The sequence below is a fragment of the Zootoca vivipara genome, chromosome 16 (assembly GCF_965207765.1).
Source record: "Zootoca vivipara chromosome 16, rZooViv2.hap1.1, whole genome shotgun sequence".
Taxonomy (NCBI): domain Eukaryota; kingdom Metazoa; phylum Chordata; class Lepidosauria; order Squamata; family Lacertidae; genus Zootoca; species Zootoca vivipara.
Genome location: NC_142599.1, coordinates 35142688 through 35212718, shown reverse-complemented (window position 1 = coordinate 35212718; position 70031 = coordinate 35142688). Strand labels below are relative to the sequence as shown.

The window sequence follows — 70031 nt, the reverse complement described above, 5'->3', positions numbered from 1 at the left end:
TGTATGACAGTGTCCCCAGCTCCCAACCCCTCTAGACAGTCCAGAAGGATGTTAAGGTCGATGGTGTCAAAAGCCGCTGAGAGATCCAGCTGCACCTAGTCACTCCATGACACCATCCCAATTGGTGACCAGTTGACAACATGTGTGAAGGGCACTCAAATTGCAATGTACAGGGGTGTCTGAATAGGGACAATTGTCTCCTTTCCCATTGCAGCACTTTATTTTATTTTATTTGATATAATTAAGAAAATGTGCATATACCACTTGATGGTAGAAAGCCACATGTCCTCTTGACCTCTGCCGATCCTGGCTTATTTAGCAGCGGGGGCCCTGGCTGGTTAGGTTCAGAGTGTGGTTAACACTTTGTTGTTTGAAGGGTTAGTCGGGTTGTGCTGTGGTCTACGGTAAACCACTGAGCTTTTTGGGCTGGCCGATCAGAAGGTCGGCGGTTCGAATCTCCATGACGGAGTGAGCTCTCGTTGCTCTGTCCCAGCTCCTGCCAACCTAGCAGTTTGTAAGCTTGCCAGTGCAAGTAAATAAATAGGAGGAAGGTAGGTACCTACCTACAGCAGGAAGGTAAACAGTGTTTCTGTGCGCTCTGGTTTCCGTCACGGTGTCCCGTTGTGCCAGAAGCAGTTTGGTCATGCTGGCCACATTACCTGGAAAGCCACATTACCTGGAAAGCCACATTACCTGGAAACCTGGGACCTTATGTATTCAAAGCAGGTGCTCTGCCATTGTGCTACAACACTTCCCTTCCAATATCCCCACCCACAGTACTTTGCCTTGAGTTTGTCAACTTCTGTGTGCTTGCAGTCCTATGGGTCTATCACAAAACACATGGGAATGAAATTGCAGACAGGACTGGAAATATAAGCAAAGGAATGCAAATGATAAAGGAATGCAATGTAGCATATATGCCAGGGGTCGGCAACCTGCGGCCCATGGGCCACAAGCGGCCCACGGGGGTCGTTTAAACTGCGCATGAGCCGCCCCCAAAACGAGCCGCCCGCTCGGCAAGTCCCCGCATAGCGCAGAGCAGGGACTCGCTTCCGTGGCGCTGGAAATCGCATCTGCGCATGCACAGACGCCGAAAATCGCATCTGCGCAGCCTCGATCTGGCCCATGGAGCTATCTCCGCAGGAATGAACCGGCCCAGGCGAGGTAAACCTTGCCGACCCCTGATATATACTATAGAAATAAGTACTACAGTATGTTTAGGTTTCCGGCCTGGTGTCACGTTTTATGGCGGCTGATCTTCACTGCCCTCCGGGGCAGTAGAGGCAGGGGGAAATTCCTGGCCATGCTCCTCAGGGGCTTCTGGGGCGTTTACTGCACCCCGCAGTGTCGCTTAAGCCCGTATCTGCCAACTTGAATGGCAGAACGGGTGCAACCTGGGGGTGCGTCCCTACCATGGACGAACCTCTGTCTTCGGCATGATTTGTGATCAGTTCCTCACTAATTTGTAATATTGCCGTTAATTATGAGACGCTCCTGAAATGGTATACTGTATTATAATGGGCTGCAATCAATCAGCTGCTGAGAGGACTGGGTTTGGATCTTTGAAGGTATTTGAATGATTTTTATGAAGCTTGAAAACCCTTACAACAGCTGAGACGGAAGGAGGACGAGGTACTTTGTGCTTTCAAATGGTTTCCAAATGGTCTTTTTTCTTCTTGACCTCTCCTGCAAAATAAAGAGATGTGTGTATATAGTTAAAGCTATGGTTTTCCCATTCATGGTGTATGGAAGTGAGAGCTGGACCATCAAGAAGGCTGATCACCGAAGAATTGATGCTTTTGAATTATGGTGCTGGAGGAGACTCTTGAGAGTCCCATGGACTGCAAGAAGATCAAACCTATCCATTCTGAAGGAAATCAGCCCTGAGTGCTCCCTGGAAGGACAGATCGTGAAGCTGAGGCTCCAATACTTTGGCCACCTCATGAGAAGAGAAGACTCCCTGGAAAAGACCCTGATGTTGGGAAAGATGGAGGACACAAGGAGAAGGGGACGAGAGAGGATGAGATGGTTGGACAGTGTTCTCGAAGCTACGAACATGAGTTTGACCAAACTGCGGGAGGCAGTGGAAGACAGGAATGCCTGGCGTGCTCTGGTCCATGGGGTCACGAAGAGTCGGACACGACTAAACGACTAAACGACAACAAGTATAGTTGTAGCTATATTATTCTGCCTGACACAGAGGAAAAGGGCAGGGAGGCTCTTGATTTATGCTGAACAAGGAATTTAACAATATGCCCTCCCCCCTTGACGGAGGTTGAATGGACTTTATTTAAAATTATATTTGGACTGAATCAGGAGGGAGAAATTAAGAGCGAGAAGATGAACGGCTGCTAATTAAATCTGACAAGAAGTTTCATTTGTGAAAAGGCTTTATCTTTTGCTGCATGCCGAAGAAGAACCCCAGAGTGGAATTTTAATGGCAGAGAATGGACATCTTATCTGGGAGTGATTTATAGACACAGCCTTGTGCGCAAGCTGGGAACAGCGGAAGGGAAGGAATGTGACGTTGTAAGCATGGCAGTGAAGTGGACAAAAGAAGAAAGCAATTAACTCTCCCAACAGACCAGGTCTGAGAACAACATTTATGAAGGACTACACACATGAAATGGATTTTATATTTATGAAAAACAACAAGGGTGCTGTATGTAAGGAAACAGTAAAAGTCAGCTGCGAGAATGGACTAACATCAAGAGAAGGATTATTAAATGGAGATGAAAGAAGGATGAAGTGGCTACATGAGGATGTAATGAACATATGTTTGCAACAGGAGGGGGAAACGTGATTTTTTTTCAAGGAATTGTATTAATTGTGTGATCTGGACTGATTAGTAATAATTTGGAAAACTAATTAAAAATATTATTATTATTTTCAACAACAAAAAAGTATTACATTTAAGGCGGTAGATAAAGGATTTGAACAGAAACACCAAGGATGGGGAGTCAAAAGGTTTTAAGGGAATATTGCATTGAAACTGAACTGAATTTGTAAAATTGTGTGAAAATTAATAAAAATGGATGGAAACGAAACACGAAAAGACCCAGAGAGTTCTCGATTAAATATATTTTATTGTTCTTATGACAAGACTTTGAAGTCTTCTAGTGCCCGCGACGTAGCCAGGCAGGGGTGCCTACAATCCATGGGAATGAATGGTCGTCAACGATGGACTCAAGAAAGGGATCCATTGGAAGTGTGGCTGTCTTGCAGGTGGGCCCTGGCTAACTCAGTGCCCCGTCTCGGGCAGGAGGTGGGACCTGTTGTGAGCATCTATGAGAGCAGCCTCCAGCACAGTCAAGAACTCAGTGAACTTCAGCTTCCCGTCACGGTTCTTGTCTGCTTTCTCAAACATCTTCTTGATGTAAGCATCCTGGTTCGTACCCGGCTGCAGATAAGATTAAGGAGGAGGAAGCAGGAAAGGGTTATATTTAATTATTTGTTTATCATTATTATTAATTGCCCGCCCTTCACCCTAAGGTCCTGAGGCAGGTGGCAAGATTAAAACACAACACGAAAACATTTTAATGCCATAGAAATAAGGTGAGCTCTTAAAATATACATCTTCAACATCCCCAAATGCTGTATAAGAAAGGTGCCAGGCTCACCTCTCTAGAGACAGAATTCCACAGCTTTGGGGCCACAGCAGAGAAGACCCTGCCCTGCATCATCACCACCCCCTGAACATCTGCGGGTGGAAGAACTACCGAGGGGTCCCACTCTGCCGATCTCAGCACCCAAGAGGGTCTTGAGGGAAGGAGGTGGTCTTTCAGTTATTTGGGGACAGATTCCAGCTCCCATCAGCCCTATCAGGCATGCCCAGTGAGCAGGGGGTTGTGGGAGTTGTAGTCCTGTCCCTGGCCTTTGAAGAAGGCAAGAGCTGAGATGTGCTCTCTCCGGTTCAGGAAAAGCAAGAGATGGTCTAGTTCAGGGTTTCCCAAGTCTGGTTCTCCAGCTGTTCTGGGGCTACATTCCCCATCATCCCTGGCCACTGGTCCTGCTAGCTAGGGATGATGGGAGCTGTAGTCCCAAGACAGCTGGAGAACTAAGTTGAGGGATCTGGGGTCTAGTTAAAGGCCAAATGTTATTGCACTCCAACTCCCATCAGCTCTATCCAACATGACCAAGGGTCAGGAGATGATGGGAGTTGGAGTCCAGCATCCTCTGGAGGGTCACAGGAACACGTCCAGCCACCCCCAGGACCTAGAGCTTTGCCCCCATCCCTGTGGCCACAGTTTCCCCAGCTGTTTATCTGTGCTTACAGGTAGGGTGTCCTTCAAGAAAGGCCGGGCTTCTTCCTTCAATAGCTTCTCGAACTCCTTGAACTGCAGGTAGTCGTCCATTGGGTTCCGAATGGCATATTGGTGGAAAATGTGGACAATGCACTCCAAAGCCTTCTCCATGAGAGTTTTCATCTTGCTAAGCCTTTGGGAGGATACAGAGGAGAGGGAGGAAAACGGGAGAGAGGTTCAAGGCTCAGCTCTGCCCATAAGGGAAGTCAGAGGAGTATCCAACATGGGGGCCTCACCTAGACATTGGTGATTTGCAGCACACATAATCTGACCATTGATCATGCTGGCTGGAGCTGATGGGAATCTGAGTCCAACAACATCAGGAATCTGCCTTATAGTGCATCCGTCCCCTGTAGTTGGTTGGACGACAACTCCCATCATCCTTGTCCACTGGACTCTACAGGTTGTGGATGATGGACGTTGTAGTCCACTTGCATCTGGGGGCAAAGCCTGGGCTACACTTACTGGCTGTGGCTCTCCTGGAATTCAGGTGGGTGACATTCTCAAGCCCTACTTCCTCCAAATCAAGTAGGATTCTAGTCCTCATGGTTTTGAACAAAGGGCTGATTTAAAGGGCTGGCATCCAGGACCCAGAAAGAACACATTGAAGCCCCTTGAAAGCAGCTTTTAAAATGAGCCCGCAAATTTGCCTACAAAACGTTTTGACTTGTCTGCTAAGCAAGGCTAATCCATTTCCGGCTACGCCTCCAGTGTAGCCAGGGCAGTGAAAAATAAAATAAGATAATGGACCTTCTAACCGAGCAGGTTGTCAGAAGATAGAAAGAAGGTTCACTCTAGACTCCCTGCAGTAGCCCTAGGTATTTTTGCATTGGCAATGGAAGAAGGGACTCTGGGTTAGCCCTGCTCAGAGCAGCCCCAATGTAATGGATGGACTGGGCTAGCTTAAGTCCGTTCCTTTCAATGGGCCGACTTTGAGTATCCCTTAGTCAGCTACCGCCCTCTGCTCCCTTCGCAGCTAGCAGCAAACCAAGAGAAGGCTGGCTGAGAAGGAGAGCAGTTCCCATGGGAGCCTGCTTCCAAGCCACCTTCAGGTTGGCTGCCAAGAGATGAGGACTTACCTGAGTTTCCAAAGGGAGCAGGATCCGAGAAGAGAGGTGGTGTGAATGCTGGCGTCGAGGCAGGCGGGCTTTTATAATCTCCTCGGTTGCAGAAGAGCCTTGCAAATCATCCCGCCGCCTTGTGCTGATTTCCTCTCCTCTGGAAAGAGCCTCCCATTGCGTAATGCCAAGCAGCACCTGCCACGCCCGCCTTGGCGAAATCAAGGATGCAATCTGTCAGGTGTGACTTAGTTGAGATTCTTGTGCAATTCTAATGGGTATCTGTTCTGCAAGGGCTGGGTACCAGACCTTCCCGGAGCAATCTAGTCATCTCCTGTGCAAAAGAGGCTGCTGGCCATTGGAATCATAGTAGTAGTAGTAGTAGTAGTAGTAGTAGTAATAATTTTTTGCACCCTGCACTTCTGACTGGGTTGCCCCAGCCATTCTGGGCAGCTTCCAACATGTATACAAACATAATCTGATAAAAACAAATCATCTGACCTATCTCCCTGTATTTCAAGGGTCAGCAAACTTTTTCAGCAGGGGGCCGGTCCACTGTCCCTCAGACCTTGTGGGGGGCCGGACTATATTTTGAAAAAAAATATATGAACGAATTCCTATGCCCCACAAATAACCCAGAGATGCATTTTAAATAAAAGGACGCATTCTACTCATGTAAAAACATGCTGATTCCCGGACCATCCGCAGGCCGGATTTAGAAGGCGATTGAGCCGCATCCGGCCCCCGGGCCTTAGTTTGGGGACCCCGGATTTGGTCAACCAAGCAAGCTGCTCGAAGACTGCAAGAAGAGCCTGTGAGACCAGGCCAATGGTCCATCTAGCAACCTCTTCTCATGGTGCCCCCCCCCCCGGGATGCCGTAGGAAACCCTCAAGCAGGACGCGAGCACAAGAGCCCTCTCCCCTCCCGAGGTGTGAGAAATTGTGTTGGCCAGCAGGTAATGGCTTTTCCCACCTGCCTTGCCCTACCCTTCAACCCCAGGAGCATTCAAAAAGGAGCTGCTTGCAGAAGAAGAACCCTGAGGGAAGAGAGACTCGTGTTTGCCATCAGGGGGTGGCTGGTTTCATCTGGGCTGCCCGACCTCCAGCCTGAGGAACATTCAGAAGGGTTGTTGTTTAGTCGTTTAGTCGTGTCCGACTCTTCGTGACCCCATGGACCATAGCACGCCAGGCACTCCTGTCTTGCACTGCCTCCCGCAGTTTGGTCAAACTCATGTTGGTAGCTTCGAGAACACTGTCCAACCATCTCGTCCTCTGTCGCCCCCTTCTCCTTGTGCCCTCAATCTTTCCCAACATCAGGGTCTTTTCCAAGGATTCTTCTCTTCTCATGAGGTGGCCAAAGTATTGGAGCCTCAGTTTCACGATCTGTCCTTCCAGGGAGCACTCAGGGCTGATTTCCTTCAGAATGGATAGGTTTGATCTTCTTGCAGTCCATGGGACTCTCAAGAGTCTCCTCCAGCACCATAATTCAAAAGCATTAATTCTTCGGCGATCAGCCTTCTTTATGGTCCAGCTCTCACTTCCATACATCACTACTGGGAAAACCATAGCTTTAACTATACGGACCTTTGTCGGCAAGGTGATGTCTCTGCTTTTTAAGATGCTGTCTAGGTTTGTCATTTTCAGAAGGGAGTTGCTGCCAAAGGCATCATGTTGTATTTTAATGAATGGAGTGAAAGTTTATGAGTCATGGGCGTGTGGCGAGTGTGTGTATGAACTTTGTTATGTCGTGAGTGTGATTTCAGCTCTTCGTGAAGTCAGCTCAGAATAGTGATTCAGCATACTAGCAAGGAACTGCTAGGAGTCAAGTATAACAAGAACAGTCTTCTTTATTGCAGTAGGAATCTTGACTGACTGGAGGGAAAGGGTGAGCTCCTTTTATACTCTCAGGAGCAGGGGTTGGGGAAAGGATACACTTAGATTTTGGCAGGAACCTATCAGAGTGAGGATCCAAATTGTGCTAACAAGTTGTTAACCAATAGCAACTGTCACCGCACCCATTTGAATCGCCCAAGAACGGGAAAGGTAGTTACAGGACTAGCAGAGAAACTCATGTACACAAATTAAACCAATACATAACAAACTTAACAGTCCTTAGTTCATTCTTCAGTTGCTAATTTATAAATGTTGTTAATATCGCTTTATAGATTATAAATGCTGTATTGATTTGTTAATCATATACATAATAGGACTTTAATTGTGACGTTTCTTTTGCCACTTTGTTAACCATTTCGCTGATGATTTGTTAATTGTTCTATTCTATTTATGCTGCTATTGTGACGTCCTGTTATGTTCCAGCTTGTTATTGTTATGTATTGTTTGTAAGCCACTTTCATTTATTTGAATGAAAAGAGGCATAGAAATATAATCAATCAATCAGCGCTGCCTGAATAAATTTAGCCTCTGTAAATCAACACAGCGGCCTCCTGGTTTTGTTGTGCTACAACACCCCGAATTAACACAACCAAGTTGGGTATTATGGGATTTGTAATCCAAAAACAAATGGAGAACACCAGGCTATCTACCCCTGAGCTGGATGAAGAAGAAGCCAAGCAAACTGGAAAACAGATTTTAAATTCACGGCATGTTGTACGCTGAAAGAAAATTATATGAAAATGATGGACAGGTGGTATTTGATTCATGCGGGTGGCGCTGTGGTCTTGAATAAATTCAGCTTTTTGGTAAAATTCTGACCCCGCGGGTAACAGATTTTTTCAAAAAAATGTTTTTCCGCAGGTTAAGTTGTTGAATCCTGATTATTATTATTTTGCCTATGATAAAAAACCCTTCTGTTTCCACCGCCAAATGTATCAGGGGAGGATTTGCAACAGTTTGGCACCATTTTTGAGTGAATTGGATAACTTCACATTTTAGGTGAAATTCTGACCCACGGGTCACGGATTTTTTCAAAAAAATGTTTTTCCGCAGGTTAAGTTGTCAACGCCTGATGTTTTCCCCTATGATTAAAACCCTTCTGTTTCCACCGCCAAACGTATCGGGGGAGCATTTGCAACAGTTTGGCACCATTTTTGAGTGAATTGATTAACCAGATTTTTGGTGAAATTCTGATTCAGGGATTTTTTCAAAAAAATATTTTTCCGCAGGTTAAGTTGCAGAGGCCTGATTTTTTTTGCCTATGATAAAAAAAACCTTATTTATCCACTGCCAAACGTATCAGGGGAGGATTTGCAACAGTTTGGCGCCATTTGTGAGTGAATTGGATAACTTGAGATTTTTGTTGAAATTCTGGGATTTGTTCAAAAAAAAATGTGTTTCCGCAGGTTAAGTTGTCGAGGCCTGATTTTTTTGCCAATGATAAAAACAGCTTCTGTTTCCACTGCAAAAAAAATCAGGGGAAGATTTGCAACAGTTTGGCACCATTTTTGAGTGAATTGGATAATGTTGTAAAAATTTTGCAGAGCTACACGGCCCTAGAATTAAGTGGATCCTTGACCCAGGAAGAGTCCAGGTATCCTGGCAAGCAGACAAAGTTTAAGCGTCTCCTGCCCACCAAATAACAGAGACCAAACCAGGACGTGCGAAGCAAGGCACTTTTATTTTTGCTGTTGCAACAGGGTCCTTCCTCTCACACAGGAGAACAAGGAAGGAACCCCAAACAAAGATGTCTTGTCCTTAAAAAGAGATTTGAAATTGGTTTCAGCCCACCCCCCAGAAGCATCATCCATATGTCACAGAAGGGGTGTAGCCCAAGACCCCTCTCCCTAGATTCATCATAGGTACATCATGAAAGGGGAGGTCTGGTGGCAGTAATCTGAGCATCCTGGACCCTGCCCCCTGCCCCCAAAACCTAATCAACAAAATTGAGAGATATTTACATTTCCCTGTTTCCCAGCCAAGTTAATCACACCCTTTTGTCTGGCAGTCAGGTATCAGGATGCCAGGGATTATCACTTTAATTCCTGAGACAATGAGAAGGTTCCCCCCACCCCACTTCTTCCTTGCAGAGGAACACCTGGTCAGAGAGAGTCAAAATGGTGTCAGTCAGGCCTGTTTTCCTGTGCTGCTTCAGACATGTTTCTGTACATTCATGTACATGTTTTATGAACAATTATTATATATATATATGACCTCAAAATTCTTATAACAATATCATCATATTTTTTGTGAAATTCTGACCTGCGGGTCAGGGATTTGCTCAAAACAATGCGTTTTCGCAGGTTAAGTTGTCGAGGCCTGATGGTTTTGCCTATGAGAAAAACCCTTCTGTTTCCACCGCCAAACGTATCAGGGGAGGATTTGCAAAAGTTTGGGTTGGGGATGCTTGTGTTATAGGATGGGTCTTTTTCCTAAGCGATGGGGTAGTTGCTACTTCATGGCACCACTAGATGGCAGTCTGAGACTTGCTCACTTTCCTTTTGTCACCAGCATTGCATTTTTTAAAAGAGATTTGGTTTGTGCCTTGTTTTAATTCTGTTGGAGTTTAATTGCAGTTGTCTTTTGTATGTCTTAGCTCCCCCCCCCTATTTTATCTGTGTCATTTCAATTTGTGTAAGCCGCCTTGAGTTCCAATCTGAGGAAAAGGCAGGATAAAAGTTAAGATAATACTGGTGATAATTCATGGGTCCTTTTCATATTCTGAGGTTGTTATCCGGTCCAAAAATACCACCAAGAACCAGGACATACTGTAGCTGTGCTGCCCATGCATTGCTTGTAAGCGTACATATGTAAACTTTGAAGTTACCCGGAATCTATTTCCTAGTGGGAAAGGAAGTTACTTTTCATGCAATGGGAAATTCCAAATGGGAAGATTATGTGGTTGGCATTGGAGAAGGGAAAGGAACGGCAGGGTGTGCTTGAGTACGTACAGAGTGCTTTTCCTCCAGCGCTTAGTGTCTGCGAAGAGCCTGCAACACACATCAAGGCTTACTGGGAAATAATATAGGCTACAGTGGTACCTCGGTTGTCGAATGCTTCAGAAGTCGAACGTTTCAGCTTTCGAATGCCGACAACCTGGAAGTAAATGCTTCCGTTTTCGAACACGCCTCGGAAGTCGAACAGTTTTCGAGGTGCGTTTCCCCATTTTCTCAATGGAAATTGCCGCCCACCCGTTGTGCCTCGGTTGTCTAACATTTCAGAAGTCGAATGGTCTTCCGGAACCGATTATTACGTTCAACAACCGAGGTACCACAGTACAATGAAATGAAAAAGATGTTCAAAATAACATTTGTAAAAAAAAAAACCCAGAAGCCTTTCTCTTGGGAGTTATAGGGACAGAACTGCTTAAATTGTATAGAAACTTATTCATCTTCGCGACTACAGCGGCAAGAATGTTACTTGCCCCAAAATGGAAAGAAGAAGAAGTCCCAGCAAAGAAAGGATGGATGCAAAAACTAATGGAATACTGTATGCAGAAATGGCAAAACTTACTGGAAGATAGCAAACTTTTTTTATAAAGGAGTGGAAATGGTTTATTGAATATTTACAAATAAATTGTAAACAGATAAAAACACTGGCGGGATTATTGTAATAACCTGAAGTTGCATAAGAGTTTATATTTAAAGTAGATAAACAAATGAGTAAGTGAATTTGTATATGCAGAAGATATTAAAAATAAATTTAAGGACCTGCAGAAAGAGGGGAAAGGCGATCAAGTTTAAAAATGTCAAAATGATTGTGAAATCAGTGAAATGTATGTATCTGAAAAGTATAAATTTTAAAAAATATATAAAAAATAAGGTTGGGAACAGGGGAGGCTGTACCATTTGAGTAGCCTCACTCTGACCTCACCTGCCTGGCCTCTTTTTTTACCACCAGTCTAGGAGGTGGTAATGCCTGTCAGAAGCATATCGACAAGATGGCAGTCGTGCAGACTGGCAGTCGAAATGATGAAAGGCCTGGAAACCAAGCTTTGTGGAGAACAGGATGTTTAGCCCAGAGAAGAGAAGATGGAGAGGCGATACGATAGCCATATCTCAGGCATCCCCAAACTTCGGCCCTGCAGATATTTTGGCCTCCAACTCCCATGATCCCTAGCTAACAGGACCAGTGGTCAGGGATGATGGGAATTGTAGTCCAAAACATCTGGAGGGCCGAAATTTGGGGGTGCCTGCCATATCTGAAGGGCCGTCATGTGGGAAATGGAGCAAGCTTGTTTTCTCCTGCTCTGGAAATTGATGTAAAAATTGGGCTTTTTCTGCCCAACTCCCCGAAGGACTCCGAGTCCCCGAAGTCCATGATCGGTCAGAGAAAAATGGATAGAGGCTGGATCCAGTGGAAAGCAAGGCAGATGTTTATTTTTCTGTTGCAACAGACTTCCCTACCCTCCTTTCCAAGGAGGGGGAGACCCTGTACTAAAGTGTGCAGGAACCTTTAAAGACTTTTGACATTGTCCAACCCCCTTAGCCAAAGACCACCCCAAAATCAGCATATATACATCATAGGACAGGGGTCCCCAAACTAAGGCCCGGGGGCCGGATGCGACCCGATCGCCTTCTAAATCCGGCCCGTGGATGGTCCGGGAATCAGCATGTTTTTACATGAGTAGATGTGTCCTTTTATTTAAAATGCATCTCTGGGTTATTTGTGGGGCCTGCCTGGTGTTTTTACACGAGTATAATGTGTCCTTTTATTTTAAATGTATCTCTGGGTTATTTGTGGAGCATAGGAATTCGTTCATATTTTTTTCCAAAATATAGTCCGGCCCCCCACAAGGTCTGAGGGACAGTGGACCGGCCCCCTGCTGAAAAAGTTTGCTGACCCCTGTCATAGGAGGTGGTCTACAGCGGAAATCTTGATAATGGTCACTGATTGCATTACCTGGGCAGCCTGACCATTCTTTTGCAATGGTTAATTCTTTGGTTTCTGAATCCAGGTCACAGGCTCACCCTATTCATACACAGGATTTGTAAGTGAAAAGACAGGATTTGTAAGCGATAAACAATGGGAAGGCTTTCCCCATTTGGCTCCCTTACTGCAGAGGAATATTTAAGGTCATTGGAAGAGTCAAAATGGCTTCAGGATTGCTCTCCTGTACTTTTTCAGACTGAGATCCAGCTCCGGGGGTCTTCTAGTGGTTCCCTCCAGGGAACCGGGCAGAGGGCCTTCTCGGTAGTGGCACCTGCCCTGTGGAACACCCTCCCAGGAGATGCCCAGGAGATAAGCAACTATGTAACCAGAAGACATCTGAAGGAAGGTTTTTTTAAAGTTTTATTATGTTTTACATCTGAAGGCAGCCCTGTTTAGGGAAGTTTTTAATAACGTAGCGTAACTGATGTTTTAATGTATTTTTAACCTTCTGTTGGAAGCCACCCAGAGTGGCTGGGGAGATGCGCCCAGATGGGCAGGGGTAGAAATAAATTGTTGTTGTTGTTGTTGTTGTTGTTGTTGTGTATCTGTTGGAAGCTGCGCACAATTTCTGGGGCAATCCACTCAGATGAGCAGAGTACAAATAATAAAATTATTATAATAATTATTAATAGTCTTAAAGGAACTCTGGTCCACCTAAAGATTCATGCCCTCCATCTGCCACCTGGCGAGTTCAGGTACGACTTGAAGGTCTGGCAACCATAACTTGTTTTAAGCATTGTTGTTGTTTAGTCGTTTAGTCGTGTCCGACTCTCCGTGACCCCCTGGACCAGAGCACGCCAGGCACTCCTGTCTTCCACTGCCTCCCGCAGTTTGGTCAAACTCATGTTGGTAGCTTCGAGAACACTGTCCAACCATCTCGTCCTCTGTCGTCCCCTTCTCCTAGTGCCCTCCATCTTTCCCAACATTAGGGTCTTTTCCAGGGAGTCTTCTCTTCTCATGAGGTGGCCAAAGTATTGGAGCCTCAGCTTCAGGATCTGTCCTTCCAGTGAGCACTCAGGGCTGATTTCCTTCAGAATGGATAGGTTTGATCTTCTTGCATAATTCAAAAGCATCAATTCTTCGGCGATCAGCCTTCTTTATGGTCCAACTCTCACTTCCCTACATCACTAAGGGGGAAACCATAGCTTTAACTGTACGGACCTTTGTCAGCAAGGTGATGTCTCTGCTTTTTAAGATGCTGTCTAGGTTTGTCATTGCTTTTCTCCTAAGAAGCAGGCATCTTTTAATTTCGTGACTGCTGTCACCATCTGCAGTGATCATGGAGCCCAAGAAAGTAAAATCTCTCACTGCCTCCATTTCGTCCCCTTCTATTTGCCAGGAGGTGATGGGACCAGTGGCCATGATCTTGGTTTTTTTTTTTTATGTTGAGCTTCAGACCATATTTTGAAGTCTCCTCTTTCACCCTCTGTTTTAAGCATACAGTATATTTAATAATGTATTTTGTGTAACATTTTCTTGTGTTTTACGTTATCGTTGTAAGGTGAAGGGTCGTGGGACGGCAACGGCAACAGCAGCAGCAGCAACAACAACAGAAAAAATCAAGAAATCTGGAGGGGCCTTATGAGGAACGGTTGAGGGAGCTGGGTTTGTTAAGAGAAAAAGTGAGAGGACATATGATTGCCACCTTCAAATATCTTAAAGGCTGCCCCATGGAAGAGGGAACAAGCTTGTGTCCTCCTGATCTGGAGGGCAGGACTCGAACCCAGGGCTTCAAGTTGCAAGAAAGGAGGTTCCAACTGAACATCAGAAAAAACTTTCCGACAGTGAAAGCTGTTCCAAAGTGGACAGCTCTCCCTTGGGAGGGGGTGGGCTCTCCTTCCTTGGAGGTTTCTAAGCAGAGGTTGGGGGGGGGGGGTCTGCGATGGATGCTTTGAGCTGAGACTCCTGCTTTGCAGAGGGGTTGGTCTAGAGACGACCCTTCCCACTCTGAGATCCTACAGGTGAAACTCGGAAAATTGGAATATCGTCGAAAAGTGCATTTGTTTCAGTAAAAAGGTGAAACCAATGCATGAGATAGATGCATGACATGCAAAGCAAGACATGTCAAGCCTTTATTTGTTGTAATTGTAATTATTTGTCGTTTGGCGGGTCAATTACAAATGGAATGTAATTAATGAAATGTAATAGCGATGTTTATTTTTGTAACTATTTGTTTTATTACTGTGGAATTTCCAAAAGAAAGCACTTGTAAAAATTAAAAAAAAAAGTTGCATTACTGAAATAAATGCACTTTTCGACGACATTCAGTTTTCCGAGTTTCACTTGTATGCTTCTATGGAGGGCGCCACAGGTCTTTCCCGCCGCCCCCCTTCCCCCCTGAATCCTATGAATCAAGTGGGGGGGAGGGGCTGAGTTCTCTCCAGAGTCCTCCTCTGCGGCAGGTGGCGCACTTTCCGCCTCGGCGGAGGGGGGGGAGGAGGAGGAAGGAGGAGGAGCGGGGCTGAGCAGCTGAGCGCAGGCAGGCCGGGCCAGGCTATGGCGTGGGCTGGAGGGTAGCAAGGAGCGGCAGCGCAGCCGCCGCCACCGCCGGAGTTTGCCCAGGTAAGGAGACGCGTGCATTGGGTGATATGCAAGGCAAGGCAAGGCAAGGCAATGCCTCGCCTTCGCCCCCTTCCTTCGCCTCCCTCCCCCTTAGCAGCGACCCCTTCGTTTTCTCTCCCTTCCCTTTCCAAGCCCATCTTTCTCATCCCGGCCCTCCCCCCCTCCCAACTTCTGACAGAGACCCCCCACACAGCCCAGCCCCTGCACTCCCCTTGGGGTCTGGTTTTTGAAAAGAGGAATTTGCCTTCCCCCTCCAAAAAAAAAAAAAACCCAACAACAACAGTCCCAACCCAACTCTGCTTCTCTCTCTTTTATTTTTAACACCCCCCCCTTTTTTGCGGACACACTTTCCTCCTCTTCCTTCCCCCCTCCCCCTCCCCCCCCATAAATAAGAATCAATTGTCAGCCGGGGATTGCATCACTTCTTCCCCAGACAGGGGCCAATTCTGCTAGGAACTAGATCCTCTGCCCATTCTCAGTGCGTCTTCCTGATTGCTCCTCCTGTTGTATTCCCCCCCCCCCATTTGAGCCTTATTTATCTCTTTTTTTCCCCCGGGAGGAGGATGCACTTTAAGCCCTCTCCCCCCCCCCCTTTCCCAGTTCCTAGTCTGCTTTCCTCCTCTCTGACACAGTAGACTGGGGAGGCGGCAGCAATGGAGACCTTGAACTGTTGTTTATTTGTTTGTTTGGGTGGGTGGGTGGGTGGGCGGGCGGGGGGGGGGATCTGCAATGGCTACTGCCTTGCCACCCACCTACCCGCTGTCAAGACCAGTTAGAGGCCGCAGTTCCCAGGAGTATTTCCAAGTCCTCTCCAACCATCCCCAAATCTCTCCCTCTCACACGCACATGATTGAAACCTCAGTTCTTGCCCGCATTCCTTTATACCTCCTCCCCATGATATCCTGAACCGAAGACTTTTTTATTATTATTTAAAGAGAGGGGGAATGCCACTTCCCCCCACCTATCCACAATATACTCACAAACTGCCTCGCCCCCCCCAAAAAAAACTCTTCCTGGAGCCCCTCGCAATATTTATTTCTTCTTTTCTGCCGATTAATTTTTACTGGTTTTCAGAAATCAGCATCAAATTCATTCAGATTTGCCGCTCTCCCAATATTTTGACTGGCCTTCCCCCCCCCCTTCTCTGCTTTCAGACACCCCACAGAGCAACCACTCCCCCCCCCTTAGGAGTTTCACAGCCCCCCACCCCCTTGCTCCACCTCAGAGACGTGTTGTTCCAAATCTGGCAGGTGTCTGTGGGCCTTATTATCATATTTTGGTGTTTTTTTTAGAACATTTCTGGTTTCCTCCTCTGCAGTTCTCACTTCCCGATACTCGGGGCAACACCTGGCTTCTCTTGCGCGGCCAACAGCCGTCGCAGAATTGTTTTATTCTTATTTATTCAATTTATGTATTTCTCACTCACCTTTCCCGTCTTGCCCAGAGCTGAGCTATATCCCCTCTGCTCCGCTTCTGGTGGAGGGGGTGCCGAGGCCTCTTCCCAGCTCTCAGCATCAGAATAGAAGAAGCAGAGACCGGCGGCAGGATCAGGCCTAAGGCCCATCCAGTCCAGCACCCTGTCCTCGCAAGGGGTCAACTAGGTGCCTCAATGGGAAACCAGCCAGCAGGATCCGAGCATACGAGCGCTGTCTCCTTTCCTGCGGTTTCCAACAACTGGGATTCAGAAGCAGGGAGACATGGCCTAGCCATAATGGCCAGCAGTCCTCCCCTCCATGAATCTGTCTCATCCTTTTAAAGCCATCCGAGTTGGGGGCCATCTCTGCTTCCTGCCGTTGTGAGTTCCGCAGTTTCACGAAGAAGTCCTTGCTTCTGTTTGTCCTGAAACTTCCCTTTTCAGCTTCAACGGGTGCCACCGAGTTCTAGGGTTTACGAGAGAGGAAGGAAAACTTTTCTCTTAACTGCTTTTCCCCTGTGCCAGGCAGAATTCTATAAGCTTCTGTCCTGTCGCCTCAGTTCTCTAAACTGAAATCACTTTACTCCCCGCCCCCCCTCCCCAGTGGTGGCATCTCGCCGTCTAATACCCAGATTAATATCTGGCCCGATCTGTTCTGTGGCTTCTCCCCAGACAGCTGTTGTCTCAGGAAAAATATTGGGGGTGAGGGGGGGTGGCGGCTGCAGCTGCACAGAGAGCCCATTGTCGTCATCCTCCAGCTGCGTGTCAGTTTCTTTCATGCAATTTCTTTATTTCGTTTATTCGATAAGATGCATTTATTTATTTGCCTTCGCTAGGAGGTTCCGAGACGGGATGCAGCAAATAGAAAATGCAGCTTTTAAAACAGTATTTTTTAAAAAATAAAATAAAATGCATAAAAGCCATTCCAAAAAAAGGGAACGGCGTAATATAAATTCAGCAAAGGAGGTGGGTCGCTTTTCGCAGAGGATGAGGTTTCTTCCTGCAGCGTGTTGTTAAACTGCGGAACTCACTGCTGCAGGAGGCCGCCAACTTGGACGTGAGAAGACGATGCTTGGACGTGAGAAGACGGGCCATTGGCTGATCTGGTCAGCCACAGTGAGAACAGGATGATTAACCCAGCTGGGGTTTGGGCCTGATCCGGAAGGGTTACTCTGATGTTCTCCTTTCGTTAATAATGATACGATGAGAAAGATGATTTGGGGGGAGGGGCGGTTGTTCTTGGTGGTTTCCTAAGGGGTTTTTTTTTTTTTTTGTACTTCTGCAAACCTCTGGGTTCTCTCCAGGTGGCCTCAGCCTAACAAACAGCCGAGAGGGAAGAGGTTCAAGAGCAGTGTTAGAAACTCAGATATATAAGCTCAGGGTAAGTCTTATTTTTCAAATGACAGACTGACTGTGATTGATGATCAGTTAAACATCTGGCTAGTTCAGATGACCGCCTTGAGCTCGGCTAAGAGCTTTGAGAACTTAAAGAAAAGCCTTTGATCCAGGGACAGTCCACATATAGATTGGCCTATTCCGACCTCTTTTTCTTAATGGCGGCACGGACCATTCATAACATAGGGATATTCTTCACAACCGTGAGCAGGGCAGAGGGGTGGGGTAAGTGAAGACAAGCGACAACAATTAGCTATAAGGTTGTTCACTGCTCCTGCTTAGGCTGCACAGAAAAAGCATTTTGGTTCCCGAAATTCATTCTGATCTTGCAAATAAAATATAACTGATAGAATTCTACAGGATGGGGTGTTAGTGTGCAGAAACAGTCGAGATCCAAGGATCCCCAGGCATGCACCTCTAGATGGTGGAGATGTCTGGCCCGGGCATCTTCACTCGGTCGCAAGCGGCCAATAGCCAGGTGCAAAATGAGCCTGACACCTGGCTAATTTCGAACACTGCCTTGTTTGCAGAATTCCCCTTGGGGCATCTGCTTGGCTGCTTGGCCTGATCCAGCTATAGGACTCTCCTGATGCTCGTGTAGAACCTCCAGCTCTAGAGGCAGTCTATCCTGATTCCTTGGTTCTTAGGGGCAATTGTCTGGTGTGAGGTCAGGATGCTGTGCTAGACGGGCTCGCTTCAGCACTTTGCAAGGAGCGACTCAGGCCTCTTTTGCATTGTCAAGCTCCCGCTTTCTCTCCGGGCGCAAGGGAGCTTTCCTTTCTCCCTCTGCTCAGCAAGAAGCAGAACTGGGACTTCCCAGTTTCTTCCCCTGCCTGGCTTCTCCTCAAAGAGGGTGTCGCCCACCCTGGCCTTCTCCGGTCACACTTCCCTTTCCCAGAGCTCTGGGAGTTTTCGCTTCCTCCCTCCTCCCTCACTTTCTCTGCCCTAATCCTGGCACTGCAAATTGCTCGCTCCCTTCCTGAGTTGAAGGGCAGCACTGAGTGTTCCTCCGCTGCCACCCGCTTCCAACAGTGCAATTATCACACCTGCGGTCCCAAGACTTCGGAGAAGTTTAGTGCCCGGGGCCGGATCCAGCCGTAAGTCGTCCCTGTCGGAAGCCACATCCCTGCGTGGCGAGCGCTTCTCTGCGCCTGAGGGCTTGCTCCCTGCTCAGGAGGGTTGTAACAGCTGGGAGAGGGGCCATTGAAGGCTGGATGTGGCCCTCCGGATCCCCTCTCCAGTCCTCGGGACCCTTCTCAGGCCACACCCCTCCCTAAGCCACGCCCCTCCCTGCCTATTAGCAATGCCCCCTGCCCGGAATGTAGCCTGTAATATGGATCTGTTGCTCGGCCCATCAGTGGCATGCGGCCCCCAGAACGTTCTCCAGAAGGGAATGTGGCCCTCGAGCCAAGAAAGCTTTCCCCACCCTGCTGTCTGGGGGTGCTTATGGGGCATCCCCTGCTCTCTTCCAGGATCACTTTCACTCTGAAAGTTGGCCTAATTCCCCCCCCCCCCCATTTATGAATGGGCAAAAAGTCTCTCAGAAGCTTCGATCCCCGGTGTCTTCCAGGCAGAAATTTTCCCCCCTGCCCTAAATCCTGGAGAGCTGTTGCAAGTCAGTGTACTATATACAGTACTGAGTGACGTGGCTCAACCACCTGACTTCGTGCAAGGCAGCTCCCTATACATTCTTTTGCTCAGATTAATGAGGACTAGAACCTTGCGTTGTTGTTTTTTTTTTTTTGACTGAGGCTGCAGCTCAGTGTGTAGAGCTCTGCGTGCAGGAGGTCCCAGGCTCGAACTCCAACATCTCCAGGCTAGCCAGTGTATGTGATATTGAGCTAGGTGGGCTAAGGGCCTGACTCTGTTACATGCATTTTCCTGAGGTCCCGTGAGAAGTGAGCTCAGCCAAAGACTTTTGAGTTGTGCTTTCAACAGTAATCTGATGCCTGGAAAAAGCAAACTAGGAACACCCGTCTCCTGCTGTTTCCTGTTTTTGCGCTGGGTATATGGATGGATTGTTTTTTGACTTTTTTTGGGCGAGTGGATGGGGGACAGTTGTCAGAAGCAGAGTAGAAACAGCGGCTTTGCAGGGCAGAGGGCCTTGTGGGAAGCCAGTGTGGCATCAACTAGACTCCCGGGTTCGGTGCTTGCCAAACCTTTTCCTTGACATGCTAGCTTTCTGCAGGCAAGGGCTTTCCCTGCTCTATATGCATACCTGCAGTGTGGGAACATTAATAGAATCCTAGAACCCATGAGGGTAGCGCTGTGAGTTAAACCACAGAACCTAGGGCTTGCCGATCAGAAGGTCGGCGGTTCAAATCGCTGCGGCGGGGCGAGCTCCCATTGCTCGGTCCCAGCTCCTGCCAACCTAGCAGTTCAAAAGCACGTCAAAGTGCAAGTAGATAAAGTGCTACAGCAGGAAGGTAAACGGCGTTTCCGTGCGCTGCTCTGGTTCGCCAGAAGCGGCTTTGTCATGTGGTACAGTAATAGTACCACTGTATTCTGCTCTGGTCAGACCTCACCTGGAGTACTGTGTCCAGTTCTGGGCACCACAGTTCAAGAAGGATACAGACAAGCTGGACCATGTCAAGAGGAGGGCAACCAAAATGGTCAAAGGCCTGGAAATGATGCCTTATGAGGAACGGCTTAGGGAGCTGGGTATGTTTAGCCTGGAGAAGAGAAGGTTAAGGGGTGATATGATAGCCATGTTCAAATATATAAAAGGATGTCATATAGAGGAGGGAGAAAGGTTGTTTTCTGCTGCTCCAGAGAAGCGGACACGGAGCAATGGATTCAAACTACAAGAAAGAAGATTCCACCTAAACATTAGGAAGAACTTCCTGACAGTAAGAGCTGTTTGGCAGTCTGTTCACTCCTGGGCTACACTATCCACATCAGGAAGTTTATTCGGCTTTACGCCCATCATAAAACACAACACAACAAAATAAATCAAATAAAACAGCGGACTCGTTCAAGCCACAAATAATAAAACACAATTCACAGCTCACAAGGACAAATATTAACAATTAAAAAGAACAGTTTAAGATAATGATTAAAAATTTAGGCACTACGCTAAAATCAATATCAGATGTCATTATTAAAAAAAAAAATTATAACTATAAATAATCTGCTAACATTCCATTCCGTCTCTTGTACGAGAGGACGGCTGTTAGGAATTTAGCAACCTGTTGAGTAATATAAGGATCCACATCTTGAAGAACCCAGGCAAGCTGTAGGTCAACTGGTTTGTCAGCCATAGGCTGGATTATGGAATTTAGTATACTAGCCGAACTGTACATAGGGCAGATAAACATAACATGATGTAGAGATTCAGATGTTTTAATTTCACAAACACACATTGAAGAGACTTGGCCCTTAGTAAATCTATGTCTCAGCACGTTTGTTGGAAAAACATTAAACCTAGCTTTAATGAAGGCATATCGGTGAGACGCGGCCGTAAGCGATGTTAAATAGGACGGAGCACGGTAGATAGGGATTATGCCGAAATTTAACGGCAAGCAAACTCCACCACCAGCTAAGAAATTTTGGTATAGCTCCGCATCATCCAGCCTTTGATTTATACACCTTTTTGCCGCATTTAGATCCAGTTTGAGCAATTCAGTGGGCGAGATCTCATAGGACAGCAATTTGGCATGGATTTTTCCTGACCACAAATTTGTGAAGTCATCCCGCCACATGCATTGAATGAGATAGTGTTTCGGGAGTTCATGCCATAGGGATATCCAATAAATCAAAACTCGCCTCCATAAAACTAACTCCACTGAGGGGATCTTCATTTCTAAGCGAATAGCCGCATTACTTACGCATGTTGGTAATTTTAGAAGTCGGCGTAAGAATTGGCTTTGAAGCGACTCTAAAGGTGAGAGATTTGCAAAGGCCGCCCATAAAGGTGCAGCATAGGCCATTGTGGCCATCACTTTGATGCTATACACTTTCAAGGCCGCAGGGATGAATAAGGCCCCCTCAGAATAGAAAAAACGGAGGAGGGAGTGCGATAGGGCTTTTGTCTTGTTTTGAAGGTATTCAACTTGCGCTTTCCACCCTAAATTATATTGAAAATAAATTCCTAAATATTTAAGGTTACAGGTAGGTAGCCGTGTTGGTCTGGATCGAAGTAAAATAAAAAAAATTCCTTCAGTAGCACCTTAAAGACCAACTAAGTTTTTATTTTGGTATGAGCTTTCGTGTGCATGCACACTTCTTCAGATACAGTGAAATGGAAGTTTCCAGGCACTTATGTAGAGAAGGGGTGGGGAGGGGTGGGGATGGGGAGGGGGGATCACTCAGAAGGGTGGTGGAAATGGGTGATTGACTGACTGATAGCTGTTGATGACCGCAAACGACTGCAAATGGTTTTGCATGAAAAAGCAAGGGTTGAGATGGCTGAAGATCGCTTATCATGTATAATGAGATAAGAATCCGATATCTCTGTTCAAACCAGGTCCCTCCATGGTTTTGAGCTTGGTGATAAGTTGCAATTCAGCAACTTCTCTTTCCAGTCTATTTCTGAAATTCTTTTGTAGTAAGACAGCTACTTTGAGATCTTGTATAGAATGTCCTGGGAGATTGAAGTGCTCTCCTACTGGTTTTTCTGTCTTCTGGTTCCTGATGTCAGATTTATGTCCATTTATCCTTTGGCGTAGGGTTTGGCCTGTTTGTCCAATATAGAGAGCTGAAGGGCACTGTTGGCATTTGATGGCATACACAATGTTAGAGGATGAGCAATTAAATAGTCCTGAGATGGTATGAACCAATCTATGCATCAAATGCCATCACACACTGCAATGCAGGAATCACAGCTAAAGAATCCCCAACAGATCCTGCCTCTGTTGTTGTAGTTGTTGTTGTTGTTGTTGTTGTTGTTAATTGAATTTACATAATCTGTTTTAAAATCTCCGGCGAAGGAAACCCCACCACTTTGAGAGGCAGTTCGTTCCACTGTCTGTTCAACAGTTCAGCCTTCTTCCTCCCATAAGTGGCAGTCTGGACAGGCCTTTGCTGAACTTTGTGCCTTTAAGAGGACCAGAGAGAAAGCAATTAGCTTGGGACCTGGAAGGGGGCAGCGGAAGCAAAGGGACAGTTGACCCCACACCCTGATTTGACCCAGCCGTCAAAACCCGGTGGGCCTCCTCCTCACAGGTCAAAATGTTGCTTAGAAACAAAAAAGGCACTTCCGCGGTGGGAGTAGCGTGTTCGAAAGCCGCCACAGCTGTGCCTGGGGGAAACGGGACGGGGGACCTTTCATCCGAGTTGCGAAACGGCTTTTAACTTTTCAGTTTTAGGGCCGAGAGATCGTGAGCCGCGTGCTGCCGAGCCGTAAACTGGTGTGTGCGTCCAATCTTCTCTTGATCATAGTTGACAGGCGGAGAGGTACGTTCGGGGGCAGCGAGTGCAGGGCAGCCCTCGGCGGGCCTAATCCGGCTGGCTGCCTGCCTATCTAACGGCATTCAGGGGAGGTGTGTCGTTTCGAGACCTCATCCAGAAGAAAAATAAGGAGAATCGACTGCCCCACACCCCACACCAGCCCAGAGCAGGCCGCCTCGCAAGGGCATTGCGTTCAGTGGGCAAGAATGGGAGGTGGCGTCACCCCCACCCACCCGCAGCTAGGTGGTGACAGAGGTGGGAGTCGTGTGTGTTTGGGGTTTTTTTTTTGTGTGTGTGTGTGTGTGTGTGTGTGTGTGTGTGTGTGTGCAGCCAAATCTAAAAATAAACCAGCTGAGCATTGGAGGGAAGGCAGGAGAGACCAGCTCCTGCGTTGGAGGGCATATAGGAAGGACGCTGAACTCCTGAGCAGCTGGACATCAGCCAGGCAGGGAGTTGGGGGGGGCTCATCTAGGTCCACCTTTCCCGTCCCCCATTTCTGTGCAGGAGAGAGGAGCTGCGAAGGGAAGCTGTCAATCCATGCATTTATATGCATGCCACCTCGAAACCCTTTTTTTGCCGTGTGAGAGGGGGAGTAAGGTAAGGGGGGGTTGCAAAACCAACACACACCCCTGCAACAACAACAACAACAACAAAAGCATCTCTTCATTTGGGCTTTTGACCCTTGGCTATATTTCTCATTGAGGTGGCAAACCGGCGTCTTTGACAGGCACATGGGGTTCCGGCGAAATGGGTGGTTCTCGCGTTTGTTGATGGGATGGGAGGCAAAGAATCCCCCGCACACGTGAAAGCTAGCATTTCAAGATGGAGGGCGCCGGAACAGTGCGGCCCTCCGACGTCATTTGACCCGGCAGCCAAGTTACAGCAGAGAAGTGCCGGTTTGCAACTGCGGTCGCAGCAGGAAGCTCTTGAGTTCGCCCTTCCTTCCTCTTTTCTCTCTTTCGGCACACAGATCTTGGGTCTGTAATATGCATAAGAACCAGGTCATGGAAGCTGGAAGGGGTAGAATGAGACCGTACCGCTTCAGGCTGCAGGTGGGAGGGGGCAATACCGCTTTTGAATGCTCCTACAGTTACTGATACCATTTTTTAAATTTTATATCCTGCAAGCAGAAAGCTAGCACATCAGGGGGAAGGCTGGCTGATATACTAGGTTTCTGCTTGTGGGGAGGTTTGGGGGCCTGATTTTCCTACTGTCACCTTCATCTGGAAGTGGGGAGGCCCATTCTTATCACCAAGAACTCTGTCCAGAAATTTCAATGTTAGGAATAAATCCTACTCGCGAGTTACAGTCAAATAAAGTATGTATTCTGGTAAGACTAACTGTCTTGAGCAGAACAAATGAATACAAACAAGAAATAAGTTTATTCAAGGCATCCCCAAACTGCAGCCCTCCAGATGTTTTGGCCTACAACTCCCATGATCCCTAGCTAACGGGAGCAGTGGTCAGGGATGATGGGAATTGTAGTCCAAAACATCTGGAGGGCTGAAGTTTGGGGGTGCCTGGTATATGTAGTTTGAAATAAATGTTACATTACAGTGTAAAGACACAAAAGATATCAACTAATAATATCTGTAAATATCAGTCTGATTTCAAAAGTGTTCAAAAGGGTCGTTTTATATAGAGCCGGAATTCCGAGTCGATTCAGTAAAATAACCCAGGACAGGGCCCTGTTTCGATGTGGACGTCTTCGTCAGCTAATTTATGAGGTCGTGTTGACTTGTGAAATAGAATTCTATGTTTTTCAAATATCGTGTCTGAGTTTGTGGAGATCAGCGTGTATCTAAATATTTCTATGCGGTGTATCTACAATTAGAACTCCAATTTATTTAACCATTTTTATCACCGGCAACCATTCTAATCGTGTTATTCCGCTCTGGTTTTTGCATGGCTTGGCGATAGGTCTGAGAGGGAGTGCAGAATCTAGCCTGCTGTATGTAGGTAGTTGCCCCGCCCACTTTTGTCCTTGGCCCCTCCCACCACCACTCTGTCACCACACCCTCTCTGAGCATGTGCAGTTGTCACACACACAACCCCCCCCCCAAGAATTAGCACAGAGGTCGCCTGCAGGAAGTGGCGTCCGTGGCGAGTCCCTCTTGGGATTTTTTAAGAGCTACAAGTTGCACCCAGTTCCCCCTCCTTGCTTCCGTAGGCCCCAGCACCCGTTTCCTCGTGAAAGAGCCCCGCCCTATGGGTTCCACCATATCAGCAGAAACTTGACAGCTGCTACCCCCTTTTTTGGCTTCCTCCTTCCCCTTTCGGCCTCAGAGACCCAGATAGATAGACACGCAAATGCACAAAAACATATACACACAGATGAACACCCACGCACAAACCTTTCTCTCTCTCTCTGTATATGTATATATATATATTCTGTAGCTGTGAATTTTTTTAATTGTTATAACTTACACCCCCCTCTTCACCAGGTTAAGGTAATTTAAAACACAACGTTAAAAATCATTTTGAAAAACTTTATAATTACAGAAATGCACGATCACACACACACACACACACGCTAATAAAAATAACGACACCTAATGAAAAGTCACAGAAGTTCAAACAATTGCCTATCTTGGGTTTAGATGTCCAGTCTTTTTGCATTGGAAATCATCAGAGAGAAAGAGAGAGGAGGGGGCAGGCAGCCCACCCTCCCCAGAGACCTTCTCCTACGTCTGTCTCAAGAGTTTGGGTGCTGTGTGTGGGGGGCCATTTCTGGCCAGGGTGCTTCCACCCCTGCAGGACCATACCTGCCAAGTTACTGTCCGAGAAATAAGGGACCGGGCCAGAAGTAGCAGACCGGAAGTAGCGCTGCCGCCATTTTGGAACTAGGCAGAGCATGCTCAGAAGTGACTTTTGATGCTGCTTTGCCCAGTTCCAAAATGGCCACCACGCCAGAAGTCGCACTGCAGCCATTTTGGAACTGGGCAGAGCAGCATCAAAAGTTGCTTCTGAGCATGCTCCACCCAGTTCCAAAATGGCCGCCGCGCCAGAATAAACCGGGGGAAAACAGTTTGTTTCGCTGGTTCTGGCGTCACGAGAGACGGGGACACGACCGAAGGCTGTAAAACGGCGCATAGCAGAGAGGAATTCCCCCTCCTTCTCTCGTAACGCCAGAACTCGGGCACGTCTGATTCAGAACAGATAAGAAAAAGGCTGTCCTTCGCTTATCTGTTCAACAGCAGAACTCCCTGCCACAGGAGGCAGGGGTGGCCGCCATCTTGGATGGCTTTTAGAAGAGCATTGGACAAATTCATGCAGGAGTATCGATGGTACGCGATGGCCATGCTCTGCCTCCACAGGTTTCCTATCTCTCGCGCCACGGCAACGGGCCGTCGAACATTCCACGATGATCTCCCGCGAAGGCCGCCATTGGCTGGGAGCTTCCTGGGAGGCGGGGCTTCTCACCCAGCTCTTCCTCCTCCTCCTCTTGTTGCAGATGCCGTGAGCCGCCGCCATGACGGACGAGTGGGCCCCGCAGCTGGTGGACTACTTTGTGGTGGCCGGCTTGGCGGACACTTCGGCACCGCTGGAGGATGAGAGCCAGCCGCCTCGCCCGGCCCGGCCCAGCGAGCCCATCGTGGATGTGGCCGTCATCGTGCGCTCGCAGGGCGAGGAGGTGCCACATGGCTTCACCTGCATCGACCGCACGACCTCCGGGAACCCCGTGGAGCTCAACGCCGGGCTGCTCAACAACCCCCAGATGTACATCTGCTACAGGAGAGGCCGGGACAAGCCTCCCATTGTGGAGTTGGGGTAGGTGGCTGCAATGCGTTCTACGTAGGGCTGCCTCTGAAGATGGTTCGGAAACTTCAGCTGGTGCAGAATTTGACGGCCAGGTTGCTCACCAGAGCAAGACAGTTTGAGCATATTACACCCACCCTGGTCCGACTGCACTGGCTACCGGTTAGTTTCCGGGCCCAATTCCAAGTGCTGGTTTTGACCTATAAAGCCTTAAACGGCTCAGGACCGCAATACCTCAAGGACCGCCTCTTTCCGTATGAACCTACCCGGACCCTGAGATCACCTTCTGAGGCCCTTCTTTGTGTGCCTCCTCCTCGAGAGGTCTGGAGGGTGGCAACATGAGAACGGGGCCTTCTCTGCAGTGGCTCCCCGTCTGGAATGCTCTCCCCAGGGAAGTTCACCTGGCGCCTTCATTACACACCTTTAGGCGCCAGGCAAAAATGTTCCTTTTTAACCAGGCCTTTGGGTGATCTGATTTACATCTTATGCCCTTTTAAACTGTGCTTTTTTAGGGGGAGGGGCTGTTGGGTTGTAGTTGTTTTTTTATTTTTATAAGGTATTTTGTGTTTCAGATCTTGATTTTATTCTGTGAACCGCCCTGAGACCCCTGGGTATACAGCGGTATATACTGTATTTTTTCAGTGTATAACACGCCCTCAACCAATCGCCCGTCCCGAATGTGCACTATCCGTGTACAAGACGCCCCACCCCCCGATATTTAACATTATTTTAGCGTAAAAAAACCTCGTCTTATACACAGAAAAGTACGGTGAATTAAATAAACAATAATAGGTTGGGAGACAGTTGGGAGAGCATGACACTCTTCATCTGAGGGTCGTGGGTTCGAGCCCCACATTGGGCAAAAGATTCCTGCATTTCAGGGGGTTGGTCTAGATGACCCTGGGTGTCCCTTCCAACTCTGCAAATTCGCAGAGAAAGCTATCTACAGCTACTATCTCAGATGGCTGTGTTCTGCCTCCACTGTCGCTTCCGAATACCAGTGGCCAGGAATCTCAAGGCAGGGAGTCTTTCTTGAGGGTTTCCCAATGGTTGTCCATTGTAGACCTGGTGAGACGATGGCCTCATCCAGCAGGCCTCTTCTGGTGTCCTTAGGTAGGGTGGTTGGTTGGATATGTGAGTGTTCAGCATGCATGAGATGGGCCCCAATATATTTCAGAATGCCTTTCCCCTTATGAAACCACATGGACCCCGTAAGATCTTCATCTGAGGCCCTCTCCCCTTCTTGAGAGAGGTTGGGAAGGTGGCAACAAGGGACGGGGCCTTTTCAGTGGTGGCACCCTGCTTGTGGAAAGCTCTCCCCACCAATAACGTCCTTTCAGCGCCAGGACATCTGGCAAATCAGGGCAATTTGCTGTCTGTTATGTTTCCCACTGAGCTCCTTGGAAGAAAACGGAGCTATAAAAAGGAAAACGAGCGAGGTCCCAACCAATGAAGAATGGCAGCTCAAGTTGACAGAATGTGTACAACTTGCAGGCTTAACATATAGAAAAAGAGAACATCCGTTTAAAGAAGATTGGAAAATGTTTATTGAATATATGGGAAATAATTGTGTACAACTGAAAATGTCTGCAGCATTAAGATCACTTCAACAGGGTAAATAAGTTTTGATGGGAAATCGATTGGAATAGTTTTTGTAAAATATGCAGGGATTTAAGATATGTAAAATGAAGCAGGGAAGTCACTGATATCTTAAGGATGTGAAATGTTTATTTGTAATTGTAAAACAGAAAATTTAATAAAAATTATATTAAGAAAATGGAGTTATAAACACAATAAATAAAGAGAATTAGGGAAAATGTGGAACTCAGAGTACTGCAAAGGACAGATCCTTAGAATCTTAGAGTTTGAAGGTGCCCCAGGGGTCATCTAGTCCAACCCCCTGCAATCCCTATTCCTCATAGTGAAACGCACACTCTCTTTTTGCCGTTCGCCTAGGGTGCACTACGACGGAAAAGACCGCCCGAAGCCCGGCTACAAAATCATCGAAACGACTCCCTACAGCCACTTGGCTAACCTGGCCTCGGGGGCCCCCGGACACCAGCGCACTTTCCTGACGTACCGGCGAGCCAGCGAGAGCCAGGCCTACAGCACACTGGGCATCACCGACATTTGCCTTATCATGCCCAGCAAAGGGGAGAGCCTCCCGCACACCTTCTGCCGCGTGGACCGGAACCTCAACGCGGGCATGGTGAGTACCAGAGCTCAGGTGCTGCCGTGGCGCAGTGGCAGAACTCATGGCTTCATGCCCAGGAGGTCCCAGGTTCAGTTCCTGGCATCAAAGAGTTGCTGCCAGTCAGTGCAAGCAGTACTGAGCTGGGTGGAGCAACGAGCTGGCAAATTATCCCAGCTCCACTCAATTCCTGTTTTGTCCTTTATTCATAGTATCATAGAAATGTAGAGTTGGAAGCATCCACGAGGATCATTTGCCCAATGTAGGACTCGAACTCACAACCCTGAGATTAAGAGTCTCATGCTCTGCCAACTGAGCCATCTCATTGCTCAGAACCAGGAGGGCTGGAACCTTCCTGTAGGGGAAGGCAGCCGGGTACCTGCTTTTGAGTGCAGAATGTCCCAGGTTCAGTCCCTGGTGTTTCCAGTTGAAGACTCAAGGAGCAGGTCGCCGGGGGTGGGGGGGATTTTCTGCTCTTCTTGAGACCCTGGAGAGCAGCTGTCGGTCAGTGTAGCCAACACTAGGATAGCTGGACAAATACTCTTGATTTGGTCCAGGCAGATTTCTCTGTTCCTGAGGCTGCTTTTTCTGTGGTCCAGCCAATTGCTTTCCTCCACCTTTTCTTGCCTATCTCTTCTCCGCAGTGGGGACCAGCCCTCTACATCTGCTACAAGATGGCATTGGCAAAAGGGAACACTCTGGTTTATGAAGCAGGTATGTCTTGGACAGAGGACGCATGGCTCTTACGGGCCTTATTGAGCTCCCTGTGTGTGTTGCCTTATCTTTTTTAAGAAACTGCCATCCTGTCGCCCGGCTCTAACACGGGGGCAAGGGGACATTTGGCCCTCCAGGGGCCAGTGGATTCTAACTCTCCTCTGCTCCACCGAGGATGCTCTGATCGAAGCGCTGTAGCTCAATGTCAGAGCATCTGCTTTGCCTCCAGAAGGTTCCAGGTTCAATCCCCAGCGTCTCCAAAGGGAGCCCCCTGCCTGAAACCCTGGAGAGATGCTGCCAGTCAGTGCAGGCAATACTGAACCAGGTGGATCAGTGATTGGAGCACTCGCTTTATATTACCAACTTCTCTTGCTATACAAAGTGTGACCGGAAAGTTCAGTGAACGGCAACAGAAATCGGACATACAGTCGGCATTGGAAACCCACGAAATGCTCACGGAGATGCTGTAACTCGAAAGACAGTGTGTGAGTGGTTTAAGCGTTTCCGTGACGGGTGGCAAACCATCAAAGACGACCCTCGGTCTGGCAGACCGTCAGCGAGCAGAACAGCGGCAAATGTCGACAGAGTTTGTGAGTTATTGATGCGGGAACGGCGTTTGTCCATCCGAATGATGGCGGAAGAATTGCATATTCTGCGTCAAATCGTTACTGAGTTGTCCCGCCCTCCATCTTCTCCCAATCTGCCCCCACTGGATTTCTTTCTTTTTCCAAAACCGAAATCCACACTGAAAGGGCACAGATTCTCCAATATTCCACACGTCCAAGTTGCTGTGGCGAGGGAACTGAAAGCAGTACGAAAAGAGGACTTCTCCAGAGGTTTCCAACAACTCTCTGAACATTGTCAACAGTGCATTGTATCAGAGGGGGCCTACTCTGAATGCCTGTAAGGAATGTATGTTCGAATATTTCTCATTGTCCGGTTTCTGTGACCATTCACCGAACTTTCGGGTCACACCTTGTATATCAGCTGCCACGCTGATGGAGTTGGTCCTGATTTTTGAGGAGCGTCACTGTTGGGAGAGATGGCGTGGGGGGAGGACACCTTTTGAGATGTGTGGGTCCTAGCATGCTGAGAGCTTCTCCGGTTAAAACCAGCACCGTGAAACTGGGCCTCAAAGCCAGTGAACTCAGGCGAAACCTGATTGCACCTCCCCGAGGTTCCAGAGGGGAGCCTCAGAAACGTTGGAGTAGTCTTCAAGGGCAAGTCCCATGTAGAGCAGAGTGCAGTAGTCAAGCCTGGAGGTTGCAGGGAACCATGGATCAGTGGAACGGGATCCCCACTTCCTGGGAATGGGTAGACCCTGAGGGATAGTTGTAATTAATTGACGGGGAGGGACCGAAACAGTTTCCTCCCATTTCTCTTCCCCTTCCAGGTCTCCTTAGTCGCTACCCGGAGGAGGACAATGAGGCTTTCCCGTTGCCGGAGTCCGTGGCTGTTTTTTGCCTCCCCATGGGTGCGACCATCGAGAGCTGGCCGGCCGACACGAAATACCAGCTTCCTGTCTTCTCCACCTTCGTGTTGACCGGGGCTTCGGGAGACAAGGTAGTCGGGTTGCAAGGTGGTGGGAACTACTGTTTGGGATGGGTCAGAAAACTTGGGGTGGGTGGCATCGCCTCTCAGGGAGTAATCAGATATTTGGGGTAGAGGGTTGTGCTACTTGGCAGGACTGTACCAACTTAGTGCATGTGTGGGAGTTTTGTTGCAGACAGATTAGGGTGCATATTTGTTTTATTTGGGTGCTTCTGCAACAGAGGCGTCTGGCAATCTACATGAAAAAAAGGTTTTTTAAAAATGATTGGTTGGTTGCATTTATAACAAATAATAAAAACATATTTAAACATTATAGAAACATTTCCAATGAAGATGCAAACTAGCAAAGATCTCAACTTAAAACGTGACACAAAAAAAACTTGAATCACAGCCCCAAAACCAATAGGCAGAGAGTTAACAACCTATAAAAACAGTCTTTAGAAGACCCATGCCATAGGGTGGATCTTAAAACATTCAAATTTCAGAGTCTTGGGAATCTTCCAAAGACCAGCAAGTGAGCTATTCTGATTAGCGTTCATTTGTCATGTTAGCACCAATATTATTCTGGCATTTGCTCCTTCATCATGCGTGCACAGCATGGCAATTGGCAAACAAGTCCGCAGATGTTTCTAGTCCACAATATTTATTACAGAAGCCTGTCCCGCACACATAACACACCTATAAACATAACAGTGTCAAATACCCTTTGTTTGGCCAGATTGACAACAATAAGAAGAAGAAAAATCATTATCCCTGTTCTCCAAAGATTCCCTTCCAGGTCGCCTGGATTTACTCCTCACTCACCCTAGGTGAGCAACTGTTTCACCAAGGTTGCTCAGCATTCTGACCTTCCTCCTTCCCCTCTTCGGCTTCTCTTGCTCTCACTCCCAGGTGTATGGTGCCGCCATCCAGTTCTACGAATCCTTCCCGCGGGAACGCCTCTCAGAGCGGCAGTGCATGTGGCTAAACCTCCTCACCATCGTCGACCGGCGCCCCATCACCAGCAAATCAGTGCATACACGCAAGAGCATCTGCGTCCTTTCCCACTGGCCCTTTTTCGACGTCTTCCGGAAATTCCTTACTTTCCTGTACCGCTACAGCATCTCGGGGCCTCACGTTCTTCCACTCGAGGCGTAAGTTGGGGATGCGGCCAATAGGATCGGGGCCTCTGTGTGTGGTTGCGAGGCCTGAAACGTAAGCAGAACCTTACTTAGATAATGGCCACAGATCTCTCTAATTTGATATGGGAGGTGGCAGACTGTCTCGCCAGACTGGTGCATTCTCTGGTTATCTCCCGCTTGGACTACCGCAATGCGCTCTACGTGGGAATACCTTTGAATGTGACCCAGAAACTACAACTAATCCAGAATGTGGCAGCTAGACTGGTGACTGAGAGCGGCCACTGAGACCACATAACACCGGTCCTGAAATACCTACATTGGCTCCCAGTACATTTCCGAGCACAATTCAAAGTGTTGGTGCTGACCTTGAAAGCCCTAAACGGCCTCGTCCAGTATACCTGAAGAAGTGTCTCCACCCCCATCGTTCAGCCCAGACACTGAGGTCCAGTGCCAAGGGCCTTCTGGTGGTTCCCTCCCTACGAGAAGTGAGGTTACAGGGAACCAGGCAGAGGGCCTTCTTGGTAGTGGCACCCGCCCTGTGGAACGCCCTCCCATCAAATGTCCAGGAAATAAACAACTGTCTGACTTTTTGAAGACATCTGAAGGCAGTCCTCTTTAGGGATGTTTTTAATGTTTGGTGTTTTAGCGTGTTTTTAATATTCTGTTGGAAGCCTCCCAGATGGGAGGGGTGCATAGCTGCCAAGTTATCCCTTTTTTAAAGGGATTTTCCCTTATGCTGAATAGGCTTCCTCGCGAGAAAAGGGAAAACTTGGCAGCTATGGAGGGGTGTAAATAATAGCTTATTATTATTATACTCGTGGGTGTCTGGTGAAGGTGAATGTTGGGAGATTCAGGCCAGGGAAAGGAAAGGTCTTCTTCACACAGCACAAAATTAAACTGCAGAACTCATACAGGAGGCAGAGGGGGGGGCCGCCAATGCCACTGTCAACATCATTATTTTTTATTGATTGGTTAAATTTCCATACTGCCTTTCAAGGTGGTTCTCAACATAAAATTGCAATATGAAAAACACAAAATACATAATAAGAACAGAAAACAAACCAATAACCCTCCCCCCACTCTCTCACAACACATTTAAAATTGGCATCAGATGTCAACACATTGGCATCAGATGTCAATTAGCCCAAGGCCTGGTTGAAGAGGAACATTTTCTCCTGGTGTATAATGAAGGCAGCAGCCGAACCTCCCTGGGGCGAGCATCCCACAAACGGAGCCAACGCAGAAAAGGCCCTGTTCTTGTGTTGCCACCCTCTGGACCTCACGGAGGATGCACACGAAGAAGGGCCTCAGGGGGTGGTCTCGGGGTCCGGGTCCGTTCATTTAGGGAGAGGTCTTGCGATCCTAGTCGTTTAAGGCTTTTGGGGGGTCAAAACCAGCACTTTGAATTGGATCCAGAAACCAGTCGTAAGCCAGTGCAGTCAGACCAGGATTGGGGTAATACAGTGGTACCTTGGTTTAAGTACACAATTGGTTCCGGAAGTCTGTACTTAACCTGAAGCGTACTTAACCTGAAGCGAACTTTCCCACTGAAAGTAATGGAAAGTGGATTAATCCGTTCCAGACGGGTCCGCGGAGTACTCAACCTGAAGCGTACTTAACCCGAAGTATGAGTGTAATTGGTTCTGGAAATCCGTACTTAGCCTGAAGCGTACTTAACCTGAAGCAAAGCTGATTGTGGTTGTGTGTGTGTGTGTGTGTGTGTGTGTGTTCTTCTTCCCTGTGACTTTTCTGTTCCTCTTTCTAGGCACATCTCTCATTTCATGCACAATGTCCCCTTCCCATCTCCACAGCGGCCTCGGATCCTGGTTCAGGTAAGCAGAAAGCGGAGGAACCCAGAGCCTTTGCTCATCCTGTTGTTGGTGGGGGGGAGGGAGGCGTTGCAGGTCGCGCTTTCCCTGGGGGGGGAATCAGCTGGCGGGGGGTGGGGGTGGGAGGAAATACAGTGGTGCCTTGCTTAACGAATGCCCTGCTTAACGAAATTTCCGCTTAACGAAAGGATTTTTCGAGCGGAGCTTGCCTCGCTAGACGAATGCGTTTTACGAAAAATTCGTCTAGCGAATCGCGGTTTCCCATAGGAATGCACTGAAATTCAATTAATGCGTACCTATGGGCAAAAAAAAAGTCGAAAAAAATTCAGTGCATTCCTATGGGATTCGCTAGACGAATTTTTTGCTATAAGAAAAGACCCGTGGAACGAATTAATTTCGTCTAGCGAGGCACCACTGTAGTTCCATTGTGTCAGCAATAGGGCAGTGGCAAACTCAGAGGTGCACGCTCCCTTCATAATAGTCACAACCGCACTTCCTTGCCGCCGTACCCCCCCTTTATAAGATTATGCATTACAAACACTTCGAGTTACAGACTCTGCTAACCCGAAAGTAGTACCTCGGGTTAAGAACTTTGCCCCAGGATGAGAACAGAAATCATGCGGCGGCAGCAGGAGGCCCTATTAGCTAAAGTGGTTAATAACAGTTTCAGGTTAAGAATGGACCTCCGGAAAGGGGTTAAGTTCGTAAGCAGACTCCTTGTTTCAGTGGGAGTGAAAGGACTTCTCTGAATGTTGCGCTCTCCTTCCCTTGCTTTCTCTCTCCCCCCTCTCTGCTCTCCACCAGTGGGAGTTAGAGGACTGGCCTGTGCTCCCCTGGCCTACTGATGAGACAGAGTTAGGTGGCAGAATCCTGAGCTGGTAGAATAGACTGTACCACTTTGGATTGCAAGCGGGGGCTACTGCTTTTAAGCATTCCCCATTCATTTATTAAAAATGAAAGACACCTAGCATCAGAAATGACTGTATCAGAGGAGAAGTTCCAGTCCAGCCTTCTCTCTCTGTGCTTATTCCCCCTGCCATGCAAAAAGCTTTCCAAGGTGTAATCCACTCCCTTCAATCTGGCTTGACACAGTCCAGGTGTTTTTTTTAGCCACCACCTTATAAACCAGGCCTGTTCTGTAGAGCAGTGTTTCCCAACCTTGTGCCTCCAGCTGTTTTTGGACTACAACTCCCACCATCCTTAGCTAGCAAGACCAGTGGTCAGGAATGATGGGAATTGTAGTCCGAAAACAGCTGGAGGCACAAGGTTGGGAAACACTGCTGTAGAGTAATGTGGTTAAGGACAACTTTTGGTCTGCACTGCTGATTGTATGGGCTGTATCTAAAGCTGTGTTTTCTCTGAAAGGAATCACTCAGGAGTCGGTTCTTCTCTGTCTCTCCCCTCTCCCTTCTTTTTGCCTGTACAGATGTCTTCCTACGATAACATGCTCCTGTGCCAGCCTGTTTCATCTCCTCTGCCACTCAGGTATGCTCTTCTGATGTTATTAGATCTGCTGCTAGCTTAACTCCAGTTTCGCCCAAGGGAGCTTCTGCCTGTACCAGCGTGTCACATAAAACTACGGTCTGGCTCATGCGGGACCATGTTCAAAGCGTAACTCTTAGTATACAAACAGCTTGGGATGAGCTTGCCTGTGAGATCAATTTATCCCATACATGCCTACTTGACCTCTGCAATCTGCAGAACTGGGACTGTTGCAGGTGCCACTCTGTATGTGTAATAAATTTATATCTCATTGTGCCAGCTTTGGAACTCCCTGCCTATTGACATCAGCCAAGCACCTGTGCTAGATTACTTTCAGTGCCTGCTTAGAAACATTTAAAGCAAGCCTATCCTAGACATGTAAGGGACGTGGGTGGCGCTGTGGGTTAAACCACTCAGCCTCGGGCTTGCCGATCAGAAGGTCGGCAGTTCGAATCCCCGCGATGGGGTGAGCTCCCGTTGTTCAGTCCAAGCTTCAGCCCTCCTAGCAGTTTGAAAGCACGTCAAAGTGCAAGTAGATAAATAGGTACCGCTCCGGCGGGAAGGTAAATGGCGTTTCCGTGTGCTGCTCTGGTTCACCAGAAGCGGCTTTGTCATGCTGGCCACATGACTCGGAAGCTGTACGCCAGCTCCCTCGGCCAATAATGTGAGATGAGCGCGCAACCCCAGAGTCGGTCACGACTGGACCTAATGGTCAGGGGTCCCTTTACCTTTATCCTAGACGTGTAGTACACTGACATGTGTTTTAATCTGGTTTTTTAGAACTATTTCTAAAAGGTTTCATATAGCTGTTTTTAACTGCTTTTGTTTCCACTGTGTACATTTAAAGGTAAAATTACAGGAAGCAAAGATGAAAACGTGTCGGCCTCCACATGTCTGGATAGGCTTCCCTAACAAAAATGCTTTTTTTCAGGTGCCAAAAAGTTTTAGATTAAATTCAGTAGTATTTCTTTAATACGGAATTAGTGGGGGCTGGTGGAGAAGCTGCCTTGATCTTCGCCTCAGGTGTCAAAGTGTTTTGGGCCGGCCCTGTTACTTGTATATATTGTGGGGGAATGTAGCTTTCCTGGGATGGTGGAACTGAGTGAGTTGGGTTCTTAAAGGGCTTAGTGCAGGCACCCCCAAACTGCGGCCCTCCAGATGTTTTGGCCTACAACTCCCATCATCCCTAGCTAACAGGACCAGTGGTCAGGGAAGATGGGAATTGTAGTCCAAAACATCTGGAGGGCCGAAGTTTGGGGATGCCTGGCTTAGTTGGTCATTTGCCCCCTCGGTTTGCCTTTTCAACGACCACGACCTTCTTTCCTTACAGTGGCGCCAGCTTCCTCACCCTGCTGCAGACGCTGGGTCCTGAAAACGCTGTGGCCCTTCTTGTGGCGGTGCTCACGGAACAGAAGCTGCTCATCCACTCCCTGCGGCCGGATGTCTTGACCAGTGTGGGCGAAGCCTTGGTCTCTGTGAGTCGGGGGTCCTGGGTGGCCTTGAAGGTTCAGGTGGGGCAGAAGGCAGGGGGCAGCAGTGGGCAAAGCCAGAGACCATGACAGGACACAGCCAGCGAAGCTACAATCACCCCATACCTTTAAAGCTCTATGATGGTGGTTTCAACTGTTGTGGCTTCCCCCGAGAATTCAGCCATGATTAAATGGGCCCAAGACTTTGGCCATAACGTAGATATGAGCCAATGGGAAAACTTATGGAAAGTAAATTGGTAATTTACAGCATGCTATAAAGGGACGCGGGTGGCGCTGTGGGTTAAACCACAGAGCCTAGGACTTGCTGATCAGAAGGTAAGCGGTTCAAATCCCTGTGACGGGGTGAGCTCCTGTTGCTCAGTCCCTGCTCCTGCAAACCTAGCAGTTTGAAAGCACGTCAAAGTGCAAGTAGATAAATACCATATTTTTTGCTCCATAGGACACACCTGACCATAGGACGCACCAAATTTTTCTAGGAGGAAAACAAGAAAAAAATATTTTGCTTTCTTGAATTGTCCTAGGCATAGCAGCCAACTCCTAGAGGCCTAGGTGCCTTTGCGCCCATTAAATATTTGATGAAGCTTCTTTTGCAAAGGGGGAAAGCTCAAATTTTTTTAGGATCAGCTCAAAGTTGTGCAGCTTTTTTTTGCAAATGGGAAAAGCCCCATTTTGGCGGGAGGGGTCAGATCAGAGTTGTGCATCTTTTTTGCAAAGGGGGAAAGCTCCATTTTTTAGGATCAGCTCAAAGTTGCTGAGTTTCCTTGCAAAAGGAAAAAATTCTGTTTTTATGGGATTCAACTCACAGTTCTGCAGAGAAAAGGAAAGAGACCTATTTCTACAGTTTCCAGACAGATAATCTAATCAGCCAGTCACGTCTCCCTCTGCAGACAACAAATGAGGCCTAGGCAGGGGGCCGGGAGGGACCGGGAAGGGAGCTAGCTCTCTTATCCCCCCCCCATCTCTTTGCAATCAGCTGCTGAGCGGGTTCCTTTCTCTTTCCCTCTTGTTAGCCTTTAGCTCTTTCCTTTTTTTAAAAAAAATGCACGATCTGCCTTTAGCCCCTGGGCAATTCGGCTCCAGGGACCACGCATTCGCTCCATATGACGCACAGACATTTCCTCTTACTTTTTAGGAGGAAAAAGGTGTGTCTTATGGAACAAAAAATACGATAGTTACCACTACAGCGGGAAGGTAAACGGCATTTCCGTGTGCTGCTCTGGTTCGCCAGAAGCGGCTTTGTCATTCTGGCCACATGACCTGGAAGCTGTACATCGGCTCCCTTGGCCAATAACGCGAGATGAGCGCCGCAACCCCAGAGTCGGTCACGACTGGACCTAATGGTCAGGGGTCCCTTTACCTTTTTATACTCTAAGGGAGAACCTTCAAAAAATGTTATATCGTTGGTATTTGACCCCCTGGAGACTATCAAAAATGTATAGAAGCGTCCCCAATACCTGCTGGAGTTGTAGAGAACCAGGCAGTATCAAGTATCATATGTGGTGGGTGTGTAAAAAGATCAAAGCCTTCTGGAATGATATTTATTTAGAACTTCTAAAAATGTTAAAAGTACCACTTCTTTAAAAAAAAAACAGAATCGTTTTTACTTGGCATTACAGGGCCTGATATTCCCTGGAACGTAAGAAAAGTTTTCCTATACGCCACAGTATCTGCGAGGGTACTCATTGCTACGTATTGGAAAAGTGATAAAATCCCCTCTAAATCAGAATGGGTATTGAAGCTTGTAGAATATGCCAAACTAGACAATCTGTCTGAAAAGATCAAAGACAAGCCTAAGCAGGAGTTTATTTCAAATTGGGAAGCTTTCAAGAAATACCTCGAGAATAGTTTCTGTAATTTAAACTCGGTAGCAGCCTTTGAACAACCTCTGTAAAGAATTTACGCAAAAAGGAAGAAAACAAAGATATTTTTGCTTTATTTCTAAACAAGTAGACAAGCTTATGCAACAAGTTTAAGATGAATGAAATATGGAAAGGACAGGAGGTCAGAGGCTTTGGAAGAAAAAATTATTGTTAAAGTGTGTTTTTTGTGATTTTTGGTGACTCAGTTTATTGACAACAATGAATGTACGTCTATGTTGTATAGATGCGAGTAAGTATAATAAAGCATAATTTAAAAGGAAAAGGAAAAAGAGAATTCTGGGAGCTGCGGTTTTGTTAAGGCCTCCGAGAGCTGCTAGGAGATCCCTTTTCCCCTCCTAATAATAATACCTTCATTGTCAATGTACAACCTGTGTACAATGAAATTAACCGAGCTACAATGGAATGAATACAATGAAATTAATGGAGCTACAATTCCCAGAGGATTGATTGTTAAAGCACCCTGGGAATTGTAGCTCTGGGAAAGGAAATAAAAGGTCTCCTAACAACTCTGGGCACCCTTAACAAACTACAATTCCCAGGATTCTTTTTTTTGGGGGGGAGCCATGACTGTTTACAGTGGTATCATGGTGCTTTAAATACATAGTGCAGATGGGATCTTTTATGTCCTGGTCGCTGCTGGATTCTGAGGTTGCGACATGACCCAACGGACAGAATTCTGCATCATCGTTGGACATCTTTTTCCCTCTCTGGAGATGCCGTGGTGTTTCTGATACCGGAAAATTCCTCTCACAAGTCTACAGCCCCGTTTAAAGCACCATGATGCCACATTAAACAGTCATAGCTTTCCCCCAAAAATAATTCTGAGAGCTGTAGTTTCTTAAGAGTTGTTAGGAGACTCCTTTCCCCTCATGGAGCTACAATATTTATTATTTATACCAGGCATTGGCAACCTCCGGCCCATTTATCTGGCCCACAGGCCCCCCGTGAACCGAGCCACCCATTCGGCATGCGCCCCGCGCGCTGCAGTAAACCGGCGCAGCGCGGTGTGGGGACTCGCCGACCGGTGCTGGAAATCGCGTCTATGCAGCCACAGAAGTGATTTCTGGCGCTGCGGACATTTTGGAAATGCGCAGCCAGCACTGGAAATCGCTTCTGCGCAGCCGTGGACATGCGCAGAAGCCATTTCCGGTGTTCTGGACATGAGCAGCGCAGCACCGGAAATCGCTTCTGCGCCTGTCCGGCCCATGTCTGGCCCACGGACGATAGCTCATCTGACTGGGCTTCCCCAGCCACTCTGGGTGGCTTACAGCGCATAAAGAAAATTGTAGTACCCAGAGTGGTTTAACCAGGCATAGGCAAACTCGGCCCTCCAGATGCTTTGGGACTACAGCTCCCATCATCCCTGACAAGTGGTCCTGTTAGCTAGGGATGATGGGAGTTGTAGTCCCAAAACATCTGGAGGGCTCAGTTTGCCTATGCCTGGGTTTAACAATCCTTCTTCCCAGGAAACTCTGGGAGTTGTAGCTCTGTGAGCGGGAATTCTCATCAGCCATAAAAAAACTACAACTCCCATAATTTTTTTTGGGGGGGGGGGGGGAGGGAGGGAGAGAAGTTTGAAGTGGGATAGCACTGCTTCAAATGTGCAGTGCATATGGGCCCCCGGTCTCCTCCATCTAGGCCTCGCAACGTATTTTTATTCCCCTGCCAGATCCTTCCAGACCTTCCAACGCCCCCAGCCCTCACCTCTGTTTTTGCCCCCCCAGATGATATTCCCACTGCACTGGCAGTGCCCATACATCCCCCTCTGCCCGCTCACCCTGGCTGACGTGTTGTCCGCTCCGGTGCCCTTCATTGTCGGGGTGCACTCCAGCTACTTCGACCTCTGTGACCCGCCACACGACGTCATCTGCGTTGATCTGGACACCAACACCATCTTCCAGTGAGTGCCGGATGGGGAGGGGGGGCGACCTGCTCCCCATCCCCCCTTGCAAGGACTCCCCGTTGCCCCCTTCTATCTTTTTTTTTAAACCCGTTTGTTTTATTAAATTTTAAGAGATCGGCACAAATCGTACCTGCGTCAATATAAATGACTTTCGGGGCTAAAGATTTCCCTCATTTGTATTACAGTAATTAGCAAAGGGTGCCCCCCCCCCGCCGCCGCACTTCACGTGGAGCAGTGGTTAGAGCAGGCATCCCCAAACTTCGGCCCTCCAGATGTTTTGGACTACAATTCCCATCTTCCCCAACCACTGGTCCTGTTAGCTAGGGATCATGGGAGTTGTATGCCAAAACATCTGGAGGGCCGCAGTTTGGGGATGCCTGGGTTAGAGTGTCAGGCCAGGTGCTAGGAGACCTGGGTTCGAATCCCCACTTGGTCACGAGGCTCATTCCCTGGGACAAGTTCTTGCCTCTCAGCCTAAGCTACCTCACGAGGTTGTTTGGGGGAATAAACAAGGAGAACCATGAGGCCATCTTGAGCTCCGTGGAGAAAGAAATAAGGTGGGATATAAATGCTACAAATAAATAAAAATCATAATTATAATAATTATTTATTATTTATACCCTGCCCATCTGACTAGGGTATAAATAATAAATTATGGGTTAAAACAGTTGTTTTTTGTTAATTCAAGGCTCTTCAGTGGCTGTTCCTCTATAGATAAATCTGTGGGTCTTTCCATTAGTATCCCACTGTTCCTCCAAGGAGCTCAAGGTGGGGAATACATTTTCCCCCTTATTTCCCCCCCCCCTGTAACGTAGGGTAGGCCAAGAGTGAGCAACTGGCCTGAGGTCACACCCGTCAAGGTTCATGGCTCAGAGGGGATTCGAACCCTGCTCTCTCCCAGCTCCTAATCCAGAAGTCTGGCCGCCCTGCATCTCACTCCCCCTTTGCTGTTTGTGTGAGCTTTTATGTCGGGGCACCTGATGGGGAATCGGTGCGGCTGTGAAACTCTGGGAAGGGGTCCTCTTTGCAAGTGGGGAGCAGGCGGGGAGGAGTAGGGTGGGGGGACGCCGTGGCTGCGGGGCGGGTCAGCAGGAGGCACTAACCGTAAAGGCAGCTTTCCTCCATGCGCAGGTGCGAGGAAAGGAAGCTGCTGTCGATCCGGTCGCTGCCTCGGAAACCTTGCAAGGTGCTCTTGGCTTGCTTGAACTCCCTGTACCATCAGCTGGATGAAAGTGAGTAGCAGGTGCAGGCATGAGAGAGATGAAGGCAGTGGAGCAGGGGGGGGGGGGGCAAATGGGGCAACACTAAACCATGGCTAATGCTCCTCTCTTTCCTCCAGACAAGCAAGAGGCATAACCATGGTTCAAGGACATATTCCACCCAGGCAGAAACACTCAAGGAAGGTGTGCGGCAGGGTCTGTGGGGGCATCTGGCCAGGGGAAGTCCCAAGAGCAAAATAGAGAGGCCCGGAAGGCCCTCCCCTAGGTCTGCGGTTCCCTGTTGTTAATGCGAGCCAACAAACCCTGGTTTAGGCCTCTCTATGTGGCCCTTAGTACTTTCCCCAGGCCACACCCCTCAGAACTCTGCTCAGCCACACCCCTCTTCCCAGACCACACTCCTCAGAACTCCCCTTAGCCACGCCCCTCTTCCCAGGCCACACCCCTCAGAACTCTCCTCAGCCACGCCTCTATTCCCAGGCCACACCCATCAGAACTCCCCTTAGCCATGCCCATCTTCCCAGGCCACACCCCTCAGAACTCTCCTCTGCCACGCCACTCTCCCCAGGCCACACCCCTCAGAGCTCTCCTCAGCCACGCCCCTCTTTCCAGGCCACACCCCTCAGAACTCTCCTCAGCCACACCCCTCTTTCCAGGCCACACCCTCTCATCACCAACCCTGCTTCTCACCCTCTTTGAGTGTTTTGGCCTGGCTGGGGATGTGCCCCTGAGCTCTGATCATGGCTCTTTGCTTGCCTGGGTGGATGATAGAGAGACGAGTCTGTGTAGGAACTAGCCTACTGTACAATGCCGTACAACTTGTCATTTTGTTTATCCACCCACTTTTGCCTCTAGCTCCACCCACCAGGCCCCAGGCATGTAGCAAGGGAGGGGCCCCTGGCCCGCCCCTGGCCTCCTCCACCCGAGCAGGAAGAAGCAGAGCACCGGCCAAGCAGAGCAGCAGCGCCAACCTGGAGAGACTGTGCATGTGCGGACATGCGCAGTCTGTCCTGGCTCGTCCTGGCACGCGCGTGCATCGTGACGTCACAACACATGCGTCAGGACGCATGCGTGCTGTGGAGCAACGCCCCGCCCCCAGTGGGTGCCGCCCCGGGCAGCCAAGCGGCACTGTTCGCCACTGCCAGCCGCACGTGGCCCTCGGAAGGCTACCCATAACAGTATGCGGCCCTGGGACGGAGAGCGTCTCCCAGCCCCCTGGGCTGGATCTGGCTTTGTACGAGTCAGGTTCCTTTCCTCCTCTTCCCCTCTAGCAGAATAAGCATCCCTTCTACTTCCAGAGAAAGAGATGCTTCCGTATACTAGTTCCCAGGAATCATATTTGTGGAGAGTGTTGTTTCACTCAGGGGTTGCTTTGGGGCTGCGCATTGGGGCATATGGTTGACCACAGTGAGAACAGGATATTGGACTTAGACGGCCAGTGGCCTGACCCAACAAGACTCTTCTGATGTTCAAATGCTTGTGTGCTTCCTGTCCCAGAAGACTGGGCCCCGCTAGTACCAAACTACCTTTTTTGTAACATGGTTTCTATGTTTTATTTCTGCATACCCTTTAGGGATTCTTTTTCTGGGGGGGGGGAGGTAATATTAAGAGGCTTACAAATTAGAAATGAACAGGGGGGTCCAAACTTTTTTCAAAGAGGGCCAGATTTGATGAACTGAACATGCATGAAGGCCAACCAAAGTTGTTGAGTTTTTTTAGGATTGAAGTTGCTGAGCTTTTCTTTACGATTTTATCCCAAAGTTGTTGAGCTTTTTTTTTTTTAATTGAACTTGTTCAGCATTTTTGGAGATTTTACCCCAGGAAATAAAATGACACAAGGGCCGGATTAAATCGACCGGCGGGCCGGATTAGGCCCTCGGGCCGGACTTTACACATTCCAGGCTTAGAAACAAATTATATTGCAACCTTTTCAGAATCATAAAATTTGGGAATGATACCCATAAGAAGATGGGTCCGAGCTCCACGTTGGGCTTCATCTAGTCCTGTATTGGACTAGATGACCCTTGCGGTTCCCTTCAAACTCTACAATTCTATGATTCTGTGATGTAATCCTGCTGACGGGATCCCTGATAGGTTGGCCACCCAGCCTCCACTTAGAAACCACTAGGGTAAGAGAGCTTGAATACCTCCTTAATGTCCTTGTCGCCCTCTCCTCTGCAGTGTACAACCGGCCCGTTGAGGAGGCCACCCTGGAATTCCTGCTGACCGACTATGACGTCATCTATGGCCGGCGGAAACAGCTGGAACTGGACATCCAGGGGGCTTTCCTGCGCTTCATGGCCTGCCTCCTGAAGGGCTATCGCTGCTACCTCCTGCCCATCACGCAGGCGCCCTCTGAGAAGACCCGCGACTCAAGTAGCCTCTTCAACCTCCAGGGTACGGCAAGAAAGGGGAGGGAGCTGTCGCGGCGCTCAGGTCCTTCGTGGGAGCTTCTCCTGGAGGACAGGATGCTCAGCTAGAGGGGCCATGGGCCTGATCCACCAGCCAGGCTCTTAGAACCATAGAATTATCTGGCCCAGCTCCCTGCAGTGCAGGAATCTTTTGCCCAGCGTGAGACTCGAACCCACGACCCTGACATTAAGAGTCTCATGCTCTTCCAACTGAGCTATCTTCTTATGTTCCAGTGAGGGAGGGCAAATTCATGGAGGATATCGGCAGCTTCTGGTCACAGTGACTGTATTCTGCCTCCCAAGATAAGATAGACCATCGAGATGTATAAAATGTAGACCTGCGTTTTAGTGTGATTTTCAGCTTTGGCATTGATCTTTTCTTTTGCCGTTTAAATAGTTTTTCTGATAATTCCATCGCTTTATTTTTGCAAAACCTCTTTGAGGTTTTTTGCTTGTTTTCTGCAATCATATGATAGATAAATTTTACGAGATGTGTAGATAACAGCAACCAAAAAATGTTTGAGGCTTTCTGCTTGTTTTTTATAAGCGGTATACAAACTTTATGAAATGTGTTTTATGACACATGTGTTGAGCCTGGTTTTTAGCTTTGACGTTGATCTGAATTATTTTTTCCAATGTTTAAAATAGCTGTTTCATGGCTTACATTTTTTTGCAAAACCTCTGAGGTTTTTTGCTTGTTTTCTGCAATCATACAGTACATAAATTTCATGAGATGAGTAGATAACAACGGCAACAACAAAGGCAATATCTTGAGTGCCAATTTGAACCTGAGTCCACCTGGCCCTAGTCCAGTGCTCTAACCACTACACCATCACTGCCTCCCATTTCCCCCCCTCCCCAATCCAGGCTTCCTGAAGTCACGTGACCGGGCGTATCACAAGTTTTATGGGCAGCTCCTCCGCACCCAGCTCTTCACGCAGTTCATTGAGGAGTGCTCCTTCGTCAACGACCGTCACACGTCCCTAGAGTTCTTCGACTCCTGCGTGGAGAAGGTGACAGGAAGGGAGCTAAATGTGGGTTCAGCTGGGGGCCCAGGAAATGGGTGCTGAACAGTCTATGGGTGCTGATCAGGCTATTGAACAGTCAAAATGAGATTTAGTGAATTTCAACTGTCGAGTGTGCTATTTAAAGCAATGGGGGGATACTTCAGTCAAGGGTGGGGGGCTGTCCCCGCAGAACTTAATCCAGTCCCAGTACAGTGGTACCTTGGTTCTCAAAACGCCTTGGTACTCAAACAACTTGGAACCCAAACACTGCAAACCCGGAAGTAAGTGTTCCAGTTTGTGAACTTTTTTCGGAAGTCGAACATGCTCCATTTTGAATGTTATGCTTCCGATGTGAGTGCCACGCTTCCGTTTTGAGTGTTACGCCGAGGTCTGTCTGTTTTTGCTATTTATTTTGCGTTTTTGTTTTTGCGGCTCTTTTTGTTTTCTTTTTGTGACTGTGTGGAACCCAGTTCAGCTACTGATGGATGGATTGTGTGACTGCGGTACATTGTTTATCGCTTTCATTTTATGGATCCATGGTCTCGTTAGATAGTAAAATTCATGTTCAATTGCTGTTTTAGGGGTTGTTTTTAAAAGTCTGGAACGGATTAATCCATTTTGCATTACTTTCTATGGGAAAGCACGCCTTGGTTTTGGAACGCTTTGGTTTTGGAACGGACTTCCGGAACGGATTAAGATTGAGAACCAAGGTACCACTGTAAGGGTTTTGCAGTCTACAAGAGCTCCCTCATTAAATTTAAAGAAGGACTTTTAAAAGTGACCGCTTCCTAGATCCCCTGATGTGAGGCCATGACGCCACGTTAATGCACTTCACAAGATCTCTCTCTCTCCTGCCATCGCTGTTCCTGCTCAGGTGCAGGTGGACCTGGAGAAGATGGAGGAAACTCCCCTGATTGAACTAGACGACACTCACGGCAGCGAACATACCGTCTTCATCATGCCCCCAGAGGAGCCCACCGGACCCAATGGTGCCGAGCTGCCACCGCGCTACCAGTGAGTTCTGCTGGAATCACAGCATGGCAGAGTTGGGAAGGGGCCCCTCAGGAGTCATCTAGCCCAACCCGCTGCGATGCAGGAATCACAGCTAAAGAGTCCCCAGCGGATTGCCATCCAACCTCTTGTCTAAAAAGCCTCTATCCACCACCTTTGGTTCCACTACCGAACAGTTCTTACTATCAGGACGTTCCTCCTAACCTGTAGTCGGAATTTCTTTTCTTGCAACTTGAATGCCTTGATTCAGGTCCTACCTTCTGGAGCAATGGAAATCTAGCTTGCTCCATCTTCTACATCTACCTCCAAATATTTGAAGAAGACTTCTGTGTCACTTACCATAGCACACATTGATTTTGTGTGTATAAATTAGGGTGTGGGGGAAATGTAAATGGTTTAGATCATTTTGTTCAAACGTTGAGAGAGAGCATAGCTTGAGATTTCATTTTTGTTTTTTTGGGTTGCATCAGAATGTTGACCCTACTCAGATAAGACCCTTTGAAATTAATTAGTGGTCAATGCAGTCATCGTGGTCACACCTTGAGGTAACCAGCAGAAACCAGGGTGGGGCTGCGCAAGTAAGCATGTTGGTACAGTGGTACCTCGGGTTGCGTACTCAATCCGTTTTGGGGTGCCGTCCGCACCCAAAAAAGTACGCAGCCCGAGTGTTGCTTCCGTGCATGCGCGAAGCGCCGATAGAACGCTTCTGCGCATGCGCACGCAGCGGAACCCGGAAGTAAACACTTCTGGGTCCACATGGTTCTTAACCCGAAAGTACGCAACCCGCAGTGTACTCAACCCGAGGTATGACTGTATATCAACTCTTGACATGGAGAGGAGATCCTCTTTAGGGAAGGGTTATAACTCAGCAGCAGAACAGCCCCTGCCTTGCAAGAAGAATTCCGATCCCAAAATCTCCAGAAAAGATGCCTGTCTGAAATCTTGGAGAGCGCTACTACCAGTTCGTGTCAGCGATATTGAGCTAGATGCAGCAGCAGTCCAACTCAAGTGACCCATTTTCCTATTTACTCAAAACAGTGAGGACTAGAATCTTGCCTTCCTTTTGCAGGAAGGGACTGCCGCTCAGTGCTAGAGCATCTGCCTTGCAAATTTGCATGAAACCCCGGAGAGCTGCTGACTGTCAGTGTGGTCAGTACTGAGCTAGGGGGACAGCGGTCTGACTCTGTATATGGCTGTTCCTATGTGCCTGTTTAGAACTATTCAGAAGCAGGAGGTCTAGAAACTTGCTTTATTTTAGGGGAAGGCCACAACTCAGTTAGCCGACCGCCTCCTTCTCTCTTTTCACTCCAGGTACGACGGCTTCCCCAGGCTGCAAGCCAAGCTCTTTGAGCGTCCCCAGGACCAGCTCATGCCCTCACTCTGCCAAGCCCGGACCAGCGCTCCCAGCAGCCCAGCTCCACGCAGGACCAAACAGGTAGGGTTTATGCCTGGGCTTGCAGGAATGGCTACAGGTGTCCCCAGCCACTCTGTGGCTTATAGCACATAAAAAATTGTAAAACATGAGACGTAACAAATTTCCCGATACAGGGTTGCCTTCAGATGTCTTTCTAAAAGTCAGATAGTTGTTTATTTCCTTGACATCTGATGGGAGGGCGTTCCACAGGCCGGGCGCCACTACCGAGAAGGCCCTCTTGCCTGGTTCCCTGTAACCGCTTCTCGCAGGGAGGGAACCACCAGAAGGCCCTCGGAGCTGGACCTCAGTGTCTGGGCTAAACAATGGGGGTGAAGACGCTTTGAAGTGCTTTAAGGACACTTTCACATTGCACATTTAAAGCCCTGTGTGTGAAATAATCATTTTAAATAGACATGGCTTCCCCCACAAAGGATTCTGGGAACAGGGTGCTGAGAGCTGTTAGGAGACCCCATTCCCAGAGCTGTTTGGGCATTTGATCCCTCTTCCCAGGGAACTCTGGGAGTTATAGCTCTGTAAAGGGAATAGTGGTCTCCTACTCTCAGCACCCTTAACTGAACACAGTCCCCAAGAGTCCTACGGAGGAAGCCATGACGGTTTGAAAAGATACCACAGGGTAGTATGGTTCAGATGCGGCCCTAACCCTGGTTGATTAACTTCAGCAGCTCTGCTCTGGGTAGAAATAACCCTGGCTAATCGCTATTGACCTTGGGCTACGGTGCGGTTGAGAAATAAATTGTTCGAGTTCCATTGTGACCTTCTCCCTCTCTTCCCCCCCCCAAACCCCACAAATCTTCCCCACCCCTTCCAGGAAATGAAGGTAGCCCAGCGGGTGGCTCAGAAGTACTCCGCGATGCCCGACATGTGGGCCAAGTGCCTGCTGGGGCACTGCTACGGCCTGTGGTTCATCGCTCTGCCCACCTACGTGCGGGCTGCAGCCTCCAAGGTGCGGGCCCTGCAGATAGCCTACGAGGTGCTCAAGCAGATGGAGACCAAGAAGGTGGTGCTTCCCGATGAGGTAGTTGCTGGAGCCTGATGCTGTCTCCCCGATGTTTAGTGTACAGCAGGCATCCCCAAACTCGGCCCTCCAGATGTTTTGGGACTACAACTCCCATCATCCCTGACCACTGTTAGCTAGGGATGGTGGGAGTTGTAGTCCCAAAACATCTGGAGGGCCGAGCTTGGGGGTGCCTGCTGTCCAAAATTGGTTTGGTCCTTTGAATTCATCTGAACCTGCTGCTTAGCACAAGAGCCTGCAGTGCAGGAAGCTTGCAACTGGGGACACCAGAGGCCATCTGCTCCAACCCCTGCTCAATGGAGGGATCTTGTCCCTGTAGCATCCCTGGCAGGCAGCTGCCCAGTCTCCACCTGCATCCATCTAGTGGAGGAGAGCTGGCCACCTCCCGAGGAAGTCTGTTCCATTGCTGGACAGCTCCTAGGACAAAAGTTAACACTTTAAAGTGCTTTTTGCCGTTTTAATATAATTATTCTTTATTTCCCACTTTTTATATATTTTACATTGTTTTCAGTTCTACATTTAATACTGTACTTAACTAATTATACTATGTTTTATGTGCTCTGTTTTCTTGCTACCTTTTATAAACACACACACACACACACACACACACACACACACACACACACTGGTACCTTGGTTCCCGAACGGCTTGGCTCCTGAACAAATCGGCTCCCGAATACTGCAAACGCGGAAGTGAGTGTTCCGGTTTGCGAACGTTTTTCAGAAGCCGAACGTCCGACGCGGCTTCCGCAGCTTCTGATTGAGTGCAGGAAGCTCCTGCAGCCAATCGGAAGCCGCGCCTTGGTTTTCAAACGTTTTCAGAAGTCAAATGAGAAGTTAAAATACTCATTTAAACATCCTTAAAATATCAATGACTTCCCTCCCTCTCCTTCCATGGTTCATTTTGCATATCATAAATCCCTGCATATTTTACAAAAACTAAACCGTTCAATATTCCATTATTACATCCATCAAAACTTTTTTACATTATTGCTACCTTCTCTGCTGGTTATTGACCAATATAGATACATACATGTAAAATACAGTGGTACCTCGACTTACAAGAAACTCGACGTACGAATGTTTCGAGTTTGGCCGCTCTACTATTGATCATTGTCTAGTGCTTGACTATTTCATCTACAAATATGTGAAACACTGGAAAAAGTCACTATGCGGCCTTTGTGGACCTAAAGGCAGCATTTGACTCCGTGTCTAGGGGAAGGCTTTGGGCTAAACTGGCAGATATGGGCATCAACAGAAGGCTATTACTCCTGTTAATTAAATTACATGAAAATACTGTAATACCCTTCAGATAAGACTTGCACAGGATGGCAGACTTTCCAATGGAATTCCAGTTCAAAAAGGGGTTAGACAAGGATGTTTACTGGCCCCATTTTTATTTAACATCTATGTTAATTCCTTAATCACATGTTTGCATGTAATTGATACTCATCCACCTGTGTTTTCCAGTGGCAGGGTGTTTCGAGTTATGAAGAGCGCTCCGTCCGCCATTTTGGATGCAGTTTAGATAGGATTTTTTCAACTTCCGATTTTTTTATTTTTTATTTTTTCCCCATTGGCTTCAACTTCCGATTTTTTCAACTTACGAAGGTCCGTTCGGAACGGATTAACTTCGTAAGTCGAGGGACCACTGTAACAACAACAACAATAAAAAATAAAATAAAACACAATACAGGGCAATACGTTTCCCCTGATTCTTGGCCTGAATCTGCTTCCCAATCCTCCTCCTGTGCCGCCCTCTGGAGCAGCAGAGAGCAAGTCTTCTGCACTTTGCTCACAAGAAAGCCCTTTAGATCAGCAGCGAGGAATTTCTAGCCTGCCGGCCTAATTGCAGCCCATGAAGCAAGTGTCTCATTCTGCCTTACATGCGGAAGGTGCCAAGTTCAATCACAGGCATCTTAGGGTTTTTTAAAAAGGGGGTCTTGAGTAATAGGGACAAGAAAGACCTCGTGTGCCCCGAGCTGCCTTGCAAATCAAGGTAGGACGATACTGAGGTTATATGGCCTTGCAGAACCTCAGAAATCTGTGGGCCTTCCAGAGCTGCCCTTCTCAGAGTATCTTGGGTGAAAGGAAGTACAGTGGTGCCTCGCTAGACGAAATTAATTCGTTCCATGGGTCTTTTCTTATAGCGAAAAATTCATCTAGTGAATCCCATAGGAATGCATTGAATTTTTTTTGAATTTTTTTTTGCCCATAGGAACGCATTAATTGATTTTCAATGCATTCCTATGGGAAACCGCGATTCGCTAGATGAATTTTTCGTAAAACGCATTCGTCTAGCGAGGCAACCTCCGCTCGAAAAATCATTTCGTTAAGCAGAAATTTCGTTAAGCAGGGCATTCGTTAAGCGAGGCACCACTGTAAACAATACCAAGTCAAATTGTAGGTTTGAGGTTAAATCCTAACGAGACAGAAGTACTGTTCTTGGGGGACAGGGGGCGGGCTGGTGTGGAGGACTCCCTGGTCCTGAACGGGGTAACTGTGCCCCAGAAGGACCAGGTGCGCAGCCTGGGAGTCATTTTGGACTCACAGCTGCCCATAGAGGCGCAGGTCAATTCTGTGTCCAGGGCAGCTGTCTATCAGCTCCATCTGGTACGTAGGCTAAGACCCTACCTGCCTGCGGACTGTCTCGCCAGAGTGGTACATGCTCTAGTTATCTCTCACTTGGACTTCTGCAATGCACTCTACGTGGGGCTACCTTTGAAGGTGACCTGGAAACTGCAATTAATCTAGAAGGCGGCAGCTAGACTGGTGACTGGGAGTGGCCGCTGAGACCATATAACACCGGTCTTGAAAGACCTACATTGGCTCCCAGTACGTTTCTAAGCACAATTCAAAGTGTTGGTGCTGACCTTTAAAGCTCTAAATGGCCTCGGTCCAGTATACCTGAAGGATCGTCTCCACCCCCACCGTTCTGCCCGGACACTGAGGTCCAGTGCCGAGGGCCTTCTGGCGGTTCCCTTGCTGCGAGAAGCAAAGCTACAGGGAACTAGGCAAAGGGCCTTCTCGGTAGTGGCACCCGCCCTGTGGAACACCCTCCCATCAGATGTCAAAGAGATAAACAACTACCTGACATTTTGAAAACATCTGAAGGCAGCCCTGTTTAGGGAAGTTTTTAATGTGTGACATTTTAATGTATTTTAATCTTTGTTGGAAGCCGCCCAGAGTGGCTGGGGAAACCCAGCCAGATGGGCAGGGTACAAATAAATTATTATTATTATTATTATTATTATTATTATTATTATTATTATTATTATTATGTTTGTTGCATGGGATTCTCCCTTGGCAAGGGGTAAGGCAGGGAAGGGGATAAGCGATCCGCAACCGTTCATGCCCTCTCTTTGCCCTCCCGCTTCTCAGGTTTGCTACCGAATCCTGATGCAGCTGTGTGGTCAATACGGCGAGCCTATCCTCTCCGTCCGAGTGCTGCTGGAGATGAAGCGGGCTGGCATCGTGCCCAACACCATCACCTATGGCTACTACAACAAGGTACCTTGCTTGCTCGCTTGCAGACCTCTCCACTTCCCCTTGTGCCGCCTCGGCTCCGTCAGAGGGGATTCTGCTTCAACAGGGCACAGGGTATAAGGACGAGTGTCCGGCGTCCGCTGTTCCCCCTGGGGCTTGGGGGGGAAACCCGCAAAGAGAAGTGGCGGTGATTATGAGAGGCTTTCTGGCCCAGAGTCAGGTCTGAGGAGCTGAAAAGACAAATCAGCACCCCGGAGAGCTCCTAGCAAGCCCAGCTGGCTGAGCTATAGGAGATGTTGTCTCAGCGCAAGGCCAGAGTCCTGAGAGGGCTTCGAACCGGTACCCGATTCTGCAGGCCTGTGCTCCTGTGCGGTTGTGGAATGGAAGAGCCTGTAGGGGACTTGCACCGGGGACTCTGAGGATGAGAGAAAGAGCCACATATTCAGGCCAGGCAACTGCCTAGTTTCCCCCCTAAACATTATTTCTCACCCAATTTAGGGAGGGGACGAAAGCTTTATAACTGGGGATCAGAATCCCTTGCTGATCTTCGGCAAATTGCCCTGAGATCTACCCGAGAGCTCCCTTCCGCCCGCCACTTGCTATGTTATCATCTCACCTCCTCCTGCTCATCCGTAGGCCATTTTGGAATGCAAATGGCCATCCGGTACCCAGGGAGGCCGCCTCCGCTGGGCCAAGCTGCGCAACGTCGTCCTGGGGGCTGCCCAGTTCCGCCAGCCCCTGCGTCAGCGTCAGCGCGAGGCAGAATCGCAGAGCGTCAGCAGCCAGTCAGGTATGGGAACCTTGCCTTATGAGGAACGGTTGAAGGAGCTGGGTATGTTTAGCCTGGGAAAGAGGAGGCTTGAGAGGAGACATGATAGCCATCTTCATATAGCTAAAGGGCTGTCACATGGAAGGTAGGGCAAGCCTGGCAAGCCGATGGAAGGGGCCTTACTACCTCAGGTGTTGCCTGGGAGAATAACCCCTGGCGGAGGCAGTTCAGGGAGAGATAAATACGTTGAGGAGGGAGAGTGTTGATGGTTGAAAGGTGCCTTGATTTCCGCAAACTGCTTTGAAGTGGGGTCTGGGGGGTGAAGCAGGTTCAGAAAGGTGACATCTATAGGTCATTGGGATGGATACGCTAGCAGGTTAATTGTGATGCAAAGAACTTAAAAGGTTTGGTCCGAGCTGGCTGCTAGAGATGGCATTTTTCTCCCTGCTTCTGTTGGCAGAAGGCAGAAGCATTAAGATGCCAGGGTCCCGGTCCCGGTCCCGGTCCCGGTCCAATCTGCAGCGGCAGACGACTTGGTCTGGGGGCAACGTGACCGAGAGCCTTCCATCCACGTCACTGGTGAAGAGCGGCAGCCTCAGTTTCCCTCAGCATGAGCCAGAAGCTGGAGTGGCTCGTGGTGAGTTTTGGAGGCAGGCGGAGGGGTCCTCGGAGAGGGGCAACTGAAGGCACCGGACTTCTCCTATTTCTTTTCTTTTCTTTCTTTCTTTTCTTTTCTTTCTTTTCTTTCTTTCTTTCTTTCTTTCCTTCTTTCTTTCTTTCTTAAAAAGGGAGATGGGCAAAATGCATTAAGGATCTCGGAAATAGTTGCAACAGGATCAATATACCCAACAGGGAGAGGAGGGAGAAGCTGATAAGAGCCCTTGGATCAGGCCAAGGACTCATCCTGTCCAGCCTCCTGTTCCCACGGTGGCCATCCAGATGCCCCAATGGGAAGCCCACAAGTCACACCTGAGCACAGGAGCATCTTTCTCTCTTGTGGCTTCCTGCAGCTGGTATTCAGAAGCATCGCTGCCTCCGACTGTGGAGGCAGGACACAGCCATTGTGGCTATTGGCCTTGATAGCCTTCCCCTCTGTGAATTTGCTCAGTCCCCTTTTAAAGACATCCACCTTGGTGGCTGTCACTGCCTCCTGTGGGAGGGAGTTCCACCGTTTAACGCTGGGTGTCCCCGAGTTCTAGTGTTCCTCTTACTCGCTTTTTCTCTAAACTATGCCAACACTTCAGCAATAATAATAATAATAATAATATTTATTTATTTATTTATTTATTTATTTATACATGCCCCGCCCATCTGGCTGGGTTTCCCCAGCCACTCTTGGGCGGCTTCCAACAGAACATCAAAATAATCTATTAAATATTAAAAGCGTCCCTAAACAGGGCTGCCTTCAGGTGTATTATAAAAGTCTGGTAGTTGTTTTTCTCTTTGACATCTGATGGGAGGCCGTTACACAGGGTGGGCGCCACTACCGAGAAGGCCCTCTGCCTGGTTCCCTGTAACTTGGCTTCTCGCAGCGAGGGAACTACCAGAAGGCCCTCAGCACTGGACCTCAGTGTCCAGGCAGAACGGTGGAGGTGGAGACGCTCCTTCAGGTATACTGGACTGAGGCCATTTAGGGCTTTAAAGGTCAGCACCGGCACTTTGAATTGTGCTCGGAAACGTACTGGGAGCCAATGTACCGTAGGTCTTTCAAGACCGGTGTTATGTGGTCTCGGCGGCCGCTCCCAGTCACCAGTCTAGCTGCCGCATTCTGGATTAGTTGTAGTTTCCAGGTTGCCTGCAAAGGTAGCCCCACATAGAGCGCATTGCAGTAGTCCAAGCGAGAGATAACTAGAGCATGCTCCACTCTGGCGAGACAATCTGCAGGCAGGTAGGGTCTCAGCCTGCGTACCAGATGGAGCTGATAGACAGCTGCCCTGGACACAGAATTGACCTGCACCTCCATGGACAGCTGTGAGTCCAGAATGACTCCCAGGCTGTGCACCTGGTCCTTCAGGGGCACAGTTACCCCATTCAGGACCAGGGAGTCCTCCATACCTGCCCGCCTCCTGTCCCCCACAAACAGTACTTCTGTCTTGACAGGGTTCAACCTCATTCTGTTAGCCGCCATCCATCCTCCAACCGCCTCCAGGCACAATACCTTTCTGCCCCGCTTTATCTGCCTCATTCCCTCGCAGGTTTCCAAGGGCCATGTGCCAGTGGTGGGTGGGGCAGAGGCAAAAGTAGGAGGGGCAATGAACATTCGCAGGTCCAAGTCTGTCACTGTAACCCCTATACAACACTGTCCCCCACTTTCTCTGCTGAAATATGAGCTTCGTTAGGTGCCTCCCGCTCCCGAGTTGTTCCAAGGGCTAGTGCTAGTGGTGGGTGGGGCCAGAGCCCAAAGTGGGAGGGGCAATGAACATTCCAAGGGTCGTGTGCTAGTAGTGGGCGGGGTCAGAGCCCAAAGTGGGAGGGGCAATGAACATTCCAAGGGCCGTGTGCCAGTGGTGGGCAAGGCCAGAGTCAAAAGTGGAAGGGGAATGAGCATGAATTTTATTTCTTACAGTAGGACACTTCCTTAAACACATTTGCACACCCCACCTGCTCTGCCCTCCATTAAGGCAGGCTGAGAGGCACGAGCAGAGTCCACAGACAGGTTCCAGCGAGGCAGAAACCCTCAAGGAGGGTGCAAAGCAGGGACAGTGCGGGGTGTGCCCTGAGGGCCAGATAGCATGGCTTGGAGGGCCGCATTTGACCCCACCCCCTGGCCTTAGATTCTCCCCCCCCCCCCGCTGTAATCCTTATTAATCCTTTCCTGTCCTCTCCCGCTTTTCAGCGACCAAGGGCCTGGGCGCCACAGACCACGGCAGCAGCAGCACGCTCCCTGCCCTGCCCCACTGGTTGCAAGGCCGGGCCGGGAGCTCCGAGGACGGGAGCTTGTCGGACGTCAGCAGCTTCTTGACAGACGAGAGCGACAGGTTGACCCTGAGCAGCGTGGACACTCAGCCAGGTCCGGGGCGCTTGGAAGGCTCCGCCACAGGGGCGGAGAGTCGCGGCATAGGGAGCGGCACACCGCGCAGAAGCCTGGCCGCCAAACTCCAGCAGCTGCTCTCGCCCATCAAGCGGCCGTCGCTGAAACACGGTTTCACCACAGAGCATTCGCACTCTCGCCCCGGGTCCGAGCAGCGGGACCTCCCACCTCGCCGCAGCCCGCTGGAAAGCCGCTTATTGCTTCCTCGCGAGCGCCCAGGCTCCACTGCCTCCGAGGTAGGGAGGGCAGGGCAGAAGAGCGCAAAAATAGCACGAAACCATGCTTAGCAAATTGGGACACGGGTGGCACTTTGGGTTAAACCACAGAGCCTAGGGCTTGTCGATCAGAAGGTTGGCAGTTCGAATCCCCGCAACGGGGTGAGCTCCTGTTGCTCGGTTCCAGCTCCTGCCAACCTAGCAGTTCGAAAGCACGTCAAAGTGCAAGTAGATAAATAGGTACCGCTATAGCGGGAAGGTAAACAGCATTTTCGTGTGCTGCTCTGGTTCGCCAGAAGCGGCTTTGTCATGCTGGAAGCTGTATGCCCGCTCCCTCGGCCAATAACACGAGATGAGCGCCGCAACCCCCCAGAGTCGGTCACGACTGGACCTAATGGTCAGGGGTCCCTTTACCTTTATGCTTAGCAATCCCACAAGCCTTTGCAAGTGCAATCCCATGAGCCCTTGCACCAACCTTTGAGGCCTGTGGAGAGTTGGGGAGTCAGAATTTGAGCAAGGAGGTTTGGAGGGAGCGATTGTGGTGTTTGCAGGCCTCTTCAATGGTGTTCCCAATAAACACAATTTCACTTAAGTGTGCGCTGCCTCAGGACTTAACACCCGGGGTCCTATTATCGCCCTTCCTCCTTGCTTGGTTACTCGATTCACTGTCTGCGTTTGAGGCGTGCATTATTTCTTGTTACGATTTATGTTGTAAAATTCAACAATTATTTCCCCCACCCCACCCCACTTTCCTTTGCAACAGAGTTCCGTGTCCCTGGGCAGCGAGTACGATTATTCGAACAGCTCCTTGTGCAGTTTCAACCTCCGGAAATCTAGCGAGTTGCTGATAGAGAGTCCGGCGGTTGAGGTATACTCCAGCTTGCCGTCCCTGACTCGTTCTCCCTGCATTCCTCAAAAGCTCCTCTCTCCAACATCCATGTATTATCATGCAGTAGGTGTACTCTCCAAGCATCCCAATTAAGCCTCAGTTATTTGCAATGCACTCAATGTGGGGCTGCTTTTGGGGGCTTGATCTGGAGACTCCAGCTGGTTCGAAACACTGCAACTGGACTCTTTAATTTCATTTAATTTAGCATTACATTTCTACTGTGCCTTTTCTCCCTAGGAGAACATGGTTCTCCAAGGTACATGGCTGCCCCCTGCCCCAACTCCAATTCATCCTTTCAGCCATGAGGTGGGTTAGTCTGAGGGCCTGTGAATGATCCAAGGTCAGCCGGAGACTAGAACTTGGGTCCCGCAGGTCCAAGTCTGTCACTGTAACCCCTATACAACACTGTCCCCCACTTTCTCTGCTGAAATATGAGCTTCGTTAGGTGCCTCCCGCTCCTGAGTTGTTCCTATGCCACAAATAAGAACCGGTTCTTCAAGAGCCAGTGCCAGAGCTTGCTTTTTTCCTCTTCCCTCCCTGTTCCTTTGCCCTTGTGTGCCGTGACTTTAAGCTTGCAGGCTGGGAACTGTCTTGTTTCAACTGACAGTCTGCATGCGACTCTTTGCCCTCTGTGATTCTGTGGGCCATTGCCAAGCAAGTTTCTTTCCCTGATCTTCCTTCCGTCCTGCTCAGGTCCTGCTCTCCAGCTGTTCCCGGTGCCAGGCCTGCAGCTCGTTGGTGTACGACGAAGAAGTGATGGCCGGCTGGAGCTCGGACGATTCCAACCTCAACACCACCTGCTCCTTCTGCGCCCGCCCCTTTGTGCCCTTCCTCAGCATTGAGATCCAGGATCTCAAGGCGGCCCCCAGGTCAGAACCCCGGGCGGTTCCACTCCTCTTTCCTTATAGAGGTGGCCTGATCAGCAGCACTAGCTGCTTTCCATTGGGACTGGTGGGGCAGAACTCAGGGGGGCCCACCACTTGGTGGCGCCAGAGGCAATGACAGGCAGTGCTACAACCAATGAAAGGCTCCTAAGACTGGTGGGGCAGAAGTCAGGGAGCCACCAGTAAGTGGCGCCAGAGCAGATGGGTAGCAAAGAATTGGAGAAATGAGACGGTTAGGATTCCCGAGAAAAGAGGCTTAGCCCTTGCAAATAACAGCGAGCTGTGGTCAGCCTGGAATTGTATGCAATGCCAAGCCTTTTTTCAAAGGAGAACCATTGAAGCGAATGGACATGACTAATTTAGGTCCGTTTTCAATAGGTCAACTCTTGAGTAGAACTCAGTTGGCTACAACCCTCTATGTCTGGGTTGTGCCATTTTGACATTCAGAGGAGAACTCAATTCCTCTTTTTAAAAAACAAATGTCAAAAAAGCAAAAAAAAAAAAAAACCACCTCCAAATATTCCATGCACCTAGAAATCTAGTATGTCAGGATGATGGAGTCCAGCAGCATCTTCTCCAGCATTCTGGTTTTCTAGGTGCAGGGATTTATTTATTACACATACGGACATGTGATTTTCCCTTCTTGCAACGCAGGCTGAGAAACAGGTTAGCTGTCTCATCTATGGCTTGTTTTGAGTGTGGGGGTGAAGGAAGACGCTTGGTGCTTGCTTTTTTAAAGTAAGGCTCTAGTCCTCATGTTTGAAAGGGGGGGGAAGGACTAGAATATGTTGGCATATATTGTTGAGTAGATGTTTTTCTCTCCATCATTTCAGCCTTCCCAGCGTCGCTGACACCTCGGACACCAGCTCTAGCTCCTCCGATCTCTGTCCGCGGGACAGCGAAGCCCCCGCCCCAGGGAGCCAGGGCCCCGTCCTCAGCGACCGCTCCCACTGCCTGTCTCTGGATGAAGCTGAGCCGGAACCCGGAAGGGAGTCTAGGGCTGGGTCTCTGTGCAACGGCTTCACCGAGTCTCCGGTGCGGATGGGCTTGCGGGAGAACCTTCTGGGTCTTGCAGCTAGAAAACAGGGGAGTTGCGATGAGAGGGGGAACGGCAGCAGGAGCAACACTGAGAGCCCAAGGGCCTTATTACCATTTGGGCAAGCTCTCGAGGGCCGCATGATGCCAGTGGTGGGTGGAGCCAGAGGCAAAAGTGGGCGGGGCAACCAATGTAAACAGGACCTTTGTGCAGTGGGCTAGTTTCTGCTACAGGCAGGGACTCATCTAGGGAAGCCAGAGGGCATAATCAGGGTTCAAGGGAGGGTAGGACTTGAACCCGTGACTTCAAGTTACAGGAAAGGAGATTCCAACTTAACATCAGAAGAGAGTTTTCTGACAGTAAAAGCTGTTCGGCGTTAGAACAGTCTCCCTCAGGAGGTGATGGACTCTCCTTGCTTGGAGGTTTTTAAGCAGAGGTCGGATGGCCATCTGCCATGGATGCTTTAGCTGAGATTCCTGCATTGCAGTGGGTTGGACTAGATGACCCTTGGGGTCCCTTCCATCTCTACGATTCTTTGATCAGGCCACATTCCACCCAGGAAAAAACATTTAGGGTACAAAGCAGGCCTAGTGAAGGGTGTATATGGAGGTCCACATCTGTAGCCCCTGAGCCTGTGCCCTCCCTCCCTCTATTCTAGCTAGATAGGCCTATTTTGAACCCAGGCTCACCCCCTCGGCATGAAATGCTGCGGACTCGCTTCTGGAACGTTTGAAGCTGGCTCGATGCCTTATGGCCACGTCCGATCCCTACCAGACACGGTGCTGGGCCTGCGATTTAGCTTCTTTAAATTAAAATTCAAAAATCAGCTTTCTAGCCCTCACCAAAATCCGATACTGCCTCTTGCTTGCCTGGTATGTGTACAAGTGTGCATGTAGAAATTTATTCCTATCCCACCTTTTTACCTGACGGGGCTTAAGCCTGCTTACGGTTAAGAATAAGAACTGCCAGAAACATAGTGTTGCAAAGGTGAAATTCAGATTAATCTCTCGTTCCTCTGTTGCCTCTGGCCCTGCCCACTGTTTTAATGCGGCCCCCAGAAGCTTGCCAGGAGGGCAAGCGGCCCTTGGGCTGAAGGCGGTTCTCCGTCCAGAGCTTCCTGTTTTCGTACCTATCCATTTTTTAATCCTGGCCCCTTTTTTATATTGTGGCAGTAAAGTTGAAAATGGGCGAGAGCAACACTGGGGTTGGCGTCAGTCGCGACGCCTTCCTTGTTCTTACCCATGCTTCGTTTCATTCCCCCCGCTTCCAGGTTCCTCAGGGTCCAGCCCCCGAAGTGGAGCACCTGGCCTTTGCCTACCTGAGCCCCTTAGTCCTGCGGAAGGAGCTGGAGACCCTCCTGGAGAACGAGGGAGGGGACTTCCTGTCTCAGCCGGAGCTGGTGGACAACCACCCAATCATCTACTGGAACCTGGTTTGGTACTTCGAGCGCCTGGATCTGCCCAACAGCCTCCCCCAGCTGCTCCTGGCTAGCAAGCACTTCCAGCCAGCACTGCAGGTGATTCATCTCCCCTTCCCTCTTTATCCTTACGGTAACAACCCTGCGAAATAGGTTAGACCAAGAGAGGTGGGAACCTTCTATGGCCCTTCAACACATTGTTGGACTCCCAACTCCCATCAACCCCAGGCAGCCCGGCCAATGGTCAGGGGGGTGATGGGAGGCCAGCGACATCTAAAGGACCGGAGTGTGCTGGGCCCGGGGGTTCCCTGCTCGGTGATGGCCAGGTGGGAAGCCGAATCCTCCAGGCCGGCAGTGGGATTCAGAGCATAGCTGCCAAGTCTCCCGTTTTTCGCGGGAAACCCCCGTATTTTGTTACCATTTCCCGCTGTTATCCCGAATTGATTATATCCCGTAAATATCCCGTAAAGCTCCTGCCAGCGGCCATGTCCCGGCTCCCGGCTGTCTGCACATGTCTGGACATGCACAGAAGCGATTTCTGGTGCCCAGACATACAGACATGGGCAGCCTGGACATGCGTAGAAGCGACTTCCGGTGCCACTCTGCCCATGTCTGGGCACCGGAAACCAGGCAGCACCAGCACCGGAAGTTGCTTCTACGCATGTCTGGACATACATAGAAGCGACTTCCGGTGCTGTACCGCCGCGTAGAAGCAACGTCCGGTGCCGTGCCGCCGCTGATCCCGGATTTTTCAATCCGGGAGTTGGAGGGTATGATTCAGAGCGTGGCAACAGTCTCTGGGGCAGGCATAGGCAACCTTGGCTCTCCAGATGTTTTGGAATTACAACTCCCATGATCCCTGACCACTGGCCCTGTTAGCTAGGGATCATGGGAGCTGTAGTTCCAAAACATCTGGAGAGCCAAGGTTGCCTATGCCTGCTCTGGGGCTAGGCGTCGACAGGGTCAGGAAATAGTCCACAGGTCAAGCCAGGCAGTCCAAGTCCGCAACTTACAAACAGGTAATCCAGGAAACAAGGTCCAGGTCCGGTCCAGGATCCAAGGGTTCAGAGAGGAGCCCGCCCGACAGGGCCAGGGCAGGAACAAGGGGGCAGGAGTCCAGGTGAGAGCAGGTACAGAGACTCAGGCAGGATCTTGCTCCCGCAACCTGGGCTGGAGCCCAACAGCCTCTTAGCTTTGTCGGGGCAACGGCCGGTCCCAATCCCCCAGAGACTCACCTCCCTGTTTAGCCCAAAGACGAGCACTCCTCCTGCGAGTACTCAGGTCTTTCCTTCTCTCGGATCTGAGTCTCTGCAGCTGGGAAGACACCGGTGGATTGCAGGACCCAGGGGCAACCTCAGCTTCCCCTGACCAAGCTGGTAGTGGAGCAGCTGTAGGTGATGGCCCACCTGACAGCAACAGGTACTCCCCGCATCTGGAGCCAGGACAGGCTTAGGTCCCTGACTCGGTCCAGCTGGTGTGTGCTGCAGGGAAACCTGTGCAGACTGGGAGGTTCTGATAATGTCTGAGGCAGAGGATCCGGGGCCGATGGAGACTCCTCTGGTTCCGAGTCCGAGCCCGAGTCCCAGGCCATCACACAGAGACTCCCTGCCCTGGACACGCATCCCAACCAATCAGGGATCATATATTAAATACAATTGCAGGGGTGTAAAGCAGGGGTGCGAAGCCTGTTGCCCTCCAGAAATTGCTGGACTCCCATCTCCCAGCAGTCAGGGTGATGGGAGTTTACACCTCTGAAAGCGCATGTGATATGTGATCTCTGGTTGGCTGGGACATGTATCACACAGAGAGCCTATGGTCCTCCAGGTGTAGCTGGACTGCCACTCACAATAGCCCTGGCCATCCATGGTGATGGGAGTTGGTAGTCTAGCAACTTCTGGTTCCTCCCCACTGCCCTAAAGCAAGTTGTCCAGAAATTGTCCTGTGACTTTCTGACCGTAAGAGATCTGACAGTAAGAGCTGCTAAGTAGTGGAACAGTCACCCTCGGGAAGTTGTGGACTCTCCTTCTGGAGGTTCTTAAGGAGAAATTGGATGGCCATCTGTCCTGGTTGCTTTATCTGAGATTCCTGCATTTGAGGGGGGGTTGGACTAGATGACCCTCGGGGTCCCTTCCAACTCGATAATTCCATGATTCTGTTACCAGGGTTGGGGGAGCCAGGGTGTGGCCCTCCAAGTGTTGCTAGACTCCAACTCCCCACATCCCTGGCTTCTCAATACGGCTTACACTGCAGCTGTGATACTTGGCTTATATTTCAGCGGCCGGCCCGTTAATAGCATTGCTGTTGTTCTACTGGCGATCGGTTAATTATGCAACGTGACTTAAGTTGTACCTGCGGTGTTTCATTACGCCATTGTTATTTATTGTCGGTAAGCCGCTTTGGGGTTGGTATGAGCGGACGGCAACATAGAAAGACAGATTATTTGTTTTGTGCTCTCCGAACTCCCCCAATGACCGCCCTCCCTCTCTGCAGGGCTCGCCTCAGGAGGGGCTTTTCGTGCGTGTACGTTTGGTGTGGGACGTGTTGACGCCAGACCCCGACAGCTACCCCCCACTTTACGTCCTCTGGAGGTTGCACGGTAAGAGCGGCGGATTCTGGGAATAGCAAGACCACGGGTTACCTTTTTGTGGGGTTGCTAGGGGGAGGGGAGGGACCATCCCAGGATCTGGCCTGCCCCCGCCACGTCCTGTTTGTTCGCTGTGCAGAAAACCCCCGCTGAGCTAGATAAGCGTGATCCCACTTAGCCTTTCACCAGCCGTGTTCGTGAGGAGTGGAGCTTCCATGTTCAAGAGCAGTCTGCCTCTCTGTCCTGGGGACAAACAACAGGGGAGGGCTATTCCATTCATTCATTCATTCATTCATTCATTCATTCATTCATTCATTCAACTTGTATAACCACTTCACGTTTCAGCAGAAAACTCCCAAGTCTTTTACCTATCCCGCAAGGGCTCCTGGGATTGAACTTGCAAAGGCTCGTGGGTTGCTAGGCTCTGTTTCTGTGCCTTTTTTGCCCTTTCGACACTCTTTTTTTCCTAATGGGACGTGGGTGACACTGTGGTCTAAACCACAGGGTTAGGCTTGCCGATTGGAAGGTCGGCTGTTCAAATCCCCGCGAGGGGGTGAGCTCCCGTTGCTCAGTCCCAGCTCCTGCCAACCTAGCAGTTTGAAAGCACATCAAAGTGCAAGTAGATAAATAGGTACTGCTCCGGTGGGAAGGTAGACGGTGTTTCCGTGCGCTGCTCTGCTTTCGCTAGAAGCGGCTTAGTCCCGGAAAAACTGTCTGTGGACACATGCCAGCTCCCTTGGCCAGTAAAGCGAGATGAGCGCTGCAAACCCAGAGTCGTTTGCAACTGGACTAAACTGCCAGGGGTCCTTTGCCTTTACCTTTACCTATACGCTCTTTTTAGGGTCAGGTTTTTTGCCACTTCTGTGTTTGGGGCAATGCATTCGTGATATATTGCCAGGTCAAAAATTATGAAACCAATATCGCAATATGGACTTCAGACTGGTTTTGGACGATATATCGCCCAGCCCTGACATACATCATGATCTGCATTATACAGTCAAACCTTGGTTGCCGAATGGCTTAGTTGCCAAACAAATTGGCTCCCGAACGCCACAAACCCGGAAGTAAGTGTTCCGGTTTGCGAACGTTTTTCAGAAGCCGAACATCCGACCCTGCTTCAAGTTGAGTGCAGGAAACTCCTGCAGCCAATCGGAAGTCGTGCCTTGGTTTTCGAACGGTTTTGGGAGTCGAACGGACTCCCGGAACGGATTAAGTTTGAGAACCACGGTACCACTGTTTTGCCAGGTCAAAAATTATGAAACCAATATCACGATAGGGACTTCAGATCAGTTTTGGACAATATATTGATATATATTGAGACCTCCGGGTACGGTATATAAATACAGTACATATTTAGGCACGCTCGCTCGCTCTCTGTCTCTCTCTCGCGCACACACCTCATATAGTGCAAAATTCACAGAGCACCAAATACTGTTACAACTTAATAACGGCAGGAGATCCACATTTTGTGTAACACAGTTAAGCAGCAATAAGTACCTCAAAGCAATATGCATAATTCCTGTCCGCTTGCAGACACGTAACCGCCTTCCTTCGCACCCCACCCAGGTAACATCCCAACTCGCCTCCAGTCCTGGCGTCGACACAACCACCCCTTCTCGCTCTCGTTCCTGGAGGCGGTGCTGAGCTCGGTCGGGATGGGCGAGATGCACAAAGCCATCTCTCTCTTTCTGGACACGGTGAAGGAGCAGTCCGGCACGACACACATGCCCAGGTACGATTTCTCCTCTCCTGCCCCTCTGCCCACCCACTCCTGCATGTCCCTGTGGCAGGCGCCCTCGACGGGCTTGGGCCCACCTGGCTCAGTGTTGCCTACACTGGCTGGCAGAGGCCGTCTGGGGTTTCAGGCAAGAGTCTTTCCCCAGCCCTGGAAGATAGGGAGCTACCTCCCAGCAAGTCTGTCCGTTGCACCATCCAGCTCAGTGCTGTCTGCACTGATTGGCAGCAGCTCTCCACAGTTCCAGGCAGTCATACCTGGAGATGCTGGGGGTTGAAGTGGAGGCCTTCTACATGCAAGGCAGGTGCTCTGTTGCCAAGCTACAAAATTCCCCGTGGTCCCATGGGCGCCTTCACAGGAACTTCTGTGCTTCGCTGATTCCCTCTCCTTGTTCTCTTCTTCTCCTTAGGAGCGTTTACCACGAGATTCTCTTCTTGAAGCTGGCAGCCCTGGGCAGAGACCACGTGGACATTGGTAAGTGCAAGGCCCCTGTATCCCAGAGGGGTTTGAGTGGCACAAGCTACTTGGAGAGAGAGGATGTCTGGAGAGCTGCTGCCGGTCAGTGTAGGCACTGCTGAGCTGGATGGGCCTGTGGTCTGTATAAGGCAGCCTCTTAAGTTCCTAAGCAGGGAGGCTGCAAATTGTGCCCCCACCCCATGAAGGGGAAGTGAGAAAGAGATCTCCACCCCCAGCAATTTCAAATCTTTTTGGCACTTTCTTTGCATCCATGAGGTTTGAAAATGTGCTTGCGTTGCACATATTTGAGACATAGCTGCCAAGTTTTCTCTTTTCTCGTGAGGAAGCCTATTCAGCATAAGGGAAAATCCCTTAAAAAAAGGGATAACTTGGCAGCTATGATTTGAGATCTGTTTTTCCTTACCTTCTAACAGTTTGATTTCAAAGTCTTCTCTTTGTTCTGCATATCTATCTTTTTAAAATATTTCGTTTACTTGACAATACTGAAACCAATTGGATATCCATTCTCAAATCTCTCTCTCTTTTTTAAGGTTTACAACCACCTTAAGAAAAACTTAATATATAAGTAGCCTATTCTGCTCCATATTGATTTCCTTTTGTGCACATGCCTCTATGGGAAATAGCCACAGGGGTGTTTTTCTTTCCAGTAAGTTTTTGTGCCCGGTCCACACTCCATATAGACTGCTTCTTACAATAGGATTTAAAAAAAAATTCTTTGTGGACTTTTACCTCCTAAATCCTCATGATGCTGAAGTGCCAATTCGAGGCGCTTCCTTTGTGTCCATGAGGCCTAGAAACCTGCCTGCGTTCATTTAAAAATAAAAGGATGGAAAAAGCTGAAATTCTTAGGATGCTGAGTTCCATGAGGTCTAGAAACCTGCCTGTGTTAATTTAAAAGTAAAAGGACGAAAAAAGCTGACATTCTCAGGATGCTGAGATCCAGCTGTCAGGTCCTTTTGCTTCTCCCACCCTACCCATCTTCTAGAAGAAACCTGGAGAAGAGGGAGCCCCCCTCACACCCCTCACTTTCTGCCTCTTCCCCTCTCTGCAGCCGACTTCGACAAGAAATACAAGTCTGCCTATTCTAAGCTGGTCGGCAGCATGGGGAAGGAGACTCTGAAGCAATGGAGAGCCCAGCCTCTCACCTCCAAGGCCATCGACTGCCGGAAAAGCTTTGGGGCCAACCTGGAATGCTAGCGGGGGGGGTCACCCGTGGCGCTGCCACCAACCTCCCCCCCCCCTCCGCCGTGTCACCTCCGGCACCCCTACCCTTCAATTCCTGCAACATAGGAATCGTCAAGGACACAACGGGAGCTGATAACCAAATTGCGGCGGGAGCCAGTCGCTACCACCGCAGGACCTCCGCGGGGGCAGACTAGGGAACCCCGGGACAAGAGGCACATCGCTGTCCTCTCCTCAGAGACCCTTCTGGTCCCCCATGGACCACTCGCATCCCCCGGAGCTGGGGCAGGGTGTCCCAACGCTAGCCGGCAGCGGGGAGACTACGGGTCTCAGGGACCATGTGCATATTGGGGTTTGGGGAGCACCTCTCCCCACCCCACCCTGTCCCAGCACTGCACTCTGCACGTGCATGAGAACACCCGTACGCCGTCCCCTCCCTCCCTCTCCCCACCTGGGTCGACCCTCTCCCCCCCCCCCAGAGATCCTCTATATTTTTGTGCACTGTGTTAATTTCTGGAAGGCAAGTCTGTCCGTTTCCTCCCGCGACACATCAGGGTTCAATTCAGGAAGAGGGCAACCCATCTTGAGCCAAGTAGGGTGTGTTGTTGTTTTTTTACCGCCAGTGTTTGTTTTTCGGGGTTGGGTGGGGGTGGGGAGAGAGAGGGAGAGCTATTTTATAATTTATTTATTGTCGAGACCTTTTTTTGTTGTTGTTGTCGCTTCTGCTTTAACTGCCGAAAAGAGGAGCCCTGTAGCAAGTGATGGGGTGGTTGGGGTGCAAGAGCCCATTCTACCAGTCCACCTCCCTCTTTCTCTGCTTTGCCATACCCGTATGGTGGGGGGGGGAGGTTGCCACATGCCCCAGCCTGCTGTAGAGACTTACTCCCCCCCTCCCCGTGGCTGTGGGGTGCTCTTGGGTGAGGGGTTGGACCAGGGCCCGGAAGATACCAGCCCCTTCCCCAAGGGAAGGGTTGTCTCCAGCTAAGTTCTGCTCAGGCTTGTTGAAATTAATGAAGTTGGGCCCCATCCGCACTACACATTTAAAGCGGTATCATACCGCTTTAAACAGTCATTGCTTCCCCCCCACCCCAAAAAAGAATCCTGGGAGATGTAGTTTGTTAAGGGTTCTCAGAGTTGTTAGGAGACCTCTCTTCCCCCTCACAGAACTATAATTCCCAGAGTTCCCCAAGGAGAAAAGTTGATGGTTAAACCACTCTGGGATTTGTAGCTCTGGGAGGGAAACAGGGGTCTCCGTGCAACTCTAGGCACCCTTAACAAACCACAACTCCCAGAATGCTTTGGTGTGGAGAGCCGTGGCTGTTTAAAGTGGTATCATAGGGCTTTAAATGTATTTTGCGGGTGCAGCCTAGCTTAGGTCCGTTAATTTCAGCGAGTCTGAGCAGAACAAAAGTTTGATGCAACCCGGCGTGTCATCCCACTTTCTCCTCAGGGCTTGGATTGTGCAATATGGAGGCTGATCTCCATCAAGACCCTATTTGTTGTATTATTCATTTTGTTGGTTTGTCCGTTTCGATGTTCCCGGTTCTGTAAATAAAGAGGCTTCTGTATTTTCCTTCCGGGGTACTGCACACGTGTCTTCGATTGGGGCACAAGAGGAGGCCGGGCTCAGGTTCGCCTCGGAAACCCAAGTCCGTAAATGCGACGGCGGAACGCGAAGACCTGCTTTAGTGTGTGATCCCTGGTGGGCTGGGATGTGTGTTTGTGGAGCCCCCATACATTTAAAGTGCTGTGAGACCACTTTAAACAGTCACGGCTTCCCCTAAAAAGATTCTGGGACCTGTCGTTTCTTAAGGGAGCTGGGAGTTGTTAGGAGACCCCAGCTCCACTCCTAGAACTACCATTCCCAGAGTTCCCTGGGAAGAAGGATGGGTTGCTAAACCATTCTGGCTGAAGCCCCGCAGAGTCAGTGCAGACAGTACTAAACTACATGGGCCCAATGATCTAAACTGGAGGTATAAAGCCACTTCCTACGTTCTTCAGATCATTCGGAGCCATGAGGACTGGAATCTTAACATTAATTTTAGGGGGAAAGACCAACAGAGCCCACGTTCCGTATGCAATTTCTCAAGATGGGATCAGCGGCGTCGCTAGCCTTCTGGCTGCCCGGGGCGGCAAACCAGAAGGCACCCTGCCGGGGGCGGGGCTTCCGCCAAGCGCATGCATCGCGCATGACACATGCGTTACGACGCACATGTCGCAATGCACACGTTGCGCTACAGAGCGGGTTGCCAGGGGGCAGTGCTCCAGCGCCGGCAACCCACTCCGTAGCACAACGTGTGCTTCTTCCTAGTCAGGCGGAGTGGTGAGGGGCGTCTCCACTGACGCCCCTTGCCGCTCCACCTCCGCCTGAGTAGGAAGAAGACAAAGTGTGCTATGGATCGGTTTGCCACACACTTTGTCTTCTTCCTACTCAGGCGGAGGTGGAGCGGCGAGGGGCGGCGGCGGCCGCCGCTGACGCTGCTCTCTGGCCCGCCCCTTGCCTCCGCCCCACCAGAAACATTGAGGCCTCCGCGATGGCGGTCGCGCTGCCACCACAGTAGCGAGAGGGCACCCCGCCCCCCCACCCCCCTATTGTGACGCCCCTGGATGGGATGTGTCCAAAATCCCAGAGAGCTACTGGCCGGTCCATGCAGAGCAGCGATGAGGAAACACTGGCCCTCCAGATATTCCTGAACTTCACCGCCTCACTCAGCATGACCAAAGGTCAGGAGTTGCATTCGAGAAGTGTCTGTGGGAAGACAAAGGTTCGCCCTCCCTGGTATAGACAAGTCCCAAGCTAGATGTACTGCCAGGTCTAACTCAGGAAGTGGCAGTTTTTTAATGTTTCTAAGGCCACATCTGTGCCATACATTTAAAGCCATTTTAAGAGCCGTGACTCCCCCAGCCCAGCCCCCAAAGAATTCTGGGAAGTGTAGTTAGTTGAGGGTTGAGAGCTACAATTCCTTGACGAGAGGAATTGGTTGATAAGAGCCAACTAATTCTGGTTTTGTCCTCCTCGCCCTCCCTCTACGAAGGCCACATGGAGACTAAGGAGGTTGCAGGGGAAGGAGGCTGCCAGGGTGGCCCACCAGAATGATTGCAAGGCTACAAGCACACCATCTATTTAAAGCACTTTTAGCAGAATTACGAAGGGTCCTGGGAATTTGCTAGGAGCCCTTTCTGTTCCCCTCGCAGAGTTCCCTGGGTTGTAGCTCTGAATGTGACTTAACTAAGGAGGTGGGCAGGTGGAGCGGCCCCAATGGACCGGCCTCCACTATCTGGTGTCAGCAGTGGGGGATTCAAAATGGCGCCCCCAAGAGCATTTTGGGAAATGCGAAATGTTGGCTCTTGGACCCAGGGCAAG

At 49.4% G+C, this 70031-nt stretch overlaps 2 protein-coding genes across 7 annotated transcripts; one reads left to right on the top strand and one right to left on the bottom strand.

Moving 5' to 3' along the window:
- Positions 1-3066: 3066 nt before the first annotated feature.
- LOC118075842 (protein S100-A12) lies at positions 3067-5530 on the bottom strand. The gene is made up of 3 exons (XM_088659643.1): positions 5384-5530; positions 4275-4437; positions 3067-3400 (listed from the first exon to the last, which is right to left on the bottom strand). The coding sequence occupies exons 2-3, from the start codon at positions 4425-4427 to the stop codon at positions 3242-3244; spliced, it is 312 nt and encodes a 103-aa protein (XP_088515769.1). The 5' UTR covers positions 4428-4437; positions 5384-5530; the 3' UTR covers positions 3067-3241.
- A 9093-nt stretch (positions 5531-14623) lies between these two features.
- On the top strand, positions 14624-68240 carry DENND4B (DENN domain containing 4B). 6 transcript variants are annotated; one of them, XM_088659972.1, is made up of 29 exons: positions 14680-14749; positions 17468-17544; positions 26401-26717; positions 28662-28914; positions 29541-29610; positions 31004-31173; positions 32053-32294; positions 34048-34114; positions 35538-35596; positions 36924-37068; positions 40688-40863; positions 41998-42098; positions 44265-44480; positions 45362-45507; positions 46376-46515; positions 47824-47947; positions 48756-48962; positions 52344-52472; positions 53085-53238; positions 53678-53854; positions 56054-56484; positions 57227-57415; positions 58046-58221; positions 59070-59271; positions 60543-60788; positions 63180-63285; positions 64840-65005; positions 65418-65482; positions 66537-68240. In XM_088659972.1, the coding sequence occupies exons 3-29, from the start codon at positions 26419-26421 to the stop codon at positions 66680-66682; spliced, it is 4602 nt and encodes a 1533-aa protein (XP_088516098.1). In that variant the 5' UTR covers positions 14680-14749; positions 17468-17544; positions 26401-26418; the 3' UTR covers positions 66683-68240. The 6 variants fall into 6 exon arrangements, with proteins under 6 accessions (XP_088516100.1, XP_060125872.1, XP_088516097.1 ...); XM_088659974.1 differs by lacking the exon at positions 17468-17544 and having other exon boundaries at positions 14624-14749; positions 46382-46515; XM_060269889.2 differs by lacking the exon at positions 17468-17544 and having other exon boundaries at positions 14624-14749; positions 57227-57331.
- The last annotated feature ends 1791 nt before the right edge of the window (positions 68241-70031 follow it).

Bases quoted from the DNA above. Each gene is read 5' to 3' on its own strand.
- LOC118075842 (XM_088659643.1), bottom strand. From the start codon at position 4,427: ATGAAAACTCTCATGGAGAAGGCTTTGGAGTGCATTGTCCACATTTTC. The intron at 3,401-4,274 runs GTAAGCACAGAT...TCTTATCTGCAG, and splicing joins TCTTGAAGGACACCCTACCT to CCGGGTACGAACCAGGATGC.
- DENND4B (XM_088659971.1), top strand. From the start codon at position 26,419: ATGACGGACGAGTGGGCCCCGCAGCTGGTGGACTACTTTGTGGTGGCC. The intron at 34,115-35,537 runs GTAAGCAGAAAG...TTGCCTGTACAG, and splicing joins GGCCTCGGATCCTGGTTCAG to ATGTCTTCCTACGATAACAT. The intron at 42,099-44,264 runs GTGAGTAGCAGG...TCTCCTCTGCAG, and splicing joins GTACCATCAGCTGGATGAAA to TGTACAACCGGCCCGTTGAG.